The sequence below is a fragment of the Aquarana catesbeiana genome, linkage group LG03, assembly GCF_042186555.1.
Source record: "Aquarana catesbeiana isolate 2022-GZ linkage group LG03, ASM4218655v1, whole genome shotgun sequence".
Taxonomy (NCBI): Eukaryota; Metazoa; Chordata; class Amphibia; order Anura; family Ranidae; genus Aquarana; species Aquarana catesbeiana.
The window spans coordinates 612,385,108-612,457,196 of NC_133326.1; the positions used below are offsets into that span (position 1 = coordinate 612,385,108).

Below are 72,089 nucleotides of genomic sequence, written 5' to 3' on the forward strand. Positions count from 1 at the left end.
CCATGCTGGGGAGGTTATTGAAGGGCAAATATGTATGAAGGACATAAAATAATAATTACCTAAAAATCCAGCATGCATGAGAACAAAGGGGACATTCACAGCATATTACAATTATGGTAATTAGGGAATGAGGGAAGAAATACAATATATTATCAAACATTCAATACAATAAAATATGATATAAAAGGATAAAAATCTTACCTTCATATACTCCTTCTGCAGGACCTGGATGATGGCAGAACAGGTCTCTGGGATAATGATCCCCAGAGCCTGGGGGGAGATGCCAGTCGAGAACTTCAAGTCCTGCAGACTTCTCCCTGTGGCCAAATACCGCAAGGTAGCGACCAACCTCTGCTCCGGAGTGATGGCTTGCCTCATGCAGGTATCCTGCCTGCTAATATAGGGGGTCAGTGAAGCCAACAAACGGTGAAACACGGGGTCCGTCATCCTGAGAAAGTTCCTGAAATCATCAGGATTATTCTCACGGATCTCACGGAGCAAAGGCATATGAGAGAACTGGTCACGCTGAAGCAACCAATTCTTAGTCCATGAACTCCTCCCCACCCTGTTCATGGACTGGACTTGTGTCAAGGTCAGGACCCCAACACCAAGCCCCCGCACAGCACGAACTCTACGAGGAGTACGCATACGAAACATGGCTAGAAAACGGTCGGCTGCTCAGAACGAAGTAACAGAACGCACTGAAGAACAGCAAGGCCTGTGAAGAGCGACCTGAAAAACAGCAACGAGCGGGCAAGATCGCACAGAAAACTCCGATACGAACTGACTGCACGCACTGAAGAGCAGATACAAACCCACAAGCACAAACTGAACGGCAGAAAACGATCTGAAAGCCACGAGTCTGAAAAAGCGCGGATCGTCTCTCACCAAACTTTTACTAACACGAGATTAGCAAAAGGAGCCCAAAGGGTGCCGCGCTTGGTTCTGAACCGGCCTTTTCTAGTCTCGTCGTACGTGGTGTACGTCACTGCGTTCTTGGCGATCGGAAATTCCGACAACTTTGTGCGACCGTGTGTACGCAAAACAAGTTTGAGCCAACATACGTCGGAAAAAATCCTAGGATTTTGTTGTCGGAATGTCCGAACAAAGTCCGACCGTGTGTACGGGGCATAAGTGTGCTACAGGCTTCCTTTTAAGAGACACACCAGTTAACGCTTTAACCGTTTGTTCAACCATATATCAGAAGATACCCTTTAATTCCTGACAACGCCAACAGACATTGGAGGTTTGAGGAAACATATGATGTAACACTGATGGAGTTTGGTACCTCCTGGTGAGGAGGTTATATCCTCCTTCTTGATATCTACTCCCCACTGAAGACTTATGAGCAAATAATACAATTCTATCTTTTTGAGTTTGCGAGAAGGTACTTTGTAGATCTCTTTCCCATTGTTGGAGGAAAGAGATTCTGTGGAGCATTGGCCATTGTCAAAAAGAGTACAGATGGGACAAAGAGTGTCTCATTGATTTCCCTGCAAGGCAGGTCTGCTCGAACCTGGAAAGGTCTCTTATCTTAAAACCTCCATCTTGCAGGGTGTGGAGTTATGCACCAAGCTGAGCGCAGAGGAGGAAGTCCAGTGTGTGGGAAAAGTTACTTGCGATTTCAAGGCTTGTCATAAGCTGATTTCCTTGAAAAAAGTGCATCAGATGGAAGAAACCCTGATGAATGAGTTCATTAAATTGAGGCTTGTTAGCTCCAGATTGAAAGGATGGATTACCCAAAGTTGGGGTTAAAGGACTAGGAGAAGGAAAGAAATCCATATGTTTAAAAAACAATCTGACAGCCTTAAGGGTAGCTCCAGCCAGAGGATGTTGTGTGGCCTCTGTCGGGGTGACATCCACTGAAATCCAGGGGAGTTCTGCAAATGGTATACCCACGGTCGCCTGTTCCAAGTGTACCCATTGTTTCTTATCTCAGGCGCACCAGTCAAGTAGCACCGCCTCAGAGGTCGTTCTAAAAGTGCAGCCTCTTCCAGGGCAAGTGCAGGCAGGTTGCTGTTTCCCACATAAACTTGGGGAATTTGCATCTTTGTTCCAGTAGCTTGGGCTGGTTTATGTTGGGGTGGATTATACAGGGTGTAATATTAGGGATGAAATTGAGTGTACATTTTAACTTGGTAGCATGTGCAATTATTGCTGATTTTGTTGCCACTTATTATAACATTTGTTTTGGCAAGATGAGTATGTGAGATGTTTCCAGATTTTTTCCCTTTTTTATTGCATACATGACGTTGACCTTAACAATATATGAATTATAGCACTATTTATATCTTTATTTCTCAAACTATAAATCAAAGGATTTAGTGTTGGAGTCACTGCCAAATAAAACACTGAAAAGACCTGGTCCAGCTGCTCCGAGTTTTCTGAAGGTGGTATCATGTACATGCAGAGTAATGTTCCATAGAAGAGCAACAGGACAGTAAGGTGTGAGGTACACGTGGAGAAAGCTTTCTTTCTTTGGCCTACAGACTTAATTTTTAGAACATTTGAAATTATTTTAGTGTAGGACATCAAAATAAGTACAAAAGGACAAAATCCCACGAGCAAAGCCTCGATAAATATCATAGTTTGAAATTCCTTTTTATCACCACAAGAGATCTTTGTGAGAGTTTTAATGTCGCAAAAAAACTGATTGAGGTTTGTAGCTCCACAAAAGGATAAATGAGATGCAAATATTGTAACAAAGAGGGAATTTGAAAATCCAGAGGTCCAACAACCTGCCACCAGCAGATTACACATTCTTTTGTGCATGATCAGAGTATAATGCAATGGTCTGCAGATGGCGATGTATCTATCATAAGACATTGTTGTCAACAAACAGATTTCTGTGCAAGCCAGGGATGTGAAGCAATACATCTGGGTATAACAAGCTATGAATGAAACCTTATTATTTCCTGTTATAATTATGTCTAACAGTTTAGGAACTGCAACAGAAATGTATAATACATCTACAGTTGACAAATTACATAAGAAAAAGTACATTGGCTTTTGAAGGTGACTGTCCAGAAATATGACCACAAAAATTATCATATTCCAAATCAGAGAAATGAGATAGAGGAGTAAAAATGTAACAAATAACAAAAACAAAGGTCCACCATTTTTGGAAAAAGCAATAATGTAGAAATCAATCTGATGTGTCTTATTCTCCATTAAGTTATTATTTTAACAATTACTCATTGTATAAATAAATCTAGCTTAATGTAATTTGCTTACTCTTAGTAGCTGCTGATGTATATAAATCATGCTTTCCATATCTTACTGGCAAATAGGTTCACAATATCTTCCAAACAGTTATATCTTATTTAAATTGGAATGATAATTCCCCAAAGAGGTAAAATCAGGGAAAGTACTTTAACAATTGCCAGTCAGGAGAGTAAAGAAAGCCTGTAGAAGCCTCTACAGAGAGAAAAAATATATATAACAGACATTTATGAGTTGAGCTTTTATGAAATTGGACAGGAAAATATTAACACTTCGAGCCCAGGCCTATTCTGGCACTCCTCTCCTACATGTAAAAATCATAATTTTCTCATATATATATATATATATATATATATATATATATATATATATATATATATATATATATATAGCAATATAGCAGAGACCCTAGGCAATAAAATGGCGGTTGTTGCAATTTTTTATGTCACGCAGTATTTGCGCAGCAATTTCTTAAATGCGATTTTTTTTGGGGGGAAAAAAAAACATTTTCAAGAATTAAAAAAAAAAAACCACTAAAGTTAGCCCAATTTGTTTGTATAATATGAAAGATGATGTTATGCCAAGTAAATAGATACCTAACACATCACGCTTTAAAATTGCACACACTTGTGGAATGGCGCCAAACTTCGGTACTTTAAAATCTCCATAAGCTATGTGCTAAAAAAATTAAAGTTTAAAGTTACAGAGGAGGTCTTGTGCTAGAATTATTGCTCTTACTGCAATGTTTACGGCAATACCTCACATGTGTGGTTTGAATGCTGTTTACATATGCAAGCATGACCTATGTATGTGTTTGCTTCTGCGTGCGAGCATGAGGGAGTGGGGACACTTTTAAAAAAAATTTTTTATTGTTTATCTTATTTTTATTTTTTATTTTTATACTTTCCCTTATTTTTTTTTTTTTCGTGATCACTTTTATTCCTATTACAAGGAATGTACACATCCCTTGAAATAAGAATAGGGCACAATAGGCCCTCTTTATGGAGAGATCTGGGATTAGGGGTTAAGTCCCCAGATCTCTCCTCTATGCTGGAAAGCCTGAGATCAGAGAAACAAAAACGATCCCAAGCTTCCCAGAAAAATACTGCAGTGTTTAAATGTCATGACGTCGCTTACAGCCTCTAAGGATGTCAGCTTTAAGGTAAATCGCTGATTCATTCTCCGGCTCCCCGATCGCACGAGCTGCTATGATTGCTTTTACTTTGCAGGGAATCGCCGGCTGTAAAAAACTATATGTGAATGATGCCTGCAGCTGCAGGCATCATTCAGATATCTCCACTTCAACCTAAGAACGTCATATGATGTCCACCTAAGGTTAAGTTTTCAAAAATTAATGTTCTTACCCAGCTAATACTATTGATATGCATTGGTGGTTTGGTTTGCAGAGTTAGCGGGATCTAACCCCAATGGCTACCAGTAGCTGAAAACTGTGTAAAGTCTACTTGCAAATGTTCTGTCTGGGGAAAATCAATAACGTACATAAGATTGTAATATATAATAATAGGGTATGTTTTACATTTAACCCTATGTAGTACCTTTAAGGTGATATAATAATAATAATGTTTGGACCTTACATATAGGAATAATCTAAACTGCCCTCTTATAACTGATCACTAGGCAGGTATCTCACTAAATAATTGAATCAAGTTACACATTCATTAAAAATCATTGCATCCATAAAGAAATGTTGCTTTAGGCAGGCTCTGGTCACACTGCTGGCCATGGGTATGGGGTTTCAACAGGGTTCATTCTCTCCCTGTAATACATCCAGCAATATATTTAAGCTGGGTACAAACTAATCCAAATTCCTCAGTTCGGCATGGAAGATTTATGGTTCGTGCAGGCCACACAAAACTAGTTAAAGGAAAAGTAAGCCAAAGCAATTTTGGCCCTACTTTTCCAGTGTATCACAGATGTGCATGTAGTTCTGCAATCCTGTGGCCAAATTTCATCTAACAACAGGCTAAAGTCCACTATTTGCCTACATCACTCATATGGTCAAGAGTCTGGAGGACTCCCAACTTTAATGTCAGAATCCACCTAGATGCCTGGCAGCTGGCTCAGCCCTGAGCCAGCCACTCCTACCTCCTTCACATTCCAGAGCTCCAGTGAGCGCTAGAGGAGCAGAGCACAGAACGTTGACTGACCATAACCACTCTGTGTTCAGAGGGAGTGATTAGCTGTGTTTGATTGCTCAGTTCTTGGTCTTAGAGGTGGTGGGGAACAGATGAAGCATTGGACTGATGTTGCATATGCTTAGGTGAGTTTGTATGTTTATTATTTTAAAATCCCACACTTTTTAAACCCTGCTTTATGTGGTTTTCTTTATGCACATGATCATAAGCATGCTGGAACACAGGTTTGGAAGCACACAATTGTCTAAAATGTCTTTGTTTGTTGTAACATTAACAATACCCTTAGCTAGAAAGATCTAAACTTAATAATTTAAAGGGGGTAATCACAAGTTTGAATCTTGCACCCAAGGTACGATATGAAAATAAAATAAAATCAAGCTGTAAGCCTTAAGTGCAAATTTAAATATATATAACAACTAAAATCAAAATAACAACACGCTGCCCCAAACATACATATGAATCATAAAATCATGTGAAAATTAGTAAACAACAAAATCTTGTACATGCATAAAATAGTGAATTAGTGCACAACTGTTTCAAACTTATTAACAGTGTTCATAAAGTCTGTGGAAAGCAAATTATAATGTCCCAAACACAGTGATGCATGTGCATTTATATCCTAATCCTTCTATGTAATTAGCACTCATAAAGTTTGGGAACCACCAAATTGATGTTTTCCATATATAGGGTTCATGCTCTTTTAGATCCTATAGTGAACAAATTTTGTGCTCGGATTAAATCCACCTCCCTCCTAAGGGCATATTCTCACCTTCTAAAGATGACTATAAATGTAGTAAGGTATCATACACTTGTCCATTTAAAAACAGGGTGAGGCAAAGTCATTGCAGTGCTTGAAAACACACTTAGGAACCCTTAGGAAAGCTCAGCAGATGTTAACTCAAAAAGCCAAGGGAAACAACATAGTGCTCTCTGCAAACAAACATAATTATTTGCCAGATAAAAGATGCACTTACATATGGGTAAAACTAAGATTGCTTTAAACCTTCCTCTTTCAAAGCTCAGATTGACAAGGCTCATAGGTAGGTGGGACTGTTCATCAGCTTTCACTGTAGAAATCCACTGCAGAGGGGAATCATGCCCCTGATGACATCATAATGATGTAATTCTTTGGGAAGAGCCTGGGGGAAATGCTGTTGAAGGGAGGCCTGCTTTAGAGGAGAGAGGAGCTCGTCTGTGGATCTTTGCAGTGAGATCTGACACATAGTCCAAAATATCTAGCAGCCTTGTAAATCTGAGTTTTTAAAGAGGGGGTTTCAAAGAGATCTTAGTTTTTCCCACATGTAAGTACATCTTTTTTCTGGATAATAGATATGTTTGTTTGCGAAAAGCACTATATTTTTTCCCTTAGACAGGATTTTGTTGTTTACAAATTTTCACATAATTTTCAAAGTTTAAATAGAATTATATTCTTAAACAGCACCGAGTGGAATGCTAACTACTTTCTGCATTATGTACAAATTAAATAAACTCTGTATCTTTGTAACTCTGTAACTCTGTAATTAAAACAGTATATAGCTTTAACTATAATGGGTTTCTAAAAGTGGATTTAGTCTACAAGGGTCTAGCTAGCAAAAATAAACAAACCATTTACCTTTACCTTGGTTTACCAAAACATAGTTTTCCTTTCCCGATAAAAGGAAACTGTTAAAAGTACCAGCGTGCACTGAATTTATATCCTCTTTGAACGCTAGCATCTTATTCTTCAGGGAGTGGTTTTATAATTACTGGATGTAATTCCCAATCATATATTGCAATTAAAAAGGAATCGGCACATGTGCCTATATAACATATACATATAAATAAATTTATATAGATATATATACAGTATATATATCTATATATATGGATATAAATAGAGATATACAGTATATACTGTATATGTATTTTTATATCTATATTTGTATTTATCTGTATAGAATTATGGATATTTTAATGATATGTTCTAGGCATGCAGTTAAATACATAGTTGAAGTACTTATATTGGGACTTTTTTATCTTAACCTCTTGCCGACCAGCTCACATACATATACGTTGGCAAAGTGGTTCGTTCCCGCGAATCGCCATGTGGGTATGGCGGCTCCTTTAAGAGCCATAGCATCAGGCAGGGGACTCGATGAGCGTAGCTGGTGGACGCGATGACTGCTGGCCACCCGTGATCGTGGGCACGAGAGCCCACAAATCCCTGTTCTGACAGGAGAGGAGAGACAGATCTGCTGTTCGTAGTATTTACGAACAGCGATATGTCTCCTCCTACAATCAGTCCTATCTCCCCACAGTTAGAAACACACATGATGGAACACATTTAACCCCTTGGTCGCCCCCTAGTGTTAACCCTTTTCCTACTAGTGACATAATCAATGCATGAAATATATATAAAACACAAAGCGCTGTGATGCTAAATAGCTGATAATTACACATAAAACCAAGTGAGGCTGCTATCAAAAGAGAGTGTTTTCAGAGTCACTTAAAAAGAATAAATAATGATATTTGAAGCGCTTCACAATGTGCATGAAAATGAATATATAAGAATAAATATAAATAGTCAAATAAATCCAGCGGTGAGTAAAAATTCCTATAAAATCCAGCAATCAAAATAGTGTAAAATTATTAAAAATTAGTGACACCAAATGTGTAAAAAATTCACATAAAAAATCCACATAAAAATAAATATATAGGGATGTATTCAGAAGGTTCAATTATACAGGTGTAGAATCCTGATTGGTATAGAGCTTTTGATCACTAGCAAAGCTGTTTAAAAACACTTGCTTAATTAAGGTGCTCATTGATAGTACCAATGTGTTTTTTGCTTCTATTCACAACCAATGTGGGAATCATAAACAGGCAGATAAGAGAAAAAAACCAATCATTGTGCAATAGTTAGGATACCAAAGTACACAGGCAAACTTCAATCCACTCACGTGTGCCTTATAATGATAAGGCATATGCAGGTTTTACTATAGCAGTCAGCCGCCTTAGACAGGAGCAGATTCAGTGCAGTACACTGTGTGAAACTGCTGATCTGCACAGAGCTTCCTTGGCTCCTCCCACGCGTTACATCACAGTCACGTGACTTTTTCAAGGATAAATCAAGCTCTGACGGACTCAGCTTTATAGCACAACAGCAGAGTGGTTGCCATGGTTACAGCATGAGTTTATCATCATTCTGCTTCCTGCATATACTTCAATCCTGTTAAAACCTACTTTTATTAGACATGTAATTCATATGAATATCGTTGGTTTATCAAAACCACGATTCCATGTGTAAAAAACGCAGTGTGTAAAAAGTAAAAAATATATATATTGATATCTCTAATCACGTTTACTTTTTCAACTCCCTCCAGTGGTCACAATTGGTATAACATCTCACAGAGGAAATAAATGGCAAAGCGTTGTCTCTAATGGTTTTGATAATTGGCCAGTGCCCCATGATATCACAAAAATGGGGTATCCACATGCTCTGCTCATAAATGTATGGAAAACGAAGTAAACAAGATGACATGATATATATATATATATATATATAAAATATACATATATAAAATTAAAATAAGATATGATATAAGAAATAGGGAAATAATATTAAAATGTAAAATTAAAATCTAAAAATTCCATGATAGAATATTGCAAACATGGATGATGACCAGTATTTATATGCTAGAACTGAACCAAATATTGCCACTGGTCATCATCCATGTTTGCAATATTCTATCATGGAATTTTTAGATTTTAATTTTACATTTTAATATTATTTCCCTATTTCTTATATCATATCTTATTTTAATTTTATATATGTATATTTTATATATATATATATCATGTCATCTTGTTTACTTCGTTTTCCATACATTTATGAGCAGAGCATGTGGATACCCCATTTTTGTGATATCATGGGGCACTGGTCAATTATCAAAACCATTAGAGACAACGCTTTGCCATTTATTTCCTCTGTGAGATGTTATACCAATTGTGACCACTGGAGGGAGTTGAAAAAGTAAACGTGATTAGAGATATCAATATATATATTTTTTACTTTTTACACACTGCGTTTTTTACACATGGAATCGTGGTTTTGATAAACCAACGATATTCATATGAATTACATGTCTAATAAAAGTAGGTTTTAACAGGATTGAAGTATATGCAGGAAGCAGAATGATGATAAACTCATGCTGTAACCATGGCAACCACTCTGCTGTTGTGCTATAAAGCTGAGTCCGTCAGAGCTTGTATTATCCTTGAAAAAGTCACGTGACTGTGATGTAACGCGTGGGAGGAGCCAAGGAAGCTCTGTGCAGATCAGCAGTTTCACACAGTGTACTGCACTGAATCTGCTCCTGTCTAAGGCGGCTGACTGCTATAGTAAAACCTGCATATGCCTTATCACTATAAGGCACACGTGAGTGGATTGAAGTTTGCCTGTGTACTTTGGTATCCTAACTATTGCACAATGATTGGTTTTTTTTCTCTTATCTGCCTGTTTATGATTCCCACATTGGTTGTGAATAGAAGCAAAAAACACATTGGTACTATCAATGAGCACCTTAATTAAGCAAGTGTTTTTAAACAGCTTTGCTAGTGATCAAAAGCTCTATACCAATCAGGATTCTACACCTGTATAATTGAACCTTCTGAATACATCCCTATATATTTATTTTTATGTGGATTTTTTATGTGAATTTTTTACACATTTGGTGTCACTAATTTTTAATAATTTTACACTATTTTGATTGCTGGATTTTATAGGAATTTTTACTCACCGCTGGATTTATTTGACTATTTATATTTATTCTTATATATTCATTTTCATGCACATTGTGAAGCGCTTCTAATATCATTATTTAAGTGACTCTGAAAACACTCTCTTTTGATAGCAGCCTCACTTGGTTTTATGTGTAATTATCAGCTATTTAGCATCACAGCGCTTTGTGTTTTATATATATTTTTTCCACTTATTTTTCAGTTTTTTCACATATAGCTGCAGTGATGGATATTTTTGATTTTATTGAAAAACGCACAATTAATTTGGAAAATGTTTTTTCCACTGCACCTAGCACCGATAAGGGTGATTTAGACACGAATTTTAGGAAATTCGGCCACCTAATGGAAAAAAAGGTGAGCCTATGGTGGGACATAGCTGCTCATGAACAATACATTAAAGATAAAATTGTCCCGAGAAGATTGAGATGGGATGTACCTATCTGTGATGGTTTGACAGATCAAGACGCAACTAATGAGTGGTATAAATTTTTTAACGATAAAGGTCTGGATCTAGTACATTTTGCCTTAAAAAGGAAACAAAGGAAATTAAACATGATTAACCAGCAAATTGCTGAATGCAAAACCATACTGGACCCTTTTAAAGAGACAGCACCTTTTTCATCACTAACTCAACAACTGAATAAAGTGTTAGAACAGAAAGATGTTGAATTGAAACAAAGGAAAAAGAGAAAATACCTCAGAGATACCAATGATTATCAGTTAGAACAGGTTTTCAATTGGCAAATCAATGCCAAACAAGGTAAAACTGGGTCTATAGCCTCATAACCAGATAGAGAGGTGAGGATAGTGAGCCCCAGGAGAAATACATATTACAGGACTCCAGAAAGGAGATCCAGGACACCAGAAACCCCAAGATATAACCAACAGAAACAATGGGAACAAAGTAACACACATGACAATGGATCAAGAACACCAAAACCTTGGTGGAGGAACAAAACAAAAAATAAATCACCAAGAAGACCTTACTGGAAAAATAATGCCAATAAAAGACCAAACAAACCCCACTATCCACCCTACAATCAATCAAGATCGCACCAATCAGGTAATGAATCGCAATATGATCAGGTGGAAAATGGCAGGTACCCCAGGTATGGGGAACAAGGATACTATCAACATTCAACTAGAACTGAACCAAGAGAAAATCAATATAATTCCAGAAATGACCCCAGAAACTTCTACCAACAACCTCATAGGGATCAGCCAAGGGATTATCGGTATGATCAGGATAGGAGAGATCATAGGGACTATCAACAGAGCAATGGTGAATCTCGAGACCACCAGTCCAATGGTAATAGGAATGGGACCAGAGAATACGACCAATACAGATATCCTGATAGGAGGAGCCCATTGCCTACCACCAATAGATACGAGCCTTTTAGAAATTACATAGAGGAAGAACAGTCAAGATCTTTTTTAGATTTCCGCAGAAACGAAGATCCCCCACCCCTACAGGAATATACAAACAGAGAAAGAAGTCCAAACACCATAAAAGGGGATGCAGAGCAGGATGGCAAACCCAAAAGAAAAAGAGAGTACTAGGGGAAGGCATCTACAACCTCAGCGGCAAAGAGCTCACACGAGCGGAATTAATCACACTGGACAAAGGCCTTAAATATGCACCAAAAAAGAATCTGGACAAATTCCAGATGTATATTGACATACAAAAATACACCAGGAAATTGAATATCAAGAAATACTTATTATCCAGACCACCATCTACATTGAACAAAGGAGTGGAACTTGGCAGAGGAGTACAGCATAGTGATTTAAGAAATAAGTCACTATTCAATCCACCCTCTACAAATAATGAACATATTGAGGTGTTTAAAAAAATGGTGATCAAAGACCTGGAACAACTCAAGTTCAGTAGAATCTCGGAATCCCAGCATATACAACAAGGTATAAAACAATTGGAAGCAAATAAAGATATTATAATTAGACCGGCCGACAAAGGGGGCGCCATTGTAGTACTAACAAAGGAATACTACCACCAGGAACTGATGGGACAACTTAACGATAATAACACATATCTGAAACTCAGTAGCAATCCTACTAGAGAATACAAACGAGATCTGTCCTCTTTGATTCAAAAAGGAATCAACAAAAATATTCTATCCAAAAAAGAATCTAGATATTTAGTACCGGATACATGTAGAGTTCCAATCATTTACACCATCCCGAAGATCCATAAGAATGCTGAGGCACCACCAGGAAGACCCATCATTAATGGGATTCAATCGATCAATGCAAGACTAGGGGAATATGTGGACAAATTCTTGCAACCCCTAGTACCTAACACTAAAGCTTATCTACGTGATACCAAACATTTATTACAAATATTAAAATCTCTGACCCTGGACCCTAATGGAAGATATCTGTTAGCAACTGCTGATGTTGCTTCACTGTACACAATAATTGAACATAGCGATGCAATAGAAGCATCTAAATGGGCTATGGATTCATTCAGCCATCTCATTTCTAAACAGAAAAGATTTCTTCTTAGAAGCCTGGCCTTTGGTATTCAACATAACTACTTCTGGTATAATGACAATTATTTTCGACAACTAACGGGTATTGGGATGGGAGCTAAATATGCCCCAAGTGTAGCCAACATATTCATGGCAAAATGGGAGGAGGATGCCATCTTTTTAAATACTCCAAAGGAACTGGTTCTATATAAAAGATTCATAGACGATTGTATTTTTATTTGGAAGGGTGATGAACTGAGTTTAAGATCCTTTTTCCAACGTTTGAATATGAACCAAAAAAATATTAAACTTGAACATCAAATTAGTGAGACTAAAATCCAGTTCCTTGATCTTGAAATAGAACTAACAGCCAATATCATCAGCACAAAAACTTTCTTCAAACCGGTGGAAAGGAACAGCTATATACCAGTAACGAGTTGCCACTATGAGCCATGGTTAATCAACATTCCGAAGGGCCAGTTTATTCGCTTACGGAGAAATTGTTCAGAAAATAATGACTATTTTAAACAAGCTCAGTGGATAGGTAAGAGGTTTGAAGAAAAAGGGTACAATAAATGTTTTATAGAAGAAAAAATAACAGAAGTCAATCAAACCTCAAGAGAAGCGCTGATCCAAGATAAAATCAAGGTAAATGACAAAACAGATGACATACCTCTGATAATGGACTTCAGTATACAACACAGGAGGATGGAGAGGATTATAAAAAGACATTGGTCTATTTTAAAAACTGACACTACTTTGGCAAATATACTCCCAGAAAAACCGAGATTAATTTATAGACGAGCTCCAACTCTAAGGGACATCATAGCTAAAAATGTACCCAACCCACCCAAGAGAATAACTGATTTAACCTTTTTTCAGGGTAAAGGATTCTATCCCTGTAAAAAGTGTTATGCCTGCATAAATACTAATCAAAATGGATACAAATGTCAGAAATTTTCTTCAACAAATACTGGACAAGAATTTGAAATAAAGGATTTTATATCTTGCAGGACTGAGGGGGTGGTATATGCTTTACAGTGCTCCTGCTCCCTCCAATACATTGGCAGAACGAAGCGACCAATGTGGAAGAGAATAAGAGAGCATATCCAGAACATTAGAAAAGGCTATCCAAAACACAGTGTTTCAAAACATTTTGATAGGTATCATAACAGAGACCCTAGGGGTCTCCAATTCTGGGCTATTCAAAAGTATAAGGCTCATTGGAGGGGTTCCCATAAAGTGAGGGAACTCAGCAAGAATGAATCCAAATGGATATTCCAGATGGGTACATTAGAACCCCATGGTTTGAACATTGAATTCAACCTGAATTGTTTTATTTCTGATGTTTAGCGATTTTTCAGATTTATATATATATTTTTATGGTATATATTTTAATTTTATATTTTTTATATTTTATTTTTTATTTTTTCATTTATTTTTTGGTCCAATATTCTCATTATTTGTCCAATACTAGTTTTTTCTGAGTGGCAATATTTGGTTCAGTTCTAGCATATAAATCCTGGTCATCATCCATGTTTGCAATATTCTATCATGGAATTTTTAGATTTTAATTTTACATTTTAATATTATTTCCCTATTTCTTATATCATATCTTATTTTAATTTTATATATGTATATTTTATATATATATATATATCATGTCATCTAGTTTACTTCGTTTTCCATACATTTATGAGCAGAGCATGTGGATACCCCATTTTTGTGATATCATGGGGCACTGGTCAATTATCAAAACCATTAGAGACAACGCTTTGCCATTTATTTCCTCTGTGAGATGTTATACCAATTGTGACCACTGGAGGGAGTTGAAAAAGTAAACGTGATTAGAGATATCAATATATATATTTTTTACTTTTTACACACTGCGTTTTTTACACATGGAATCGTGGTTTTGATAAACCAACGATATTCATATGAATTACATGTCTAATAAAAGTAGGTTTTAACAGGATTGAAGTATATGCAGGAAGCAGAATGATGATAAACTCATGCTGTAACCATGGCAACCACTCTGCTGTTGTGCTATAAAGCTGAGTCCGTCAGAGCTTGTATTATCCTTGAAAAAGTCACGTGACTGTGATGTAACGCGTGGGAGGAGCCAAGGAAGCTCTGTGCAGATCAGCAATTTCACACAGTGTACTGCACTGAATCTGCTCCTGTCTAAGGCGGCTGACTGCTATAGTAAAACCTGCATATGCCTTATCACTATAAGGCACACGTGAGTGGATTGAAGTTTGCCTGTGTACTTTGGTATCCTAACTATTGCACAATGATTGGTTTTTTTCTCTTATCTGCCTGTTTATGATTCCCACATTGGTTGTGAATAGAAGCAAAAAACACATTGGTACTATCAATGAGCACCTTAATTAAGCAAGTGTTTTTAAACAGCTTTGCTAGTGATCAAAAGCTCTATACCAATCAGGATTCTACACCTGTATAATTGAACCTTCTGAATACATCCCTATATATTTATTTTTATGTGGATTTTTTATGTGAATTTTTTACACATTTGGTGTCACTAATTTTTAATAATTTTACACTATTTTGATTGCTGGATTTTATAGGAATTTTTACTCACCGCTGGATTTATTTGACTATTTATATTTATTCTTATATATTCATTTTCATGCACATTGTGAAGCGCTTCAAATATCATTATTTCTAATCAATGCATGTTTATAGCACTGGTATAAATGTCAATAGTCCCAAAATTAACCGAAGTGTCCGATCTGTCCACCGCAATGTCGCAGTCACACTAAAACTCACAGATCTCCGCCATTACTAGTAAAAAAATAAAAATAATAAAAATGCCATAAATCTATCCCATATTTTGTGACGCTATAACTTTTGCGCAAACCAACTAATTTACACTTATTGCAAATTTTTATACCAAAAATATGTAGAAGAATACATATTGGCCTAAACTGATGAAGAAATTATTATTTTTTTTAAATTTGGGATATTTATTATAGCAAAAAGTAAAAAATATTGTTTTTTTTTTTTCAATATTGTCGCTATTTTTTTGTTTATAGCGCAAAAAATACAAAACACAGAGGTGATCAAAGACCACCAAAAGAAAGCTCTATTTGTGGGGAAAAAAAGGACAACTTTGTTTGGCTACAGCGTCGCACAACCGGGCAATTGTCAGTTAAAACAACGCAGTGCCATATCGCAAAAAATGGCCTGGTCATTAAGGGGGAAAATCTTCCGGGGCTGAAGTGGTTAAAGCTGAAGTTTAATCTGCTTCCATTTTACCTTTCCTGGTAATTCATTTCCTACCCTTATCAAAATGCTAATACAATTATTTTAAAAAATTGTTTATTTTACATACCCTATTTTAGACCTAATGCTGAAATCACTGAGTCACTGTGCTTACCTAGGCAATGCAAGGAAATCATGTATGGTGGGAGGGGCCAGCAGGGTGCTGTGCATATCTTCCTAAAACATCACAGCACCTTGCTTCAGTACCCCTCTCAAGAGCCCTTAGCCCTGATAAAAGCAGTGGGTTGGGAGATGGGATGTTATCTAAATATCAAAGAACCTTGATGCGTGGATGTCAGTTTGAGTGGGCATTCCTGGACATAACACTTGCATGTAGACTGCTCTAAGTAATGCCCACATGTGATGCCGACTCTCTATGTTTGAAAGAACTAAAAATCAAATGAATGAAAGGGGCAGTTCACAAACTATAAGCCAGGTCCAATCTGGCAGGGATCTGTGTCTGTTCTCTATACTGAAACTGTCATGATCCCTTTGTTAATTAGGTGCTGAAGCACTCTCTGAAAAAGAAACTGGTGTGGGTGGTGTAGATGGACCTGAAACAGGTCTATTTGCTTTGTTAATGTAGCACGTGCTACTCAGCTCAGCAATTCCTCCCATAGTGCCAATATATGGTAAATTGACATAGTTGGAGGATAGCCACAGACCCAGATCTGGAATGTCCCCAGAATCTTCTGCCTGGCCCTGCTATGTAGTACATGTAATAAGTTCTATATTTACAAAACATTGGACCAATTATCGACTGCAACTGCTTGAGAACAGCTTGAAAATAGCCTGCACATAAAGTCTCTTTTATACTTCTAGCTCTATTGCGGTCACAATTGGCTGCATAGAATCTGAAGTATTATTGCTTTAATTAAAATATGCTGGCATTTTTACTACTAAATGCAGTTCACTATTATGATTCAGTCTCTGTAGGTATTTAAATGAAATATGCTACCAACATACTGTAATTGCATAAAACCTATTTAGCATTTTTTTTATAATAGTAAAACTTATTGAACCACTTGAGCTCTGGAAAGTTTTACCCTCTTTATGACCCGGCCATTTTTTGGCATTTAGCACTGTGCCACTTTAACTGGAGAAAGGCCGAAAATGTTGAAAAAAAACAACATTTTTTACTTTCTGCTACAAAACTTATCCAAGAAGACAATTTAAAGAAATCACATTTCTGTAGCCAAAATGTCTGCTACATGTCTTTGATAACAAAAATCCCAATAAGTGTATATTGATTGGTTTACGTGAAACTTATAGCATTTACAAACTATGGTATATACTATATACTGTAATTTTTTTTTTGGCTACTAATGGCTGTGATCAGTGACTTATAATGGGACTGCGATAGTGTGGCTAACTGACACTGGGAGGAACTAACTGACTGACTGCTGTCACTGACTGACTGACTGTAACTGCTTGAATAAGACTACTCCATAAAAGACCTTATTTTTAACTCTTTATCAGCTGTAAACCTCTCAAACCTCAAAGCTGAATATAATTAAAATAAGTGGATGGACCACATCCAAACATCTCTTCTTGTTTCTGGGCCTTAAGGACAGACAATAACTGGAGCCTTAAACCGGCCATAGACAGAACCGGATGAATTTCAATCCATCTATGGGCAGGTTGGTTGTACAGAAGTCCATCTCTTGATGGACTTCTGTACAACCAGCCTGTTGGAAAATGTTGGCTTAATTAGTGCTGTCAGCTATGGCCAGCAGTTCCCTGAGTGTATTCTGATGATGGGGAAGTCTCCCCACTCTCAGAATGCAATAACTATGCAGGAGGGATTCCCCCATCCACCTCAAACGTTTGGATATCGGAATCAATTCATTTTCTTTCGTTCAACCTGCTGGTTCAAGAAAATTAATCATGCATGGGCTGCCTTAGTACAGATGCTGTACTTCATGTTATTGTTCACTTCATAACTGAAGGTTCAGAGTCTGTATATACTCCCAACTGTGGATAAATTATTTATAGAAGAAAATGTCAGTGATGACTACTGTGATGGACCGGGTGTCAGACCCCCTCCACCTTTACCAACTTTTGACACGTGGCTGGTCAAAAGGCTCTCAGCCTCACCCTGCACAAGTATTTTCCAGCTACCAGTACCACAATCTGAATGCCAGCAGACTTAAGCCTCGTACACACGATCGGATTGTTGGCCAATAAAACCGTGGAATTTTGTCCGAAGGGCGCTGGCCCAAACTTGTCCTGCATACAAACGGCAACACAATTGATGGCCAACAATTATTATTATTATTATTATACAGGATTTATAGAGCGCCAACAGTTTACGCAGCGCTTTACAATATAAAAGGGAGACAATACAGTTGTAATACAATAAAATACAAGAGGATTAAGAGGGCCCTGCTCAGAATAGCTTACAATCTAATAGGGTGGGGCAGGTGGTACAAAAGGTTGTAACTGTGGGAAATGAGCTGTTAGAAGTGGTAGCAGATTAGTTGGAGACATGATAGGTTTTCCTGAAGAGATGAGTTTTCATGGATCGCCTGAAGGTAGCTAGAGTAGGTGATAGCCGGATAGATGGAGGTAGCGAGTTCCAGAGGATGGGAGAGGCTGTGGAAAAATCCTGGAGACGAGCATGGGAGGAGGAGATGAGAGAGCTTGAGAGCAGGAGGTCTTGAGAAGAGCGGAGAGGTCGATTTGGGTGATATTTGGAGACAAGATTGGTGATGTAGCTCGGGGCAGAGTTGTGAATGGCTTTGTATGTTGTGGTTAGTATTTTGAATTTAATTCGCTGCGTGATTGGGAGCCAGTGTAGGGATTGGAGGAGAGGGTTGGCAGACACTGACAAGGTGGATAAGTCTGGCAGCAGCATTCATGATAGACTGAAGAGGGGATATCCTATGGAGAGGTAGGCCAATGAGAAGGGAGTTGCAATAGTCAAGGCGAGAGATAACAAGGGAGTGAATGAGGAGCTTGGTGGTTTCATTTGTTAAAAAGGGGCGAATTTTAGAGATATTACGGAGGTGAATTCTATAAACTTTTGACAACGATTGGATTTGAGGCTGAAATGACAAGTCAGAGTCTAGGATTACACCTAGTACACTGGCGTGAGGGGAGGGACTGATGGTTGCAGTGACGTACTAGACGTACTACGTGGTTTTTCAGCTCTTTAGCACCACCCTTTGGGCTCCTTCTGCTAAATTCGTGTTAGTAAAAATTTGGTGAGTGTTGAGTGTTTTCATTTTGCGCTTTTCATTTTGTGCTTTTCATTTCGTGCTTTTCAGTTCGTTTCTGAACGGCCGTTCGTCAACCAGACTTGTTGTGGAATCGGAGGAGATAACATGTTATTTATTATTGGCCTTGGAGTTATTGCTTTGACGTTATTTTTTTTTGTTGAATAATGATTTGATTTGGTATATTTTCTATATTTTGATGCATACAATGCGCTTTTTGGGTAAGTTCTATTGGTAGATAGCATGTGTGGCATTTTGGGAGTAGGCAGTTACATTTAAAAAAAATACAATGTAAAAATGACAAGGGACACCAACATAGTTGTATCTTTCGATATTTCATATTTTGCCACGTCACGAATGTTAATTCTCCATTATGAACGCTTGTTTACAAGACCGACCGCTTCTGGCTCGTCCTTGCTTCTGAGCATGCGTGTTTGTACTTTGGACTTTGTCCAACGGACCTATGTACACATGCTCAGAAAATCTGACAACACACTTTTGTCCGCAGAAAATTTTAAAACCTGATAACCAACATTTGTCCATGGAAAATCCGACAACAATTGTCCGATGGAGCATACACATTTACCGCACACATCCTGTAATTAAACATTTCCCGTCGGAAGGTCTGATCGTGTGTACGCAGCTCAAGAGTGAACATCACTGTTTTTTTTAAACTATGCAGTTAACTATGAACGACCACAACATACAGGAATATACAATGTAATCACATAGGTTGGACTTGTGTCTTTTTTCAACCTCTCCTACTATGTAACTATGTAACTCATTACTCATTTATCATAAATGTCAATGTTCACAATAAATGTCTGCAATATCCACAGTCACCTCAGTCAGGCATATCCAGAGATTTATCATATAGTAGTGCTCTTCAAAAAGACAAGGATTCTTTAAGTTCTGTGTTAGTGCATTAGAGACAAAATTTTTACTTTTCATACTATTGCTTAATAATTGAAGAGGTGAAATGGTGCACATAAAATATTTACAGAAAAAGGATAGACAACAATGCAACAGGAAAACAAAAAGGGTTTAAAAGTGAAAATACTTAATAAAGTTGTGGTTCAGCAAGTTCAGCAAAACCCAGTCAGTGAGCATAAGATGGATCAGTGACTCTCATAGATAATGGCTGATGTTCCTTGTTTGATGGTAAAAGAGAGTTCCAGACTACTGATACAGTCTCTGTCACGTACCTGGTGGAGATCGAGCTGTAGAGGGGACTTCTCTTGCACCTCCTGTCCAACACCCCTTTTGGTGATGATAGGGAGTGGAGGACACAGAGTGGCATGAGGACTGATGTTGGGCAATGAAGTACAGGAACATCAGGCAGAAGCGGAGTTAAGCACAAGACGGTTTCACAAGTAGGCAGGGACAGGTCAAAGGATGGTTCAGGCAAGCCGGGTCAGGATACAGGAAACTGGTACAGATCAGGTAAACAGGCACTAGCTGAAAAGACCACTCAGCAAAGTGTGCATGTCACTGGCAGGTTTAAATAGGTGGACTGGTGCCAATGCACGCATACGCCAGTACATGTCCTTTCTTGTGCACTTCTTGGAATGTCCATGCCTGCGTACCACTGCGTGCTTGTTACCCGGGTTTCTCTTACAGTCTCCCTTTTCTGGTCCCTGAGGAGGGTGTTAACAGAAATGATCTGACCAATGAGAAGGTCTGAGTTATGGCCGATGTCACAGTCTTCACGATCATTCAGCTGTTCCTTACTAGGATACAATTTTCTAAATGTATTATTATTTTAAGTGGTACCACCACGGAAAGAGCACTCAACATCAATGGTCTCCAAGACATTGAGGGCTCTTTCCTGTGGCTTCTCTGTAGCTCCATCAGCACAGCGATGCATCACTTCAAGTGATGCTGGCAGTCCCATGACGTAGTTCAGGTGCTTCACTTCCGGTGGCACTGTAAATAGTTAAAATAATGAGCATGGACCACATCCAAACATCTCTTCTTGTTTTTGGACCTTAAGGACAGACAATAATTGGAGCCTTAAAGTGGTTGTAAACCCTCCACTTTGACTTCAGCTCAATCTAATCTCTATAGAACAGACAGCTTATCGCTGCCTGTAAAAGTTCACTCACTGTTTATGTTGCCATAGAAACTGTCCTGCATTCTTTAGTGACGTCAGCTGTGCTTGCCCAGTCCATCCGTTTCTGTATCCTCAGCATGCCGCGTCATTTCTTTCCCCTGTAAATGGCACAGCACTGAAGGATCGCGATATGTGCCCTTCTCTTCCTGGTTCTCCCCTTGTGACTGTACTAGACGTCACACAGGGGAAGTGAACCAGGGCAGCTGTAGAGCAAACGGAGCAAGCAGCTGCAGCCATAGTCAAGTCACATTAGTAAAAGTTACTTAGGAAGAGTAAAGCAATGTTTTTTCTATGAAAGTAATGCAAACTTTTAGATGTGATCACAATCGCAATCGCACATTCGCAAGATTTAGGCAGGGGGACAAAGGAAAGGCGGAAATAACATCCACACAAGAGACATAAATCAACAGTAAAGATGGAGCTGCTGATTCCCGGAAGAAGGGATCTTTTATGAAAGTAAAACAAGGTATTTGCAAAGCAGATTTTAATCATGTTTAAAGGTGCAAGGCATGTACACATATAGTAAAATGATAATGTTAAAAAAAAAACCCCAGGGTTTACTTCCTCTTTAAACCGGCCATAGACAGAACCCGGATGAATTTCATTCCATCTATGGGCAGGTTGGTTGTACAGAAGTGGTTTGCTGTCTCTTCCTTCCATTGTCCGGGCATGGGTGTCTGTACCATCCTTTGAGCTTACATCATTTGAGCTTAGTGATTCTCCTTTATGTACTAGACACCCAAAAGGGCAGCAAAGGACACCATCCAGTACCAATGCCTGCACCACAGAGCTCAGTCCTTTATCTCGTGAGCCTATTTTTATTGAAATTTTAATGAGTTTTTATACTGTATATTCAATAAAGCGTAAATATTGTTTTACACTGGAACTGCCCTTTTGGGATTATTATAGTTCAGTTATGAAGAATATGGACTTGTCCTTGTATTGAAGCTGCATACCATTTTGCTACATTCTGCTAAGTTACCAGGAAACAAGTCTGCCATACTGTGATTATTGCTCCCGGAAACATCTTATGCACTTTGGTTTTTGTACAATTTGCTGTTTATCTACCCCATCCAAGGGGTCATCTAACAGCAGCAAGAGATTTTGCTCTGGGATTGTTTCTGTGGTCCTTGTACATTGGTTTTATAAAAATTGGGACTTTTGTGCAGGACAGTTAGCATATGACTCTTGTGTTTTTTGTTTTTCAATTACTGTAAAGTAAGCAACTGTATTAATTACCCTCTTCTGGGCACAATTCCCCTCCTTAGTAATGCAGTCTTTCCAGCACTGAGACTAACTTTCACTGAAACTAATTTTTGTTTTATTAAGGAAAGTATATCTCTTCGGGTTTTCCTTTATTATTATATTTCTTTGCTTATTGTGTTAATTTCATACATGACTTTGTCATCAACAATATATTTAATATAGCAATATTTATGTCCTTATTTCTGAAACTGTAAATCAAAGGATTCAGTGTGGGAGTTGCTGCTAGATAAAACACTGAAAAGAATTGGTCCAGCAGCTCCAAGTTCTCTGATGGTGGTATCAAGTACATGCAGAGTAATGTCCCATAGAAGAGCAACAGGACAGTAAGATGAGAACTGCAAGTGGAGAAAGCTTTTTTCCTTTGGCCCACAGATTTCATTTTTAGAATGTTTGATATGATTTTAGTGTAGGACATCAAAATAAGCACAAAAGGAAAAAATCCCACCAATAAGGCTTCTACTAATATCACGATTTTAAATTTACTTTTATTACCACAAGACAATTTAGTGAGTACTTTCATTTCACAAAACAACTGATTGAGCTTTGTAGACCCACAAAAAGATAACTGGGATGCAAATATTGTAACAAACAATGAATTTGAAAATCCAAAGGTCCAACAACCTGCCACCAGAAGATTGAATGTTCTCTTGTGCATGATTAAGGTATAATGTAATGGTCTGCAGATGGCGATGTATCTATCATATGACATTGTAGTCAACAAACAGATTTCTGTACAGGCCAAAGATGCAAAAAAAATACATTTGAGTATAACATTCTGCAAAAGAAATTTTATTATTTCCTGTTTTAATGATGTCTAATAGTTTAGGAAGTGCAACAGAAATGTACAATCCATCTACAAATGACAAATTACATAGGAAAAAATACATTGGCTTTTGTAAATGATGATCCAGAAATATTACCAAAAAAATCATCATGTTCCAAATCAGAGAAATTAGGTAAACAAGCAAAAATGTAACGAATAATGAAAACAACAGTCCCTCATTCGTGGTAAAATCTGCAATGTAGAAGTCATTCTGAAGTGTTTTATTCTCCATCAGTGTAATGTATTTTGAAGGTTGAAATTATTCTATTACTCTGATGTTGTTGTTGTTGTTTTTTCTTGCTTTGCTCTCTACTAAAATTACTACAATCATTTTACTGATCCATTGAAATATATTTTAAATACCATTTACAAGCCTTGTTCCTGAAGTCTCGAGAGTTATACTCCTTTAAGTTTGAAAGTAATGGAGCAATCAGACTAAATATACTATTTTAACATTTTTTTATATTTTAAAATTTTATTTACTTTATAATTAAGCTTAGCTTTACCACATTATGAGTTCATTATGTTATTTTCCAACAAGCGAGGCAAGAAAAAAAAAGTACTCTTAGTAGTAGTTGCTGTAAATCAAAAACAATTCTCATAACTGCTGACTACCTGAATTCCAATTTCAGTTAATGACACCAGAAGACTGTCAACTATGATTTTCTATACATGTCTGACAAAATACTTTAACTTACAATTTGCCTCTGTGTAACTACAGTGGCAAGAATGAGAGAAGGCATAATGGAAACCTTATACAAAGTATAACTGATTATCACCATGACATGATAAAAAAATATCAAATAACCCCCTCCCCCCCCCCAAAAAAAACCAACAAAACAACAAATAGATAAGAAAATATAACCTTAAATAGAACTATGGTATTCTCCTAACTGTAATAGATGGCATTATTTGGATGACATTTGTGTCACTCACTTCTCTGTATAGACAACTGTCATATTCCCCTCTGCTTTCCCATGATGATTATTTGAATTATTTTTTTTCTCACTTTGTTTTACAGCCATTATCAAAGCTAGCAGATTGTGTCCCAAGGACTACAAGCTGTACATTCTGTTAGTGTGTGAGTAACACAAATGCAATTGAAGGAAACCCTCATAAATCTTAAGGTATAATTTATATTTTGCTTTCACTAAATTTAATTTCTTAGTTCAGTTCATAAGATTCTTCTTTAAATGGGATCTGTTTATATGTCATCACTTCCATTCCATATCCTCCTTTAAGAATAGTGAGTAAAAAATACAAATCATTCCTTTATTACCCTGGAACAACTATATATCTAGAACCACAAGATACAGCTAATAATATAATATAATATAATATAATATAATATAATATAATATATAATATTATATATATTATATAATATAATATATAATATTATAATATAATATAATACTATAATACAGATACAGCTAATACTATAGGACCATTTTTTCGAGACTGCATACATACAGAATGTTTTTAGGCTTGTTAACCAGCATGATTAGTGGGTCCTACACTATCCTACTATACTTTGTCGCAGTAAGTGGGCTTAGCACCATATAGCAATATGGTGTGAGCAAATCCCCATATTTTTGAAAATGTCTTTTTGAGAATGTTTAGGTGTTTTTAAACTAGCCTTGCTGGAGGTGAATGTTTTTTTGCATGTGTGTGCTGTAATATTTTTCTTCTATTGTATGGTCTTATGGCTGCACCAGCTTTAATGTGAAGGTGTGCCCCCCAAATATCTTGTTTGTGTATTGTATGGATTCTGACCAAATCCTTTTGGGATAGGAGCACCCTATTCCCTCATTAAGTACCTCTCATTAGTGTCCACTTGTGTCATAGGTGGAGACCTTTAAATTTCTCCCATTTAGAAGAGTGTAGCTCTCATGGTTCAGAGAAGCAGGATCTCACAAACCCATGGATAGTGTAGGACCCACTAATTATGGGGTACTTTGTCACAGTAAGTGGGCTTAGCACCATATAGCAATATGGTGTGACCAAATCCCCATATTTTTGAAAATGTCTTTTTGAGAATGTTTAGGTGTTTTTAAACTAGCCTTGCTGGAGGTGAATGTTTTTTTGCATGTGTGCGCTGTAATATTTTTCTTCTATTGTATGGTCTTATGGCTGCACCAGCTTTAATGTGAAGGTGTGCCCCCCAAATATCTTGTTTGTTTTTCCAGTGATCTACACATGCTGAGGATCTGCCATTGTGTTTTATAGCTAAATGCCATTGATGTAAGGAGAATTCTTTTTGTAATTCTTTTTCCCATTTTACCATGTTGGGTATTTTAGTTTGTATATACAGGGGGGTAGAGAATTTATAAAATAGGGATATGTCCTTGTGTTTAGCTGGGTATTTATTTATCAAATAGTTCCAAAGTATTTGCGGTAGCTCTATTGAGCTATTTTTGTTAGTTGCTGAGTAGTGCTTTATTTGGAATATTTTATATCTATCCATCGTGTCCTGTTCAGTTAGATCAGATGTGGAGAAGTGTGCTCCTTGTTTCCTCCAAGATTGGGTTGATAATCCAGGGATGAAGTATTCATAGGTCGCTAGTGGGATTTTTAGTTTGCAGATTGGTGTGTCAGCAAAGTGTTGTCTAATCAAGGAGGACCATGCTGCAGTAGTGGCTTGTATGGTTGGGTAAGGTGGGGTTTTTGGGCTGTGGTATAGGCATGCAGCTAATGCCAACACTGGGAGGTTATGTCCTGGGGTAACTTATCTTTCTATGTCAGACCACCGGTTATCTGCTTGGCATGAAAACCAGTAACGCATTTGGTCAAGTACCGCAGCTTTATAGTATATTTGTGCATTGGGAAGGCCTACGCCACCAAGGTGTTTGGGTTTGTACAAATGTGCTAAAGCTATTCTGGGTTTTTTTCCTGCCCAGATGTATTTTTTCAAACTAACCAGTAATTGGCAGAACAATTTCTGAGGGATAGGAATGGGTAATGTTCTGAAGTAGTATAGCAATTTAGGCAACACTTGCATTTGGTATGCAGCTATTCTCCCTATCCATGTTAGGTGAAGTTTACTGATCTGGTTTAATTCCTCTTCTACTTTAGCTAGTAATGGAGGATAGTTGCTTGGATATATTTTGGAGCAAGAGGAGGTTAGCTGTACACCAAGGTACGTAATTGAGGGAGAGTGCCAATTACAGGGGTATTTTTTTTTTTATCCTGGATTTTTATTCCCTAGGTACATTAAGTGCCAAGGCAAAACATTTATTTGTGTTGACTTTGTAAAAGGAGACTTGCCTAAATTTGTTTAACCACTTCCCTACCCGCCTACATTCAAATGACGTCCAGAGATGGGATCCCCCATCCTGGGTGGACGTCATATGACGGCCTCGGGTTCCCGGCCGCCTAGGGGGCGCACGCACGCCCGCCACGTTGCTTGGGACCTGGTGCGTGTGCCCGGCGGCCGCGATGTCTGCCGGGCACCCGCGATTGCCCGTTAACCGGGCCGGACCGTGGATCTGTGTGTGTAAACACACAGATCCACATCCTATCAGTTCAGAGGAAAGCGATCTGTGTTCCCAGAACAGCGGAACACTGATCGGTCTCCCCTTGTGTGTCCCCTCCCCTACAGTTAGAAGCATTCCCTAGGAAACACATTTAACTGCTCCCCGGCCCCTAGTAGTTAACCCCTTCACTGCCTGTCACATTTACACAGTAATCAATGCAATTTTATAGCATTGATCGCTGTATAAATGTGAATGGTCCCAAAAATGTGTCAAAAGTGTCCGATGTGTCCGCCATAATGCCGCAGTCATGAAAAAAAATCGCTGATCGCCGCTATTACTAGTAAAAAAAATAAATAAATATTTTTTTTTTAAAAATGCCATAAATCTATCCCATATTTTATAGACGCTATAACTTTTGCGCAAACCAATCAATATACGCTTATTGCGATTTTTTTTTTACCAAAAATATGTAGAAGAATACGTATCGGCCTAAACTGAGGAAAAAATTTGTTTTTTTTTTTAAAAACTGGGATATTTATTATAGCAAAAAGTAAAAAATATTGTGTTTTTTTCAAAATTGTCGCTCTTCTTTTGTTTATAGCGCAAAAAATAAAAACCGCAGAGGTGATCAAATACTACCAAAAGAAAGCTCTATTTGTGGGGAAAAAAGGACATCAATTTTGTTGGGGTACAACGTCGCACGACCGCGCAATTGTCGTTCAAAGTGCGACAGCACTGAAAACTAAAAATTGGTCTGGGAAGGAAGGGGGTGAAAATGCCCGGTATTGAACCAGTTAACCACTTCAGCCCCGAAATGATTTACCCCCTTCCTGACCAGAGCACTTTTTACAATTTGGCACTGCGTCGCTTTAACTGCTAATTGCGTGGTCATGCAATGCTGTACCCAAACGAAATTTGCATCCTTTTCTTCCCACAAATAGAGCTTTCTTTTGATGGTATTTGATCACCTCTGTGGTTTTTATTTTTTGCGCTATAAACGGAAAAAGACCAAAAATTTTGAAAAAAATGATATTTTCTACTTTTTGTTATAAAAAAATCCAGTAAACTCAATTTTAGTCATACATTTAGGCCAAAATGTATTCGGCCACATGTCTTTGGTAAATGTCAATAAGTGTATATTTATTGGTTTGCGCAAAAGTTATAGCGTCTACAAACTAGGGTACATTTTCTGGAATTTACACAGCTTTTAGTTTATGACTGCCTATGTCATTTCTTGAGGTGCTAAAATAGCAGGGCAGTAAAACCCCCCCCCAAATGACCCCATTTTGGAAAGTAGACACCCAAAGGAAATTGCTGAGAGGCATGTTGAGCCCATTGAATATTATTTTTTTTGTCCCAAGTGATTGAATAATGACAAAAAAAAAAAAATTTACAAAAAGTTGTCACTAAATGATATATTGCTCACACAGGCCATGGGCATATGTGGAATTGCACCCCAAAATACATTCAGCTGCTTCTCCTGAGTATAGGGATACCACATGTGTGGGACTTTTTGGGAGCCTAGCTGCGTACGGGGCCCCGAAAACCAATCACTGCCTTCAGGATTTCTAAGGGCGTAAATTTTTGATTTCACTCCTCACTACCTATCACAGTTTTGAAGGCCATAAAATGCCCAGATGGCACAACCCCCCCCCCCAAATGACCCCATTTTGGAATGTAGACACCCCAAGCTATTTGCTGAGAGGCATGTTGAGTTCATGGAATATTTTATATTTTGACACAAGGTGCGGGAAAGTGACATTTTTTTTTTTTTTTTTTGCACAAAGTTGTCACTACATGATATGTTGCTCACACAGGCCATGGGCATATGTGGAATTGCACCCCAAAATACATTCAGCTGCTTCTCCTGAGTATGGGGATACCACATGTGTGGGACTTTTTGGGAGCCTAGCCGCGTACGGGGCCCCGAAAACCAATCACTGCCTTCAGGATTTCTATGGGCGTAAATTTTTGATTTCACTCTTCACTGCCTATCACAGTTTCGGAGGCCATGGAATGCCCAGGTGGCACAAACCCCCCCAAATGACCCCATTTTGGAAAGTAGACACCCCAAGCTATTTGCTGAGAGGCATGGTGAGTATTTTGCAGCTCTCATTTGTTTTTGAAAATGAAGAAAGACAAGAAAAACATTTTTGTGACAAAAAGTGAGGTCTGCAAAATACTCACTATACCTCTCAGCAAATAGCTTGGGGTGTCTACTTTCCAAAATAGGGTCATTTGGGGGGAGGGTTGTGCCACCTGGGCATTGCATGGCCTCCGAAACTGTGATAGGCAGTGAAGAGTGAAATCAAACATTTACGCCCTTAGAAATCCTGAAGGCGGTGCTTGGTTTTCGGGTCCCGTACGCGGCTAGGCTCTCAAAAATTCTCACGCATGTGGTATCCCCGTACTCAGGAGAAGCAACAGAATGTATTTTGAGGTGTAATTTCACATATTCCCATGGCATGTTTGAGCAATATATCATTTAGTGACAACTTTGTGCATAAAAAAAAAAAAAATAATAAGAATTTGTCTTTTTCCCACAACTTGTGTCACAATATAAAATATTCCATGGACTCGACATGCCACTCAGCAAATAGCTTGGGGTGTCTACTTTCCAAAATGGGGTCATTTAGGGGGGTTTTGAACTGTCCTGGCATTTTATGCACAACATTTAGAAGCTTATGTCACACATTACCCACTCTTCTAACCACTTGAAGACAAAGCCCTTTCTGACACTTTTTGTTTACATGAAAAAATTATTTTTTTTGCAAGAAAATTACTTTGAACCCCCAAACATTATATATTTTTTAAAAGCAAATGCCCTACAGAATAAAATGGTGGGTGTTTCATTTTTTTTTCACACATTATTTGCGCAGCGATTTTTCAAACAAATGTTTTTGGGAAAAAACACACTTTTTTACACACTATATTGCCCAAATGTTTGATGAAATAAAAAAGATGATCTTAGGCTGAGTACATGGACACCAAACATGACATGCTTTAAAATTGCGCACAAATGTGCAGTGGCGACAAACTAAATACATTTTTAAAAGCCTTTAAAAGCCTTTACAGGTTACCACTTTAGATTTACAAAGGAGGTCTACTGCTAAAATAGGTCTACTGCTAAAATTACTGCCCTCAATCTGACCTTCGCGGTGATACCTCACATGCATAGTGCAATTGCTGTTTACATTTGATGCCAGACCAACGCTTGCGTTTGCCTTAGCGCGAGAGCGGGGGGGACAGGGGTGCTTTTTTTTTTTTTTTTTTGCTTTTTTATCTTATTTTTAAACTGTTCCTTTCATTTTTTTAAATCATTTTTATTGTGATCTCAGGGAATGTAAATATCCCCTATGATAGCAATAGGTAGTGACAGGTACTCTTTTTTGAAAAAATTGGGGTCTATTAGACTCTAAGATCTCTCCTCTGCCCTCAAAGCATCTGACCACACCAAGATCGGTGTGATAAAATGCTTTCCCAATTTCCCAATGGCGCTGTTTACATCCGGCGAAATCTAAGTCATGAAATGCTCGTAGCTTCCGGTTTCTTAGGCCATAGAAATGTTTGGAGCCACTCTGGTCTCTGATCAGCTCTATGGTCAGCTGGCTGAATCACCGGCTGCATTCTCAGGTTCCCTGTTGAGACAGGAGAGCCAGAGAAAAACACGGAAGACGGTGGGGGGCATTCCCTCCCACTGCTTGTAAAAGCAGTCTAGAGGCTAATTAGCCACTGGGATTACTTTTACATGAAAGCCGACCGCTAGCTGAAAAGAATGATACCAAGATGATACCTAAACCTGCAGGCATCATTCTGGTATAACCACTCAAAGTCGTGAATGGCGTACCTGAAGACAAAAAAATGGTTAACAATAAAACACAGTGAACGGTAAAGTATAAAAAATTGCATACCTGAAAAGCAAACATGATAAAACATAATAACAATAAAACATTGCAGAATAGAATACAGTAAAAAAGAGCAGAACAATAGAGAGAGAATAGAGAGAGAGAGAACGACAACAATTTTTTTTTTTTTTTTTTAACACTTTTTTTTGCAACTGTAACTTTTATAACTGTAACCGGTTCCAGGTTCGGGTCTCTCAAAATGCAATGGCATCTTGGGAGACCCTGTGAAAGTGTGCCTAGTCTGTGCAATGCTGTACCCTACGCTAATACTCAACTAGTGTATGGTAGTGTTCAAAACATTCACCAATGCAAAGACCAGGATTGTCAGGACAGAAGGGACAATAATAGCGGGTGTCACGCCTATATCTGTGCTTGCTGCAGACATGAAATCTTTTTGGGGGGGGTTCGTTGGGTAGGGGTACTCGGGAGAACATAAAGAAAATGCTTCTCATTCAGCCGACTGCATTTGGTTGGGGAAGTGAATGGGGAAAGTACGGGCGCTGCAGAAGTGGTGGGTTCCCAATTATTAGGATTGGCGAATGCAGCAGGAAGGGCATTATGGGCATGACAGGCCTGTGTTTGTCTTCTTCTTGGTGGCAGCGGGACACTACTTGTGCTTGCCACCTCACCAGCTTGAACTGCACTTATGGGACTCGCCACGTCACCAAGTTTTACTGCAGTGCTGGTTTGACTACGATCGGGGTGTACTAGGCCGCTGGTGCTGGCCAATTCACCAAAACGCTACCAAAAAAACTGTTAGCGATCACAGGGATCAGGCTGACTCTGCGAACACTGCAGTTATGCGTTTCGTGTTTTGTAAGTGACAGTGATCGATCGATACTGCACTTGGGTGGGCTGGGCTGGGCTGGGCTGGGCGGAGGGGCTGAATGAATGAATGAATGAATGATTTATAAAGCGCTGCAAATGCGAACTGAATCGCCTCAAGGCGCTGGTGCTAGCAGGTATCTGGGCTGATCCCGCTAACACTGCGTTTTTGGGAACCCTAAACTGCTGGGGACGCTAGCATAGATCTGATTGGATCAAATATTGATCTGTTCAGATACTATACCACTAAGGGAGGTGTACGGTGCATGCATGGGTGTTAGTGGTACTGGCGCTAACCTGACGCTGCCTGGGGCTGGTGCTTGCCAGTTCACCAAAACGCTACAAAAAAAAACTGTTAGCGGATGCAGGGATCAGGCCTGACTCTGCGAACCCTGCAGTTATGCGTTTTGTAAGTGACAGTGATCGATCGATACTGCACTTGGGTGGGCTGGGCTGGGCCGGGCGGAGGGGCAAAACGCAGGAGCTAGCAGGTATCTGGGCTGATCCCACTAACACTGCGTTTTTGGGAACCCTAAACTGCTGGGGACGCTAGTATAGATCTGATCGGATCAGATATTGATCCGTTCAGATACTATACCACTAAGGGAGGCGTATGCTGCGTGCGTGGATGTTAATGGTACTGGCGCTAACCTGACGCTGCTTGGGGTGACGCATATCACCGCCAGGCGATCAAGGGGCTAAACCTTTATTCGGTAATAAACGGCGGGTGCCCTGACACTATAAAAAATAAACTAACTAACCAGCGTCACCTGTAACAGTTATACGGTGATCACTGGTGAAAGGGTTAACTAGGGGCAATCAAGGGGTTAAAACATTTATTAGGTAGTATATGGGGGTCCCCGACGCTATAAAATGCTGACGGCGAACCTAAATATTTACCTCCCTAACTAGCGTCACCAGTGACACTAATACAACGATCAGAAAAATGATCGCTTAGCGACACTGGCGACGAGGGGTGATCAAGGGGTTAAAACTTTATTAGGGGGGGTTAGGGGGGTACCCTAGACCTAAAGACGGCTAACACTAACTGCCCTACCACACTAACTATCACAAACTGACACCAATGCAGTAATCAGAAAAAAAACAAAAACTGCTTGGTGTCAGTGTGACAGGGGGGGGAGGGGTGATTAGGGAGTGATCGGGAGGGGATCGGGGGGTGATGGGGGGTATTATGTGTGCCTGGTATGTTCTACTGTGATGTGTAGTGTTGTGCACTCACATTGAAGTCTTCTCTCCTCGGCGCCGGAACGGAAAATACAGAGCCGAGGAGACATGACATCATTTCCTCTGCCTCTGTTTACTATGCAGAGGCAGAGGAAGCTTCTCATTGGCTGGGAGCGATCGCGAGGGGAGGGCCACGAATGGATGGCCTCCCCCTCACCTCTCATCGCTCACGGACAGAAGCCGACCGCCTCGGGCACCGGGGGGGTCCGATCTGCCCCCCCGCCCGCGGGAGGCAGATCACGTACAGGTACGTGATTCTGCCTGCCCGTGCCATTCTGCTGATGTATATCAGCGTGAGGCGGTTGGCAACTGGTTAATAGGGATTTTACTTCTGGTATAGAAGATTCTGGTTTGTATATCGTTAGTATAATATCATCAGTGAAGAGTCCTTTTTTATGGCTTTTGGAGCCTATATTGATACCTTGTATTATCTCATTAGATCTGATGTATCCCGCTAATGATTCAATGACAAGTGAAAATATAATTGGAGAGAGGGGGCATCCTTGACGAGTCCCATTTGACAATTTGAAAGGGTCAGAGAGTAAGTTAGAAGTGTAGACTCGGGCTGTGGGATTCGAGTATAGTGACATGATTGTTGAGTGGACCAGGCCTAGATATTCCAAATTTGTGCAGGGTCCTAGACAGATATCCCCAATGGACCCTATCAAAGGCCATTTCTGCATCTAGGGCCAGGAATATTCTAGATTTTTGGGTGACCTCTGCGTATCACAGAAGGTTCAACATTCTTTTGGTCCCGTCTGGTGCCTGCCTGCCCTTTACAAAGTCAGCTTGATCAAGACCTATGAGGGATAGAGTAATTTCCATTAATCTATTGGCTAAAATTTTGGCGTAGATCTTTAGATCTGAATTTAGTAGGGAAATGGGTCTAAAGTTTTGGAGAGTGTTGGGTCTTTACCCGGTTTTGTTAGTGTAACTATCACAGCTTGGAGCATTTCACTTGGGAAGGAACCTGTAGAGGCTACAGTACTGAAAATTTCTACAAGTTTTGGAGTGAGGAGGGAGGTGAATATTCAGTGGAAAATCCGTCAGCTCTGGGTGATTTGTGCATGGGAAGGGATTTTATGACGGTCTTGACCTCTTTATTGGTGATGGGGGTATTCAGTTTTTTAAGTGTGGTGACATCTACTGTGGGCAGATGGACTCCTTGAAGAAAATCATTGATCTCTAAATCTGTAGGTTGGTGGGTGAGTGGGTCTTTGTTAAGGTTGTAGAGGGATTCATAATAATCTCTAAATGCGTTGGCTATGTCTTTAGGGTTGTGAAGCGTTGTATTAGATTGGTGGTGTTTAATATGTGTGAGGTTGGAGCGTGCTTGTCTTTTTTGAGTTGGGAGGCTAAGAGTTTGCCTGCCCTGTTATTTTGAGAGTAGAAGGACAGTTTCATTCTTTTGAAGTATGTGTTCTTGCCGTAATTCCTTGCGGCAGGACGTAAGGAGTTTTAGTATGTGGGTTGAAGTAGTGTTGGGATTTTTGTGTTGAGCCTCTAATTCTGCAATGGATTTGTGAAGCTGTGATATGCGCTTTATTTCTTTTTCTCTAGAGGCAATTTGGATAAGAGTTCCTCTAGCAAATGCCTTATGTGCACACCATATCGTCAATAGAGAACATTCTCCGTTATTATTGGAAATTGGAAATACTCTCTGAGTTTCCCTTCCATCTCATCCATAATCTTGGGGTTTGTTAAATACAAGTTTTGCTTGTATCCACAACATCGATAGTCACAGGTGCATGGTCCGACCATGTGATGTTGTGGATATCAGCATGACGTACATTCTGCAAAGTATACATATTAGTGAGAAAAAAGTCTATTCTGGAATAGCTATTGCGCACCATGGAGTAGGACGTGTAGTCCATTTCAGTGGCTCGAAGGCAGCGCTATGGATCAAAGAGTCTCTCTTCATGGCACAATGATTGTAAAGATGGCCTTCGCCTGTGGGCCACCGATGGGGAGTCAAGCTCTTCATTCAAAATCATATTGAAATCCCCACACAATATTAAATTACCCTTTTGCATTGTTTTAGCTAGCTTATTGACCTTATGGATACATTTCATTGCTTTAAAGTTAGGTGCATATAAGTTCACCAGTGTGTAGATGACACAATCCATTTCTGCGACCAATATGATGAAACGTCCTTGGGGGTCAATATGGTCCTGCAATAAAGAAAAGGTTACAGTGTCCCTGATAGCAATCAATACACCATTTTTCTTAGAAGTGTCATTGGCAGTAAATATGTGTGGAAATTTAGCATGAGAGCATTTCGGGGGTTTGGTGCTAGAGAAATGCGTCTCTTGTGCACACAGAATATCGCATTTTAAGTCCATTGCAGGGTCTGTTCAGGCCTCTCACATTATATGACATCAGCTTAAGGTTCATTTAAATGGTAGAAAATGCTTTGCCGCTGTCTAGTGGTAGTAATTGGTATGAGAAGTGTTACAAACTTCTTGTTTGACATGTGTATGTCCTCAGGTAAATTTTTCGTTATAACCAACAAAAAACAAGAAAAATAAACTAAACTGAGTTGTTCAGTAACTTGAAACAGTTAAGCAATACTTGCTGAGAAAAACAGGTTACGGGAAACATCACATAAATTAAGTTGGGGGAAAGAATATTACTTAAATCAGCCGAACAACGGGTGAGGGTTGAGCTAACACAGAAACATGTGATTAATCTGGAATGCACCAAGGGTTCAGTGTCCCTGAGGAGAGTGTTAGGCATGTAGGTGAACTACAAGAGTACAAACATGAATAAGTTATCTACCCCTCCTGTTTTGGCGATTTTTGTTTCGTCTGTCCTGGAGGGGATCAGGGTCTGCAGAGTTGCCATTCACAGGGAGGAGGAGCCACTTTTGGAGGAGCTCCATACCTTTCTCCAGTGAAGTAATTGAATGTGATTTATTGTGCATTTCCACCAGCAGTTTGGCCTCACTTGTAGAGAATGTTGTGGTTACGCAGAATTTTGATAATGGGAACCAAATTGTGCCTCGCTGTCAGTGTAGCTTTGGACAAATCAGCATAGAGTGCAATTCCAGCATAAGGGTCTGGGAGTGCAGTATCCTGTCTGACATATCGCATCAGTTGGTCTTTTTACGTGAAAAAAATGGATCCTAGCTATGATGTCTCTGGGGATCTGGTCAGGCAGCAATGATGGTTTTGGCAGTCTGTGTGCTCTGTCTACACTCATCCTAGCATGTTCATCCCTATAAAATGTGCATTGCAACAGTTATCTAATGTAGACAATTATGTATAGACATAATCCCAAGTACTTTCTTTTTTGTCACCATTATGGCTTTTCTTCTAGTTGAAAAAAAATCACAGGTGTTCTTGCCACCAGAGTTTTAACAAGGGTCTTTCTGTTCTTCGGAAGGGGCAGTATAGGCGGGTTGTCCGGCAGAGTTGCTGCCGTGTGGGCGTAGCGGAGCCCCGAAGCGGACAGAGCTGCCGTAAACTTGGCTGGAGTTGGTTATTTCAAGGACTGCCTGGGCTCCGCAAGTGGATAAGGAAAGTCTTCAGATGACATCACGGTGGAGCGAGTGCTGCTCCCGGCCCTGGCTTTAGGGGGCGCAGTTTCGTCATATGGGTGGCCGGTATTCATTGCACCATGTCCTGCTTTCTGCTCCGCTTTCCTCCAGGGGCCACAGCCGGCTTAGGTGATTGCTAATTGATCCCCGCACCCCAGTGAGTGCTTACTCCAGTTCCATGAGGGATATTCTACTTTCCGTATTCATATTTTGGCCATCTACTGTGCTGACTTGCCTGGTGACCCCTGGAAATCTATGCAGAGTCCAGCCGAGAGGATTCGACCATTGGGATATCCTTCTCACGCCCTGGGTGGCACACTGCTTTCCAGACTCCCTGTCACTGACAAGGGAGTCAATAGGATCTGGTAAGAGTCTATATCTACCACCTTTCCTATGATGTCCTTTTTTGGTTGATGTGCCTTCTCTTCACGGATCCATACACCATTTGTCTACTGTTGGAGTATCATCCCCATTTTTGGATCACATCCATATTTAAATGCAGCGGGACATTATACCTTACCTATCACTCATTGGTTTATTGACTTTGTGTTGATTATTGGATATTGGGTCTATGATTCCCCAATATTGTCTGGACTGAAATGCAATTGAGCTACACTCTTTTTATTTTTAGTTTATACACACATATACTATGCGCTACATTTTTGCTATTATTTATCCACTGTATTTGTCATACCGTATGTAGCTGCTCCCTTTCCCCTTTTTTTCACAACAGTTAGCGCAGTGTTTTTCTGTAAACCAATTCTTTTTGAGCCCTAGGCTGGGCTGCAACCTAACCCTGGTAGAAGCCTCTCTCCCCGCTCCCTTTCCATCCTTTCCTTCCCCCCTTTTCTAGACTTCACCTGTATTTATTCACACATTTATGCAGCTCGTATTGAGTCTTTAATTTACATAATATCAAAATACTGCTATCTCTATTATTTTATCTCTAACTATACAATAGTTGCACACACAGATATATGTTATTTAAATCTCTTTTTTTTCTGTACCAGAAACTGAACAAAAATATTGATAGCTGAAATACAGACAAATAAGAACAAACAAAACAAAACACAGATCTGTGACATAAGTGAATAAGCTGTTTTTTGGTACATAATTGTTTATATAATTATACAGAATTAAAGCAGTATTAAACCCAGAAGCAAAAATGTATTATATTGCAGCTTACCATTTCTTAGACGTGATTGTTGCATTCATTTTCTTTTTTAGGGTTTCCTTCTTCTGTTTTCACCTGATGATCCAGCCAGTAAGTCTGTTGTTTTCAAAAGAACAAGCTCTCCTGCAAACGTAACAGTTTAGAGTGTAGTGGTAAAACATTTACTACTGACAAGGGTTCTTACAATGATCAGCATTTATTTATTTGTTTATGTAAAACCTCTATCCCAGTTTATAAAATAAAGTGTTAGCCGGAGTCTGGCTTCAATTTGTTAGTGTACTTAAATCTGCAAGTACATCTTACACTCTTCTACCCTCAGACTGACAATGCTGCTGTCCAAATATTCATACAGGAGGTGTGTTACTGGCCAGATCACCAGGTGAAAACAATAGATTTGTAAACTTAAAAAAAAAAAAATTGAATCACCAAATCTGATTGGTAAGCTGAAATATATTACATTTTTGGCTTTAGATGTAATACTGCTTTAACTAACATCCTGCTTCAATAGGCTGTGCATATAGTATATGGTAACATCTCCCAAATTTAGTCATTTAGTATGTGAAGTATTGTCATGACCAAGGTCACTCCAAAATTTAGTTTTCACCTGAAAATGTTATACTACCACCCCAAGTGAAAAAAGTTATAATGCCTCTCATATTTTCATTTTCTAATAAACAAATGATCAATTATGGCAGAGATTGTTTTTGAATGTGATAAGAACCTTTTGTACTAATGTAAGTAAGAATATCCCAATACTGACAGACTTTACAAAAAGATGCTCATAGCAACGGACACCATTAAAAAGGGAAAAATACTACTGTTATCTTGTAAAACTTCTATAAAATTATTCTGTGTATATAAATGCTCAGATCTGAAGACATTACATTAAAGTGGATGTAAACCCTCACATATACTCAGTGAAGTGAACAGCCTCAGATGATACACAGAGATGAAACAAATCTCCCTACATAAGTTTAACATGTATATTTGCTGTCTTCAGCTTTCTTCACTCTTTAGAAAGGGCAGATCATGTTTCAGAGAAATGGAGCAGTAGAACGTCACAGAACTTAGAGCTTTGAAGAGAGATAAGTAAACACTACAGATATATGTGCATAGATCAGATTTCATTAATGGGGTTTACAACCACTTTAAGCATAATACATAATCATTTAACTACAGTCTGCATTTGATTACCTATATAATTGAAGAAAAAACAACATAGGTGCTATTCCTTTTATATTATTATATTACTATATTGCATTAGAAATTGGTTATATTATTTTTAATGTCCAACATAATTATGAGAAATTGAGAAAAACCCTGCCCCCTTAATTGTTTCCTTTTCTTTTTAAAGGAATGATGTTTCCACCATGCCTTCCTTAATAATACCATTATACCACCTTCAAAAAGTTAACTTAGTTAAAGCAAACTCAGCTCAGCTACTGAATACCGTCACTAATTGATAAATATGGAAATTAGGCAGAAGGTTTCAAAGCGTTAGTACTTTGTGAGAGTCTAGCTGGACAGAATACCACCAACACTTTCACTGTAATTAATATATAATTGTTAACACAAACGAATGTCTTCTGTATTTAAAAGAAACACAGAAATAAAAAGAAAGTGAAAGTAATGTTATCAAAATTCTACACAATTTTAAGAATAAAAATTTCTAAATCACATTAAAACATAACTTTTAGAAAGATCTGGACATTTGAAAATCATTTTAAAGGTACCAGAAAAACATGAATTTTGATTCTTCCAAATGTGTTAAGCCAATATTTATTAAGCTAAATGTATGAAAAATATTTCTGCACATTTTCAAAAATAAAAATTTCCAAATCATATTAAAATATAACTTTTAATATCATTTGGACATGTAAAAGTAATTTTAAAGGTACCAGAAAAACATTAATTTTGTATCTGTTAAACATGTTAAGTAAATGTATGTTAAGCTTAACTTGTATTTACATCTAACCTTAATGAGAGTGCATATATTATTAAGTCTAATTTTCAAACATACTATTCCCCATTTTCTGGTATAAAAATGATAAGTACAAACCCTCGCTGAATTTTATATCCCCTTTGACTGTGTATATATTTGTTCTATAGGGATTGTAAATTGTGGTGATGTTTAATTATCATTTCATTAAATGGTTTTTCAAACTATTGGGACCAATGCCCAATTCTCAAAATAGCATGCTTCTTATTAATCTGAGTTTTTTTTTTTATGTTTAATTGCATTACTATAAACATTTGATCTATAACAAATCCAAAATGCACATAAGCTTTAAATAATCCTAGCATCATATCGTTCATCTTTGCTCTGAGTTTCTGCTATTAAACATTTTTTTTATAGATGTAAATCTTACTAAAGGATTAGTTTGAGTTAATAGATCCAATACTGTAAATTAAACCTGTGCTTTGCTCATACAGGACAAATCAATGGGTTTGCTTAAAGGTCTTTCTAATCTAAGGTCTTTCTAATGAGCAGCACATACTCACCTTTCCTTTGCTCTACTGGCAATACTTTTAGTTGCCATGAGATAAAAGAATTCAAGGTCAAGGAATAGCATATGACTCACTCCATTTGACAGCTTTGGTTAATTTTCCATCTCTGTTAGACAGCAGTGAACTATGTAAATCACATTATAAATCAACACATAAGTGTTCAAAACCCTCAACTCACAGTACAGGCACAACCTCACTTAGGGAAGCTGATGTTTTTTTACAACTTCGCAAGTGAAAGTGCAGAGTATTGTGGATGTATATATTAGCAAGGAGGATATGCATATTTAATAGGTTTAATGTTTTATTACATATTTGATAAGGCTTGATCTATTACACACTTTTATCCATATCCATCTATGACAAAGCCCTTCTAGGAAAATGCAATCAAGGATGGTGCTGGGTGAAGTGCTAGGGCACCACAATAAGCAATTCCACTGCAAAGCTCTATGGGCAGTGTGCAACCCCTTTGTTTATTGCCGCAGTCCAGCTGTATATACCTTTGCAACACTGCCAAATAGTATGATTTGTTGCAATTTTACCTGGAAATTATGTCAGTAATAGTACTTCCTATTGCAAGGTGACAAATCTGTTTCAATTGTTTTTATACATTTTTTCTTACCAAGTAATATAAAGGAGAATACAAAGCATAGTGACAATATAAGCCTTACTTAAACACATAGTAATGTAGGTACACCCGAAGATCAAAATAACAGGGTTGGTCCATCCATCGGGTCCATTCTGGTTGCATTATAGAGGAACAAAAAGATAAAAAACATGAGAAAAACTATGCATCAAAAAAAATGTTAGAATGGTAATGAATAGTCCAGTCACCATAGAAAAAAAGCAACATATTAGCAAGTTGACAATTCCAAGCCACTGCCGTTACGTTAGAAGCAATGGGGTTGATTTACTCAAACTGGAGAGTGCAAAATCTGATGCAGCTCTGCAAAGAAACCAATCAGCTTCCAGGTTTTATTGTCAATGCTTAAAAGCTGAAATTAGAAGCTGATTGGCTACCATGAACAGCTGCACCCGATTTTGCACTCTCCAGTTTTAAAAAAAATCAACCCCATTGTTGTCTTCCCACCATGTGCACCACCTTAGTTGACATTTGGTCTGCAAGAGGCATGTGCAGACCTTAAACTGGAACTAAACTCTATCAATTAATCTTACCTAGTAGTAAGCCTTACGCTGCTAGCATTATTAAATAGGAAATTATATTATGTTTTCTTGTTTTAAACTTCTTTTTTTTTTTTTTTATTTAGTTTCTTCCTGGTTTCTGGTCTAGGCCAAAATAATGTCATACATCCCATGAGTCTTCATGGAGTAGTTTTTCCTTTTCGATTTAGCTGGAGGAGGGGATGATGGGTTCAATCAACTAAGCATGCCCTCCTGACTGTATGCCTGAGCTAAAGGCAGATGGATTACAGGAAGTAAATGCTACATGAATAATCTGCCCTTACCCAAAATGACCCTGGCTAGAAATGCTAAGTGGGGGGTTCAAAGTGAATTCTCAAAAAAATAAAGCATGGATGGGTGAGTTTCTGTTGAATGTTCTGTTGTGGTGTTCAGTTACAGCTTAGTTCCATTCGAAGTGCTGTTAATGGCTGGATTTTCTGGGAAGAAACTTTTTTCTGCAACAGATTAAAAAGAAATGTTTCATTTATGAAAACTGTATACGATGAGTTATGATGTCAAACATATTAAAAAAATAGATTTAGGTTACTGAGCTGCTACTTCTTCTAAATCAGATATCCTGGTAACTCTCCTACCCCCTTTCCTCCCTGCTTAACCCTGCCTTTTTTCCTTCCCTCCAAACCTTTATAACATGTTTTAAATTGGATGCAAACACATACATGTACTCTCAAGTTAAGGAAGCTACAGCCCTACAGTTTGTAGCTAAAACAAGTTATTGTACCTGCATTCACTCTGTTGTTGCTAAGTAAGGTATTTTTTTGTTAAATTTACATCCCATACAACACAGTGTATGTGTGAAAAAACTTGAATAATATTTTTGAACAAGAAAAGTTTTAGAGTTTACATGCACTTTAATTGTTTGGCTTTAACTGCTTTACAACTTTGCATGACACGGACCTGGAACAGCTATGTAAATGTATTGCAACGCTTTACTTACTGCATGCATGTTCCAGGTCAGTAATATTCCACTTGAAAAAAGACTAATGCCCCGTACACACGGTCGGACTTTGTTCGGACATTCCGACAACAAAATCCTAGGATTTTTTCCGACGGATGTTGGCTCAAACTTGTCTTGCATACACACGGTCACACAAAGTTGTCGGAAAATCCGATCGTTCTAAACGCGGTGACGTAAAACACGTACCTCGGGACTATAAACGGGGCAGTGGCCAATAGCTTTCATCTCTTTATTTATTCTGAGCATGCGTGGCACTTTGTCCGTCGGATTTGTGTACACACGATCGGAATTTCCGACAACGGATTTTGTTGTCGGAAAATTTTATCTCCTGCTCTCCAACTTTGTGTGTCGGAAAATCCGATGGAAAATGTCCGATGGAGCCCACACACGGTCGGAATTTCCGACAACACGCTCCGATCGGACATTTTCCATCGGAAAATCCGACCGTGTGTACGGGGCATAAGGTTGACAGCCCTGGGGCTTAAAACTTCAAAAGCAAAATAGTAATAAGAATTCACATATTTCCTAACATGAGAGACTCCATTTAAAACAAAATCCCTATAGAGAATGTAGAATCTTTTTCAATATTTTGTAATGGATGTGATTAGAGTATCATGATGAAATGCCTATTCCAATATATAAGTATATACTTCAGCTTGTGTTTATGAGCCTTGACCATATTCAATAGATGTCTGCTAGCTCATCCCTCCCTTACTGTGGAACTGAACTGTAAAGAGTTAAAGAAGATTGCACCTGCTTCTAAGACTACACCCAAGAGATAACATCAACGGTTTTGGAAGCAAGATACCCTACATAGCTATGCGGTTGCTTATTTCCCTGTATGGACATGGCTGTCTCCTTACATGGCCACTGACAGCGTAGAATGTGCGGGCAGGCCCCTGACAGCGGAGAACGTGCGGGCGGGCGCCCCCCCCAAAGCGACGGAACTCCAGGGCCCAGTCGCAAGTGTGACTGCTGCGACCCTGGTAGTTCTGCCATTGCCCTCAGTGTTGCCTGTGATTTCGGCATCATCTGGAAAACCAGAGGGTTCCTAACAGCAGCAGGTACACCTGTAAAACACAGTTCAGCTATCAGGGACCTGATGGCTGCCCTACTCCTCCCAACACAAGTGGCTATACTCATGGTGAAGGCACACGGAAAACTGATTTCCCAAGGAGCACGAGGTAATCACCTGGCAGATACTGCTGCAAAACAAGCTGCAAATGGGACGCGAGAAGTGGTCAGCAGAGTGAATGCACACATCCTGGATGATCCAGTGGATGCCCCTGAAGAAACTGTACAAACCACCATGATTCTACAAAACCCTCCTGTGAATAGGACCCATCTCAAGGAACAACAAGAAGCAGCTGGCAAAGAAGAGAGAGAAGTGTGGATCAAGAAAGGAGCTACAGAAACAGAAGGAATCATGGAATTAAACAAGAGACCATGTCTGCCACAGTCAATGTTTCCTGCAGTCTGTGCTGTCAGTGTCAGTGTTGTCAGAGCAGAGCAGACTACAGTTGTGTGTGCTAGAAGCACCGGCCATCTGGCCATCCAGGATTCTTCTAGGCTCCCCAGCTCCCCAGCTCCCCAGCGGATTCTTAGCTGACTGACCGGGTTCCCCAGCAGTCCCTAGCAACATCCAGGAACGGAAGCGGCTCACCTCGGCCCCCACTCTTCATCGCGCCAGCCGCTACCGGCGCCACTGCCTCGGCTCCCCAGCGGATTCTTAGCCGACCCCCGGGTCCCCCAGCAGCCCCCAGCAGCCCCTAGCAACATCCAGGAATGGTAGCAGATCACCTCGGCCCCCCTCCACCACGCTGGCCGCTACCGCCGCCGCTGCCTCTGGACGTCTGTCCAGTCCTCCAGCCTCTAGAACAGGACACACCACGGCTCCGGCCTAGCACGCCTCCCTAGCCCGGCCTGGTTGCCTCCCTTCTCTGCTCACCCCTGCCTCCACCCGATCAGCAGCCCCCCCTCTCCTTACCCTAGCCACCAGCGCTGATGCGATCGTTGTCACATCAGGGATCATCACCTCTGGATAGACCGCGGCTCGGGCCTAGTCCGGCGGTCATCTTGGGACACCCAGACGCGGCTGCAGCACTCCCCAGCTACCCGGAGTCCTCCTCGGACTCCACAGAAGGACCCACGGGGACCCAGTCCCCCTCACCCCCTCCCAGACCCCTACCCTTCAGTGCTCCTCACAGCATTGATCCTACCACGGCTCGGGCCTAGTCCGGCGGCCATCTTGGTACTCCCAGTTGCGCCGTAGCTCCCTACCGGCCGCCCGGAGCCCTCCCTGGACACCACAGCAGTACTCCACAGGGACCCACTAGCCCCCACCCTCCAGGGTACCGCCACAGCCACCATCTAGTCACCTCGCCCCTGCATTAACCAACTGAAAGAATTAGGTCCTCAGCAACTGATAAATGCTCCTACACATGGTTCAGGACACATTCTGGACCTCATCTTCAAACAAAATATGGACATCAACATATTCGACAACCTACCGCTACCATGGACGGATCACCACGCTATCAAATTTGAAATCGCCACCAACACCACTCTCCAAAAACGGAAACAGGCAAATACAACACGCTGGACAAGATCTCAGAAGAAACTACACTCCGAATTCTTCAAAACCACATTATCAAACAAAATAGCAATGCTAAATTTAAACCACTCACCGGAACAAACACTCAACTCCTTAAACAAGGCATTACTACAAACAGCGGACTCAGTGGCTCCAAAACGTAGAACACCCAACCGCAGAATAAACTCTGGATGGTTTAATGGCACTCTTACTTTACTAAAGCAGGAACGCAGAAGAGCTGAAAGAGCTTGGAGAAGGAACACCACAAAGGAAAACCACACAAACTACAAAACACTCACGGATAAATATCACAAAGCAATCTTCAAAGCAAAAAAGGAACACTTCTCAAACACCATCTCAACAGCCTTAAACCGCCCTCGGGAACTCTTCAAAATAGTCACCAAGACTATGAACCCTACCTGCCTAGAGCCCCCAGGAAACAAAACCCAAGAATTCTGCAATGAGTTATCAGATTTTTTCATCGACAAAATCGATAACATCCGGAAAACAATTCAACAGAAAAAAACAACCAACCTCATCCAACTAAAGCAAAAAAAGAAAAAAACGATACGATCATCACACAAGCACCAAATTTTTTGCTGACCCCAATCACCACTGACACCACCAAAAACATCATCAGAAGCCTCAGAGACAGCACATCACCAAACGACATCATTCCCACAAAACTCCTGAAAGAATGTTCTGACATCTTGGCTCCTACTATAACACACCTCATAAACCAGTCATTCAAAGATAGGACTGTCCCAACTGCCCTCAAACATGGGATCGTCAAACCCCTCCTAAAGAAACCCAACCTCGACCCTAAGGACCCTAACCATCACAGACCGATAACAAGCCTCAACACCATTTCCAAGATTATGGAGAAAGCAATAGTACAACAGCTACAACACCACCTGGACAGACACAATCTCCTGGATCCTCTGCAATCAGGCTTCCGTCCAGGCCATGGAACAGAAACAGAACTCCTCAAAATATGGAACGACGCCCTCGAAGCAGCTGATGATGGAGAATCATGCCTCCTGGTACTGTTGGACCTCAGTGCAGCGTTCGATACAGTGGACCACAATACTCTACTCATCCGCCTCACAGAAGTAGCAGGAGTCACAGGTTCAGATCTACAATGGTTCTCATCCTTCTTAGGGAATCGCTCTCAGACAGTGAAACTAGGAGAATTCTACTCTGAAACCCGTGCAATCTCTTGTGGAGTCCCTCAAGGTTCACCCTTGTCACCAGTGCTCTTCAACATCTACATCCTCCCACTCCTCAAAATCATCAGAAAATCGGACCTCTGCTTCCACTCATACGCTGATGATACCCAACTCTACCTCTGCATCACCGGAGAAAAAGACCACCTTCAGCAACTAGAAAAATGCCTCACTCTGATAGACGACTGGATGACTACTAGCTCTCTCAAACTCAACGGATCAAAGACAGAGCTTCTTCTCCTACACGGAAACCAAAATTCCAAAACTAAGACCCCATGGACACCTCCCACCATCTTTGGACAGACCATCTCGCCAAGCACCAAAGCCAGGAGTCATTTTTGACTCAGAAATGTCAATGGATGCACAAATAGGTTCAGTAGTCAGCGGATCTCACCATCTCCTCCGCCTGCTATGTAGACTCATCCCATTCGTGCCAGAAGAGGACAAAGCAGCAGTAGTTGGAACAATCATCAATTCCAGACTCGACTACGCAAACTCCCTCTACATAGGACTACCCCAATATCAGCCTGCGCGCTTACAACTCATCCAAAACACGGTGGCAAGACTTAACAGGAAAAAAACCTTGGGAATCCATCTCCCCTTCCCTGAGGAGCCTACATTGGCTAACCGTAAAGAATTGGATCACTTTCAAGACCCTCTGCCTCACCCACAAATGTATACACGGAAACGCTCCTCAATACCTATGCAAGAAAATAAAACGCTACACACCCAATCGCAGTCTTCGATCTTCTAACCACAACCTCCTCCTTATTCCAAGGGAGAACGAAGATTTGCAGTCCAAGGACCGCGGCTATGGAACGCTCTACCTACTCACATTCGCATGGAAGAAAACCATCAGGCCTTCAGAAAGAAACTCAAGACCTACCTCTTCTAAGAAGCGTGACAACACAGGACGGATCCAGTGCCTTGAGGCGATTCAGTTCGCAACTGCAGCGCTATACAAATCATTCATTCATTCATTCATTCATTCATTCATTCATTCATACAGTGGTACAGTGGGCCTACGGTGCCTCTCACTTGTCAAAAACCTTGATGAACACCCTAATCAACAAATTCTACTTGGCTCCACCACTTGGCACCCCACTTACCAACAACTTCTGTAAGTCATGCACCATCTGTGCCAAATGCAATCCCGGAAGGATGGAAAAGGTACCTTTGAAGCATCTAGCAAAGGCCCAGTACCCCTTCCAAAGAATACAGATCGACCACATTATTATTATTATTATTATTATTCAGGATTTATATAGCGCCAACAGTTTACGCAGCGCTTTACAATATAAAAGGGAGACAATACAGTTATAATATAATACAATACAATAGGATTAAGAGGGCCCTGCTCAGAAGAGCTTACAATCTAATAGGGTGGGGCAGGTGGTACAAAAGGTTGTAACTGTGGGGAATGAGCTGGTGGAAGTGGTAGGAGATTAGTTGGAGACGTGATAGGCTTTCCTGAAGAGATGAGTTTTCAGGGATTGCCTGAAGGTAGCAAGAGTAGGGGATAGCCGGATAGATGGAGGTAGCGAGTTCCAGAGGATGGGAGAGGCTCTGGAGAAATCCTGGAGACGAGCATGGGAGGAGGAGATGAGAGAGCTTGAAAGCAGGAGGTCTTGAGAAGAGCGGAGAGGACGATTTGGGTGATATTTGGAGACAAGATTAGTGATGTAGCTTGGGGCAGAGTTGTGAATGGCTTTGTATGTTGTGGTTAGAATTTTGAATTTAATTCGCTGGGTGATTGGGAGCCAGTGTAAGGATTGAAGTAGAGGGTTGGCAGACACTGAGCGGTTGGTAAGGTGGATAAGTCTGGCAGCAGCATTCATGATAGACTGAAGAGGGGATAGCCTATGGAGCGGTAGGTCAATGAGAAGGGAGTTGCAATAGTCAAGGCGAGAGATAACAAGGGAATGAATGAGGAGCTTGGTGGTTTCATTTGTTAAAAAAGGGCGAATTTTAGAGATGTTACGGAGGTGAATTCTACAAACTTTTGACAATGATTGGATTTGAGGCTGAAATGACAAGTCGGAGTCTAGGATTACACCTAGTACCCTGGCGTGAGGGGAGGGACTGATGGTTGCATTGTTGATTTTGATGGAAAAGTCATGGAGGGGGGCACGGGCGGGGGGGAATATTAATAGCTCAGTTTTAGAGAGATTTAGTTTAAGGAAGTGGTGCGACATCCATGCTGATATGTCAGTTAGTAAGTTAGTAATGCGAGAGGAGACTGAAGGAGTGAGGTGAGGAGTAGACAGATAGATTTGGGTGTCATCAGCGTATAAGTGGTATTGGAAGCCGTGGGCAGTTATTAGGTGACCAAGGGAGGTGGTGTAGATAGAGAAGAGAAGGGGTCCAAGAACCGAGCCTTGGGGGACCCCCACAGAAAGGGGCAATGGAGAGGAGGAGACAGAGTTGTAGGTGACACTGAAGGAGCGCTGTGATAAATAGCAAGAGAACCAGGATAGAGCAGAATCTCGGAGGCCAAGGGAATGTAGTTTATTGAGAAGGAGCGGGTGGTCAACAGTATCAAAGGCCGCAGAGAGGTCAAGTAGTAGGAGTATGGAGTACTGGCTGTTGGTTTTGCAGTTAGTAAATCGTTAGTGAGTTTTAGTAAGGTAGTTTCCGTGGAGTGCTGCGAGCGAAAGCCAGACTGTAAGGGGTCAAGAAGGTTATTTTCATTGAGGTAGGAGCTAAGACGGTTGTAGACTAAGCGTTCTAGAAGTTTAGAGGTGAATGGAAGTAATGAGATGGGTCTTAAGTTGTTCAGGTCGGTAGGGTCCAGTGAGGGCTTTTTAAGAATGGGAGTGATCTGTGCATGTTTTAGAGGGGAGGGGAAAATGCCACTAGAAAGGGAGAGATTGAAGATGTGGGTGAGGGAGCATAGGATAGAAGAAGAGGGTGACCGTAGTAGTTGTGAGGGAACAGGATCCAAGGGACAATTGGTTAGGTGGGCATTCGAGAAAATTTTTGTAACCTCTTCCGTAGTAGCCAATTCAAAAGAGGAGAGGGTTGAATGTGCTGCTGGGCAAGGTATGATGGGTGGGGAAGATGTACGCACAGTGGAGATGTCCTCACGAATTGCATTGATCTTGTCTTTGAAGTGATTGGCAATCTCTTGGGCAGTGAGTGAGTTAGTGGGTAGAGGGGGTGGTGGACGAAGCAGAGAGTTAAAGGTTGAGAAGAGCCGACGGGGACTGGATGACAAGGAATTAATAAGAGAGACAAAGTAGGCTTGTTTGGCAGCATGGAGGCATGAATTGTATTTTAGAAGGGCAGATTTATATAGGGTGAAATCTTGCAGGCATTTGGTTTTACGCCACAGTCGTTCAAGAGCACGGCAATGTCTCTTGAGATTTCTAGTGTTGTCAGTTTGCCAGGGTTGTAACGGTCGGGGCCTAATTCTGCGTGTGGTTAGGGGAGCAAGTGCATCTAGTGATGATGAGAGTGAACTGTTGTAGACAGAAGTGGCCAGGTCAGGACAGGACAGGGGAGAGATTATGTCATATAGGTTGTCAGTAGCAGAATAGAGAAGAGAAGGGTTAAAGTGGCGAATGTTTCTACAAGTAATTGTTTGCTGCTTGGAGGGATGGGTGATTGGAGGCAAGGATACAGTGAAAGTAATGAGGTTGTGATCAGATAGAGGAAAGGGGGTGTTGGTGAGGTTGCCAGGGTTGCAGAGATGGGAGAATACAAGGTCAAGGGTATTACCATTGGAGTGAGTGGAAGTATGTGTCCATTGGGTTAGGTCAAAAGATGAGGTTAAGTTGAGAAGTTTAGCTGTAGTTGGGCTGTTGACATTGACAGGAATGTTAAAGTCACCAAGAATAATGGTGGGTATTTCAGAGGAGAGAAAGTAGGGTAGCCAGGCAGCAAAGTCATCAATGAAGCGCGATACCGGTCCTGGAGGCCTATAAATTGCTGCAATCCTCAGAGAAATGGGAGAAAACAGACGAATACAGTGCATCTCGAAAGAAGAGAGGGATAGAGAGGGAGGGACAGTAAGGACTTGGAAGGTGCTTTGTAGGGACAGAAGGAAGCCAACTCCACCTCCTTTCTGTCTGTTGGGTCTGGAGGAGTGAGTCCAATGGAGACCACCATGGGAGAGGGCAGCAGGAGAAGCTGAGTCAAAATTTTGCAGCCAGGTTTCTGTTATGGCCAGTATGTTCAAGCCATGAGAGATGAAGAGGTCATGTACAGATGTTAGCTTGTTACAGATGGAGCGGGCGTTCCACAGGGCACATGAGATTGGTGGGGTGCTTTGAGGAAGTAGGGGGATAGAAATTAAACTGAGTGGATTGCGGTGGTTGCCAGAGGGGGAGGGGTATTGGATATGTGGCTTGCATTTGGAAAATGGCGGACCAGGATTAGGAGAAATATCACCTGAGACTAGGAGAAGGAGGAGGGTGAGGAAGGCAAGGTGGGAGTGGGATGTGCATGAGCGCACGTGTCTAGTGGCCCTGGAGTTTATGTCAGCATGTGGGTGCAGCAACTGCAGGAGATGATGGGTGCCATAGTAGGGAGAGGGTAGGAGTGAGGGTGATATGTGCATGCTGCAGGGAAGAGAGGAGGGGTAAAGTAAAGATAATTTGAGGATAGAAGACACCAATGTGAGAAGGAAGAGAATAAGGAGCATGTTAGTGGATAGAGAGTGGGAAACTAACCTAATATAAAATAAATTTCAAAGTTGGTTTGCTTGTCGTCTTGCAGAGTGGAGCAGAGTTCCTGTTGTTCATGCAGCTTTAGTTATCCTGCTTTCGTTAAACTGCGTCGGTGAAACTGCGCATCACTCGTGACAGAGCCACTCAGGAAAGAGCCATGATGTCTGCGCCATGCCCCTGTCTGCGCCACCCCATAAGCTGCCATAAATTTATAGACAGCCTAAGCTGGGATGCATTTCTCAGTTGGTCATTATTGGGTCTGATATGAGACACCTGAATATGGGGAGGAGATGGCCAGGGCCAGGCCAGACACAGGCTAGGGTCGTAAAGCTAATTACCTCTCTTGATCACTCAAGCCACATGGAGTTGAGAATCAATCACCAGTAATATTGCTATTGCAGTGTGTTTGTTATAGAGCTAGCAGTAAATATGGAAGTTTAAAGATATGGCAGCAGGAGACAATTACCAAAAATATTAATAGCAGACTCAGCAAAGCCAGTTCAGTAGGGATGTACAGTTGGATAGGAGATAGGAGACAATTACCAAAAATACTAATAGCAGACTCAGCAAAGCCAGTTCAGTAGGGATGTACAGTTGGATAGGAGATAGGAGACAATTACCAAAAATACTAATAGCAGACTCAGCAAAGCCAGTTCAGTAGGGATGTACAGTTGGATAGGAGATAGGAGACAATTACCTGTAAAAGAGCAGAGAGGACATGATCAGAATTGATAACTGCGTCGGTGAAACTGCGCATCACTCGTGACAGAGCCACTCAGGAAAGAGCCATGATGTCTGCGCCATGCCCCTGTCTGCGCCACCCCATAAGCTGCCATAAATTTATAGACAGCCTAAGCTGGGATGCATTTCTCAGTTGGTCATTATTGGGTCTGATATGAGACACCTGAATATGGGGAGGAGATGGCCAGGGCCAGGCCAGACACAGGCTAGGGTCGTAAAGCTAATTACCTCTCTTGATCACTCAAGCCACATGGAGTTGAGAATCAATCACCAGTAATATTGCTATTGCAGTGTGTTTGTTATAGAGCTAGCAGTAAATATGGAAGTTTAAAGATATGGCAGCAGGAGACAATTACCAAAAATATTAATAGCAGACTCAGCAAAGCCAGTTCAGTAGGGATGTACAGTTGGATAGGAGATAGGAGACAATTACCAAAAATACTAATAGCAGACTCAGCAAAGCCAGTTCAGTAGGGATGTACAGTTGGATAGGAGATACGAGACAATTACCAAAAATACTAATAGCAGACTCAGCAAAGCCAGTTCAGTAGGGATGTACAGTTGGATAGGAGATAGGAGACAATTACCTGTAAAAGAGCAGAGAGGACATGATCAGAATTGATAACTGCGTCGGTGAAACTGCGCATCACTCGTGACAGAGCCACTCAGGAAAGAGCCATGATGTCTGCGCCATGCCCCTGTCTGCGCCACCCCATAAGCTGCCATAAATTTATAGACAGCCTAAGCTGGGATGCATTTCTCAGTTGGTCATTATTGGGTCTGATATGAGACACCTGAATATGGGGAGGAGATGGCCAGGGCCAGGCCAGACACAGGCTAGGGTCGTAAAGCTAATTACCTCTCTTGATCACTCAAGCCACATGGAGTTGAGAATCAATCACCAGTAATATTGCTATTGCAGTGTGTTTGTTATAGAGCTAGCAGTAAATATGGAAGTTTAAAGATATGGCAGCAGGAGACAATTACCAAAAATATTAATAGCAGACTCAGCAAAGCCAGTTCAGTAGGGATGTACAGTTGGATAGGAGATAGGAGACAATTACCAAAAATACTAATAGCAGACTCAGCAAAGCCAGTTCAGTAGGGATGTACAGTTGGATAGGAGATAGGAGACAATTACCAAAAATACTAATAGCAGACTCAGCAAAGCCAGTTCAGTAGGGATGTACAGTTGGATAGGAGATAGGAGACAATTACCTGTAAAAGAGCAGAGAGGACATGATCAGAATTGATAACTGCGTCGGTGAAACTGCGCATCACTCGTGACAGAGCCACTCAGGAAAGAGCCATGATGTCTGCGCCATGCCCCTGTCTGCGCCACCCCATAAGCTGCCATAAATTTATAGACAGCCTAAGCTGGGATGCATTTCTCAGTTGGTCATTATTGGGTCTGATATGAGACACCTGAATATGGGGAGGAGATGGCCAGGGCCAGGCCAGACACAGGCTAGGGTCGTAAAGCTAATTACCTCTCTTGATCACTCAAGCCACATGGAGTTGAGAATCAATCACCAGTAATATTGCTATTGCAGTGTGTTTGTTATAGAGCTAGCAGTAAATATGAAAGTTTAAAGATATGGCAGCAGGAGACAATTACCAAAAATATTAATAGCAGACTCAGCAAAGCCAGTTCAGTAGGGATGTACAGTTGGATAGGAGATAGGAGACAATTACCAAAAATACTAATAGCAGACTCAGCAAAGCCAGTTCAGTAGGGATGTACAGTTGGATAGGAGATAGGAGACAATTACCAAAAATACTAATAGCAGACTCAGCAAAGCCAGTTCAGTAGGGATGTACAGTTGGATAGGAGATAGGAGACAATTACCTGTAAAAGAGCAGAGAGGACATGATCAGAATTGATAACTGCGTCGGTGAAACTGCGCATCACTCGTGACAGAGCCACTCAGGAAAGAGCCATGATGTCTGCGCCATGCCCCTGTCTGCGCCACCCCATAAGCTGCCATAAATTTATAGACAGCCTAAGCTGGGATGCATTTCTCAGTTGGTCATTATTGGGTCTGATATGAGACACCTGAATATGGGGAGGAGATGGCCAGGGCCAGGCCAGACACAGGCTAGGGTCGTAAAGCTAATTACCTCTCTTGATCACTCAAGCCACATGGAGTTGAGAATCAATCACCAGTAATATTGCTATTGCAGTGTGTTTGTTATAGAGCTAGCAGTAAATATGGAAGTTTAAAGATATGGCAGCAGGAGACAATTACCAAAAATATTAATAGCAGACTCAGCAAAGCCAGTTCAGTAGGGATGTACAGTTGGATAGGAGATAGGAGACAATTACCAAAAATACTAATAGCAGACTCAGCAAAGCCAGTTCAGTAGGGATGTACAGTTGGATAGGAGATACGAGACAATTACCAAAAATACTAATAGCAGACTCAGCAAAGCCAGTTCAGTAGGGATGTACAGTTGGATAGGAGATAGGAGACAATTACCTGTAAAAGAGCAGAGAGGACATGATCAGAATTGATAACTGCGTCGGTGAAACTGCGCATCACTCGTGACAGAGCCACTCAGGAAAGAGCCATGATGTCTGCGCCATGCCCCTGTCTGCGCCACCCCATAAGCTGCCATAAATTTATAGACAGCCTAAGCTGGGATGCATTTCTCAGTTGGTCATTATTGGGTCTGATATGAGACACCTGAATATGGGGAGGAGATGGCCAGGGCCAGGCCAGACACAGGCTAGGGTCGTAAAGCTAATTACCTCTCTTGATCACTCAAGCCACATGGAGTTGAGAATCAATCACCAGTAATATTGCTATTGCAGTGTGTTTGTTATAGAGCTAGCAGTAAATATGGAAGTTTAAAGATATGGCAGCAGGAGACAATTACCAAAAATATTAATAGCAGACTCAGCAAAGCCAGTTCAGTAGGGATGTACAGTTGGATAGGAGATAGGAGACAATTACCAAAAATACTAATAGCAGACTCAGCAAAGCCAGTTCAGTAGGGATGTACAGTTGGATAGGAGATACGAGACAATTACCAAAAATACTAATAGCAGACTCAGCAAAGCCAGTTCAGTAGGGATGTACAGTTGGATAGGAGATAGGAGACAATTACCTGTAAAAGAGCAGAGAGGACATGATCAGAATTGATAACTGCGTCGGTGAAACTGCGCATCACTCGTGACAGAGCCACTCAGGAAAGAGCCATGATGTCTGCGCCATGCCCCTGTCTGCGCCACCCCATAAGCTGCCATAAATTTATAGACAGCCTAAGCTGGGATGCATTTCTCAGTTGGTCATTATTGGGTCTGATATGAGACACCTGAATATGGGGAGGAGATGGCCAGGGCCAGGCCAGACACAGGCTAGGGTCGTAAAGCTAATTACCTCTCTTGATCACTCAAGCCACATGGAGTTGAGAATCAATCACCAGTAATATTGCTATTGCAGTGTGTTTGTTATAGAGCTAGCAGTAAATATGGAAGTTTAAAGATATGGCAGCAGGAGACAATTACCAAAAATATTAATAGCAGACTCAGCAAAGCCAGTTCAGTAGGGATGTACAGTTGGATAGGAGATAGGAGACAATTACCAAAAATACTAATAGCAGACTCAGCAAAGCCAGTTCAGTAGGGATGTACAGTTGGATAGGAGATAGGAGACAATTACCAAAAATACTAATAGCAGACTCAGCAAAGCCAGTTCAGTAGGGATGTACAGTTGGATAGGAGATAGGAGACAATTACCTGTAAAAGAGCAGAGAGGACATGATCAGAATTGATAACTGCGTCGGTGAAACTGCGCATCACTCGTGACAGAGCCACTCAGGAAAGAGCCATGATGTCTGCGCCATGCCCCTGTCTGCGCCACCCCATAAGCTGCCATAAATTTATAGACAGCCTAAGCTGGGATGCATTTCTCAGTTGGTCATTATTGGGTCTGATATGAGACACCTGAATATGGGGAGGAGATGGCCAGGGCCAGGCCAGACACAGGCTAGGGTCGTAAAGCTAATTACCTCTCTTGATCACTCAAGCCACATGGAGTTGAGAATCAATCACCAGTAATATTGCTATTGCAGTGTGTTTGTTATAGAGCTAGCAGTAAATATGGAAGTTTAAAGATATGGCAGCAGGAGACAATTACCAAAAATATTAATAGCAGACTCAGCAAAGCCAGTTCAGTAGGGATGTACAGTTGGATAGGAGATAGGAGACAATTACCAAAAATACTAATAGCAGACTCAGCAAAGCCAGTTCAGTAGGGATGTACAGTTGGATAGGAGATACGAGACAATTACCAAAAATACTAATAGCAGACTCAGCAAAGCCAGTTCAGTAGGGATGTACAGTTGGATAGGAGATAGGAGACAATTACCTGTAAAAGAGCAGAGAGGACATGATCAGAATTGATAACTGCGTCGGTGAAACTGCGCATCACTCGTGACAGAGCCACTCAGGAAAGAGCCATGATGTCTGCGCCATGCCCCTGTCTGCGCCACCCCATAAGCTGCCATAAATTTATAGACAGCCTAAGCTGGGATGCATTTCTCAGTTGGTCATTATTGGGTCTGATATGAGACACCTGAATATGGGGAGGAGATGGCCAGGGCCAGGCCAGACACAGGCTAGGGTCGTAAAGCTAATTACCTCTCTTGATCACTCAAGCCACATGGAGTTGAGAATCAATCACCAGTAATATTGCTATTGCAGTGTGTTTGTTATAGAGCTAGCAGTAAATATGGAAGTTTAAAGATATGGCAGCAGGAGACAATTACCAAAAATATTAATAGCAGACTCAGCAAAGCCAGTTCAGTAGGGATGTACAGTTGGATAGGAGATAGGAGACAATTACCAAAAATACTAATAGCAGACTCAGCAAAGCCAGTTCAGTAGGGATGTACAGTTGGATAGGAGATACGAGACAATTACCAAAAATACTAATAGCAGACTCAGCAAAGCCAGTTCAGTAGGGATGTACAGTTGGATAGGAGACAATTACCTGTAAAAGAGCAGAGAGGACATGATCAGAATTGATAACTGCGTCGGTGAAACTGCGCATCACTCGTGACAGAGCCACTCAGGAAAGAGCCATGATGTCTGCGCCATGCCCCTGTCTGCGCCACCCCATAAGCTGCCATAAATTTATAGACAGCCTAAGCTGGGATGCATTTCTCAGTTGGTCATTATTGGGTCTGATATGAGACACCTGAATATGGGGAGGAGATGGCCAGGGCCAGGCCAGACACAGGCTAGGGTCGTAAAGCTAATTACCTCTCTTGATCACTCAAGCCACATGGAGTTGAGAATCAATCACCAGTAATATTGCTATTGCAGTGTGTTTGTTATAGAGCTAGCAGTAAATATGGAAGTTTAAAGATATGGCAGCAGGAGACAATTACCAAAAATATTAATAGCAGACTCAGCAAAGCCAGTTCAGTAGGGATGTACAGTTGGATAGGAGATAGGAGACAATTACCAAAAATACTAATAGCAGACTCAGCAAAGCCAGTTCAGTAGGGATGTACAGTTGGATAGGAGATACGAGACAATTACCAAAAATACTAATAGCAGACTCAGCAAAGCCAGTTCAGTAGGGATGTACAGTTGGATAGGAGATAGGAGACAATTACCTGTAAAAGAGCAGAGAGGACATGATCAGAATTGATAACTGCGTCGGTGAAACTGCGCATCACTCGTGACAGAGCCACTCAGGAAAGAGCCATGATGTCTGCGCCATGCCCCTGTCTGCGCCACCCCATAAGCTGCCATAAATTTATAGACAGCCTAAGCTGGGATGCATTTCTCAGTTGGTCATTATTGGGTCTGATATGAGACACCTGAATATGGGGAGGAGATGGCCAGGGCCAGGCCAGACACAGGCTAGGGTCGTAAAGCTAATTACCTCTCTTGATCACTCAAGCCACATGGAGTTGAGAATCAATCACCAGTAATATTGCTATTGCAGTGTGTTTGTTATAGAGCTAGCAGTAAATATGGAAGTTTAAAGATATGGCAGCAGGAGACAATTACCAAAAATATTAATAGCAGACTCAGCAAAGCCAGTTCAGTAGGGATGTACAGTTGGATAGGAGATAGGAGACAATTACCAAAAATACTAATAGCAGACTCAGCAAAGCCAGTTCAGTAGGGATGTACAGTTGGATAGGAGATAGGAGACAATTACCAAAAATACTAATAGCAGACTCAGCAAAGCCAGTTCAGTAGGGATGTACAGTTGGATAGGAGATAGGAGACAATTACCTGTAAAAGAGCAGAGAGGACATGATCAGAATTGATAACTGCGTCGGTGAAACTGCGCATCACTCGTGACAGAGCCACTCAGGAAAGAGCCATGATGTCTGCGCCATGCCCCTGTCTGCGCCACCCCATAAGCTGCCATAAATTTATAGACAGCCTAAGCTGGGATGCATTTCTCAGTTGGTCATTATTGGGTCTGATATGAGACACCTGAATATGGGGAGGAGATGGCCAGGGCCAGGCCAGACACAGGCTAGGGTCGTAAAGCTAATTACCTCTCTTGATCACTCAAGCCACATGGAGTTGAGAATCAATCACCAGTAATATTGCTATTGCAGTGTGTTTGTTATAGAGCTAGCAGTAAATATGGAAGTTTAAAGATATGGCAGCAGGAGACAATTACCAAAAATATTAATAGCAGACTCAGCAAAGCCAGTTCAGTAGGGATGTACAGTTGGATAGGAGATAGGAGACAATTACCAAAAATACTAATAGCAGACTCAGCAAAGCCAGTTCAGTAGGGATGTACAGTTGGATAGGAGATACGAGACAATTACCAAAAATACTAATAGCAGACTCAGCAAAGCCAGTTCAGTAGGGATGTACAGTTGGATAGGAGATAGGAGACAATTACCTGTAAAAGAGCAGAGAGGACATGATCAGAATTGATAACTGCGTCGGTGAAACTGCGCATCACTCGTGACAGAGCCACTCAGGAAAGAGCCATGATGTCTGCGCCATGCCCCTGTCTGCGCCACCCCATAAGCTGCCATAAATTTATAGACAGCCTAAGCTGGGATGCATTTCTCAGTTGGTCATTATTGGGTCTGATATGAGACACCTGAATATGGGGAGGAGATGGCCAGGGCCAGGCCAGACACAGGCTAGGGTCGTAAAGCTAATTACCTCTCTTGATCACTCAAGCCACATGGAGTTGAGAATCAATCACCAGTAATATTGCTATTGCAGTGTGTTTGTTATAGAGCTAGCAGTAAATATGGAAGTTTAAAGATATGGCAGCAGGAGACAATTACCAAAAATATTAATAGCAGACTCAGCAAAGCCAGTTCAGTAGGGATGTACAGTTGGATAGGAGATAGGAGACAATTACCAAAAATACTAATAGCAGACTCAGCAAAGCCAGTTCAGTAGGGATGTACAGTTGGATAGGAGATAGGAGACAATTACCAAAAATACTAATAGCAGACTCAGCAAAGCCAGTTCAGTAGGGATGTACAGTTGGATAGGAGATAGGAGACAATTACCTGTAAAAGAGCAGAGAGGACATGATCAGAATTGATAACTGCGTCGGTGAAACTGCGCATCACTCGTGACAGAGCCACTCAGGAAAGAGCCATGATGTCTGCGCCACCCCATAAGCTGCCATAAATTTATAGACAGCCTAAGCTGGGATGCATTTCTCAGTTGGTCATTATTGGGTCTGATATGAGACACCTGAATATGGGGAGGAGATGGCCAGGGCCAGGCCAGACACAGGCTAGGGTCGTAAAGCTAATTACCTCTCTTGATCACTCAAGCCACATGGAGTTGAGAATCAATCACCAGTAATATTGCTATTGCAGTGTGTTTGTTATAGAGCTAGCAGTAAATATGGAAGTTTAAAGATATGGCAGCAGGAGACAATTACCAAAAATATTAATAGCAGACTCAGCAAAGCCAGTTCAGTAGGGATGTACAGTTGGATAGGAGACAATTACCAAAAATACTAATAGCAGACTCAGCAAAGCCAGTTCAGTAGGGATGTACAGTTGGATAGGAGATACGAGACAATTACCAAAAATACTAATAGCAGACTCAGCAAAGCCAGTTCAGTAGGGATGTACAGTTGGATAGGAGATAGGAGACAATTACCTGTAAAAGAGCAGAGAGGACATGATCAGAATTGATAACTGCGTCGGTGAAACTGCGCATCACTCGTGACAGAGCCACTCAGGAAAGAGCCATGATGTCTGCGCCATGCCCCTGTCTGCGCCACCCCATAAGCTGCCATAAATTTATAGACAGCCTAAGCTGGGATGCATTTCTCAGTTGGTCATTATTGGGTCTGATATGAGACACCTGAATATGGGGAGGAGATGGCCAGGGCCAGGCCAGACACAGGCTAGGGTCGTAAAGCTAATTACCTCTCTTGATCACTCAAGCCACATGGAGTTGAGAATCAATCACCAGTAATATTGCTATTGCAGTGTGTTTGTTATAGAGCTAGCAGTAAATATGGAAGTTTAAAGATATGGCAGCAGGAGACAATTACCAAAAATATTAATAGCAGACTCAGCAAAGCCAGTTCAGTAGGGATGTACAGTTGGATAGGAGATAGGAGACAATTACCAAAAATACTAATAGCAGACTCAGCAAAGCCAGTTCAGTAGGGATGTACAGTTGGATAGGAGATACGAGACAATTACCAAAAATACTAATAGCAGACTCAGCAAAGCCAGTTCAGTAGGGATGTACAGTTGGATAGGAGATAGGAGACAATTACCTGTAAAAGAGCAGAGAGGACATGATCAGAATTGATAACTGCGTCGGTGAAACTGCGCATCACTCGTGACAGAGCCACTCAGGAAAGAGCCATGATGTCTGCGCCATGCCCCTGTCTGCGCCACCCCATAAGCTGCCATAAATTTATAGACAGCCTAAGCTGGGATGCATTTCTCAGTTGGTCATTATTGGGTCTGATATGAGACACCTGAATATGGGGAGGAGATGGCCAGGGCCAGGCCAGACACAGGCTAGGGTCGTAAAGCTAATTACCTCTCTTGATCACTCAAGCCACATGGAGTTGAGAATCAATCACCAGTAATATTGCTATTGCAGTGTGTTTGTTATAGAGCTAGCAGTAAATATGGAAGTTTAAAGATATGGCAGCAGGAGACAATTACCAAAAATATTAATAGCAGACTCAGCAAAGCCAGTTCAGTAGGGATGTACAGTTGGATAGGAGATAGGAGACAATTACCAAAAATACTAATAGCAGACTCAGCAAAGCCAGTTCAGTAGGGATGTACAGTTGGATAGGAGATACGAGACAATTACCAAAAATACTAATAGCAGACTCAGCAAAGCCAGTTCAGTAGGGATGTACAGTTGGATAGGAGATAGGAGACAATTACCTGTAAAAGAGCAGAGAGGACATGATCAGAATTGATAACTGCGTCGGTGAAACTGCGCATCACTCGTGACAGAGCCACTCAGGAAAGAGCCATGATGTCTGCGCCATGCCCCTGTCTGCGCCACCCCATAAGCTGCCATAAATTTATAGACAGCCTAAGCTGGGATGCATTTCTCAGTTGGTCATTATTGGGTCTGATATGAGACACCTGAATATGGGGAGGAGATGGCCAGGGCCAGGCCAGACACAGGCTAGGGTCGTAAAGCTAATTACCTCTCTTGATCACTCAAGCCACATGGAGTTGAGAATCAATCACCAGTAATATTGCTATTGCAGTGTGTTTGTTATAGAGCTAGCAGTAAATATGGAAGTTTAAAGATATGGCAGCAGGAGACAATTACCAAAAATATTAATAGCAGACTCAGCAAAGCCAGTTCAGTAGGGATGTACAGTTGGATAGGAGATAGGAGACAATTACCAAAAATACTAATAGCAGACTCAGCAAAGCCAGTTCAGTAGGGATGTACAGTTGGATAGGAGATAGGAGACAATTACCAAAAATACTAATAGCAGACTCAGCAAAGCCAGTTCAGTAGGGATGTACAGTTGGATAGGAGATAGGAGACAATTACCTGTAAAAGAGCAGAGAGGACATGATCAGAATTGATAACTGCGTCGGTGAAACTGCGCATCACTCGTGACAGAGCCACTCAGGAAAGAGCCATGATGTCTGCGCCATGCCCCTGTCTGCGCCACCCCATAAGCTGCCATAAATTTATAGACAGCCTAAGCTGGGATGCATTTCTCAGTTGGTCATTATTGGGTCTGATATGAGACACCTGAATATGGGGAGGAGATGGCCAGGGCCAGGCCAGACACAGGCTAGGGTCGTAAAGCTAATTACCTCTCTTGATCACTCAAGCCACATGGAGTTGAGAATCAATCACCAGTAATATTGCTATTGCAGTGTGTTTGTTATAGAGCTAGCAGTAAATATGGAAGTTTAAAGATATGGCAGCAGGAGACAATTACCAAAAATATTAATAGCAGACTCAGCAAAGCCAGTTCAGTAGGGATGTACAGTTGGATAGGAGATAGGAGACAATTACCAAAAATACTAATAGCAGACTCAGCAAAGCCAGTTCAGTAGGGATGTACAGTTGGATAGGAGATAGGAGACAATTACCAAAAATACTAATAGCAGACTCAGCAAAGCCAGTTCAGTAGGGATGTACAGTTGGATAGGAGATAGGAGACAATTACCTGTAAAAGAGCAGAGAGGACATGATCAGAATTGATAACTGCGTCGGTGAAACTGCGCATCACTCGTGACAGAGCCACTCAGGAAAGAGCCATGATGTCTGCGCCATGCCCCTGTCTGCGCCACCCCATAAGCTGCCATAAATTTATAGACAGCCTAAGCTGGGATGCATTTCTCAGTTGGTCATTATTGGGTCTGATATGAGACACCTGAATATGGGGAGGAGATGGCCAGGGCCAGGCCAGACACAGGCTAGGGTCGTAAAGCTAATTACCTCTCTTGATCACTCAAGCCACATGGAGTTGAGAATCAATCACCAGTAATATTGCTATTGCAGTGTGTTTGTTATAGAGCTAGCAGTAAATATGGAAGTTTAAAGATATGGCAGCAGGAGACAATTACCAAAAATATTAATAGCAGACTCAGCAAAGCCAGTTCAGTAGGGATGTACAGTTGGATAGGAGATAGGAGACAATTACCAAAAATACTAATAGCAGACTCAGCAAAGCCAGTTCAGTAGGGATGTACAGTTGGATAGGAGATAGGAGACAATTACCAAAAATACTAATAGCAGACTCAGCAAAGCCAGTTCAGTAGGGATGTACAGTTGGATAGGAGATAGGAGACAATTACCTGTAAAAGAGCAGAGAGGACATGATCAGAATTGATAACTGCGTCGGTGAAACTGCGCATCACTCGTGACAGAGCCACTCAGGAAAGAGCCATGATGTCTGCGCCACCCCATAAGCTGCCATAAATTTATAGACAGCCTAAGCTGGGATGCATTTCTCAGTTGGTCATTATTGGGTCTGATATGAGACACCTGAATATGGGGAGGAGATGGCCAGGGCCAGGCCAGACACAGGCTAGGGTCGTAAAGCTAATTACCTCTCTTGATCACTCAAGCCACATGGAGTTGAGAATCAATCACCAGTAATATTGCTATTGCAGTGTGTTTGTTATAGAGCTAGCAGTAAATATGGAAGTTTAAAGATATGGCAGCAGGAGACAATTACCAAAAATGTTAATAGCAGACTCAGCAAAGCCAGTTCAGTAGGGATGTACAGTTGGATAGGAGATAGGAGACAATTACCAAAAATACTAATAGCAGACTCAGCAAAGCCAGTTCAGTAGGGATGTACAGTTGGATAGGAGATACGAGACAATTACCAAAAATACTAATAGCAGACTCAGCAAAGCCAGTTCAGTAGGGATGTACAGTTGGATAGGAGATAGGAGACAATTACCTGTAAAAGAGCAGAGAGGACATGATCAGAATTGATAACTGCGTCGGTGAAACTGCGCATCACTCGTGACAGAGCCACTCAGGAAAGAGCCATGATGTCTGCGCCACCCCATAAGCTGCCATAAATTTATAGACAGCCTAAGCTGGGATGCATTTCTCAGTTGGTCATTATTGGGTCTGATATGAGACACCTGAATATGGGGAGGAGATGGCCAGGGCCAGGCCAGACACAGGCTAGGGTCGTAAAGCTAATTACCTCTCTTGATCACTCAAGCCACATGGAGTTGAGAATCAATCACCAGTAATATTGCTATTGCAGTGTGTTTGTTATAGAGCTAGCAGTAAATATGGAAGTTTAAAGATATGGCAGCAGGAGACAATTACCAAAAATATTAATAGCAGACTCAGCAAAGCCAGTTCAGTAGGGATGTACAGTTGGATAGGAGATAGGAGACAATTACCAAAAATACTAATAGCAGACTCAGCAAAGCCAGTTCAGTAGGGATGTACAGTTGGATAGGAGATAGGAGACAATTACCAAAAATACTAATAGCAGACTCAGCAAAGCCAGTTCAGTAGGGATGTACAGTTGGATAGGAGATAGGAGACAATTACCTGTAAAAGAGCAGAGAGGACATGATCAGAATTGATAACTGCGTCGGTGAAACTGCGCATCACTCGTGACAGAGCCACTCAGGAAAGAGCCATGATGTCTGCGCCATGCCCCTGTCTGCGCCACCCCATAAGCTGCCATAAATTTATAGACAGCCTAAGCTGGGATGCATTTCTCAGTTGGTCATTATTGGGTCTGATATGAGACACCTGAATATGGGGAGGAGATGGCCAGGGCCAGGCCAGACACAGGCTAGGGTCGTAAAGCTAATTACCTCTCTTGATCACTCAAGCCACATGGAGTTGAGAATCAATCACCAGTAATATTGCTATTGCAGTGTGTTTGTTATAGAGCTAGCAGTAAATATGGAAGTTTAAAGATATGGCAGCAGGAGACAATTACCAAAAATATTAATAGCAGACTCAGCAAAGCCAGTTCAGTAGGGATGTACAGTTGGATAGGAGATAGGAGACAATTACCAAAAATACTAATAGCAGACTCAGCAAAGCCAGTTCAGTAGGGATGTACAGTTGGATAGGAGATACGAGACAATTACCAAAAATACTAATAGCAGACTCAGCAAAGCCAGTTCAGTAGGGATGTACAGTTGGATAGGAGATAGGAGACAATTACCTGTAAAAGAGCAGAGAGGACATGATCAGAATTGATAACTGCGTCGGTGAAACTGCGCATCACTCGTGACAGAGCCACTCAGGAAAGAGCCATGATGTCTGCGCCATGCCCCTGTCTGCGCCACCCCATAAGCTGCCATAAATTTATAGACAGCCTAAGCTGGGATGCATTTCTCAGTTGGTCATTATTGGGTCTGATATGAGACACCTGAATATGGGGAGGAGATGGCCAGGGCCAGGCCAGACACAGGCTAGGGTCGTAAAGCTAATTACCTCTCTTGATCACTCAAGCCACATGGAGTTGAGAATCAATCACCAGTAATATTGCTATTGCAGTGTGTTTGTTATAGAGCTAGCAGTAAATATGGAAGTTTAAAGATATGGCAGCAGGAGACAATTACCAAAAATATTAATAGCAGACTCAGCAAAGCCAGTTCAGTAGGGATGTACAGTTGGATAGGAGATAGGAGACAATTACCAAAAATACTAATAGCAGACTCAGCAAAGCCAGTTCAGTAGGGATGTACAGTTGGATAGGAGATACGAGACAATTACCAAAAATACTAATAGCAGACTCAGCAAAGCCAGTTCAGTAGGGATGTACAGTTGGATAGGAGATAGGAGACAATTACCTGTAAAAGAGCAGAGAGGACATGATCAGAATTGATAACTGCGTCGGTGAAACTGCGCATCACTCGTGACAGAGCCACTCAGGAAAGAGCCATGATGTCTGCGCCATGCCCCTGTCTGCGCCACCCCATAAGCTGCCATAAATTTATAGACAGCCTAAGCTGGGATGCATTTCTCAGTTGGTCATTATTGGGTCTGATATGAGACACCTGAATATGGGGAGGAGATGGCCAGGGCCAGGCCAGACACAGGCTAGGGTCGTAAAGCTAATTACCTCTCTTGATCACTCAAGCCACATGGAGTTGAGAATCAATCACCAGTAATATTGCTATTGCAGTGTGTTTGTTATAGAGCTAGCAGTAAATATGGAAGTTTAAAGATATGGCAGCAGGAGACAATTACCAAAAATATTAATAGCAGACTCAGCAAAGCCAGTTCAGTAGGGATGTACAGTTGGATAGGAGATAGGAGACAATTACCAAAAATACTAATAGCAGACTCAGCAAAGCCAGTTCAGTAGGGATGTACAGTTGGATAGGAGATACGAGACAATTACCAAAAATACTAATAGCAGACTCAGCAAAGCCAGTTCAGTAGGGATGTACAGTTGGATAGGAGATAGGAGACAATTACCTGTAAAAGAGCAGAGAGGACATGATCAGAATTGATAACTGCGTCGGTGAAACTGCGCATCACTCGTGACAGAGCCACTCAGGAAAGAGCCATGATGTCTGCGCCATGCCCCTGTCTGCGCCACCCCATAAGCTGCCATAAATTTATAGACAGCCTAAGCTGGGATGCATTTCTCAGTTGGTCATTATTGGGTCTGATATGAGACACCTGAATATGGGGAGGAGATGGCCAGGGCCAGGCCAGACACAGGCTAGGGTCGTAAAGCTAATTACCTCTCTTGATCACTCAAGCCACATGGAGTTGAGAATCAATCACCAGTAATATTGCTATTGCAGTGTGTTTGTTATAGAGCTAGCAGTAAATATGGAAGTTTAAAGATATGGCAGCAGGAGACAATTACCAAAAATATTAATAGCAGACTCAGCAAAGCCAGTTCAGTAGGGATGTACAGTTGGATAGGAGATAGGAGACAATTACCAAAAATACTAATAGCAGACTCAGCAAAGCCAGTTCAGTAGGGATGTACAGTTGGATAGGAGATACGAGACAATTACCAAAAATACTAATAGCAGACTCAGCAAAGCCAGTTCAGTAGGGATGTACAGTTGGATAGGAGATAGGAGACAATTACCTGTAAAAGAGCAGAGAGGACATGATCAGAATTGATAACTGCGTCGGTGAAACTGCGCATCACTCGTGACAGAGCCACTCAGGAAAGAGCCATGATGTCTGCGCCATGCCCCTGTCTGCGCCACCCCATAAGCTGCCATAAATTTATAGACAGCCTAAGCTGGGATGCATTTCTCAGTTGGTCATTATTGGGTCTGATATGAGACACCTGAATATGGGGAGGAGATGGCCAGGGCCAGGCCAGACACAGGCTAGGGTCGTAAAGCTAATTACCTCTCTTGATCACTCAAGCCACATGGAGTTGAGAATCAATCACCAGTAATATTGCTATTGCAGTGTGTTTGTTATAGAGCTAGCAGTAAATATGGAAGTTTAAAGATATGGCAGCAGGAGACAATTACCAAAAATATTAATAGCAGACTCAGCAAAGCCAGTTCAGTAGGGATGTACAGTTGGATAGGAGATAGGAGACAATTACCAAAAATACTAATAGCAGACTCAGCAAAGCCAGTTCAGTAGGGATGTACAGTTGGATAGGAGATAGGAGACAATTACCAAAAATACTAATAGCAGACTCAGCAAAGCCAGTTCAGTAGGGATGTACAGTTGGATAGGAGATAGGAGACAATTACCTGTAAAAGAGCAGAGAGGACATGATCAGAATTGATAACTGCGTCGGTGAAACTGCGCATCACTCGTGACAGAGCCACTCAGGAAAGAGCCATGATGTCTGCGCCATGCCCCTGTCTGCGCCACCCCATAAGCTGCCATAAATTTATAGACAGCCTAAGCTGGGATGCATTTCTCAGTTGGTCATTATTGGGTCTGATATGAGACACCTGAATATGGGGAGGAGATGGCCAGGGCCAGGCCAGACACAGGCTAGGGTCGTAAAGCTAATTACCTCTCTTGATCACTCAAGCCACATGGAGTTGAGAATCAATCACCAGTAATATTGCTATTGCAGTGTGTTTGTTATAGAGCTAGCAGTAAATATGGAAGTTTAAAGATATGGCAGCAGGAGACAATTACCAAAAATATTAATAGCAGACTCAGCAAAGCCAGTTCAGTAGGGATGTACAGTTGGATAGGAGATAGGAGACAATTACCAAAAATACTAATAGCAGACTCAGCAAAGCCAGTTCAGTAGGGATGTACAGTTGGATAGGAGATAGGAGACAATTACCAAAAATACTAATAGCAGACTCAGCAAAGCCAGTTCAGTAGGGATGTACAGTTGGATAGGAGATAGGAGACAATTACCTGTAAAAGAGCAGAGAGGACATGATCAGAATTGATAACTGCGTCGGTGAAACTGCGCATCACTCGTGACAGAGCCACTCAGGAAAGAGCCATGATGTCTGCGCCATGCCCCTGTCTGCGCCACCCCATAAGCTGCCATAAATTTATAGACAGCCTAAGCTGGGATGCATTTCTCAGTTGGTCATTATTGGGTCTGATATGAGACACCTGAATATGGGGAGGAGATGGCCAGGGCCAGGCCAGACACAGGCTAGGGTCGTAAAGCTAATTACCTCTCTTGATCACTCAAGCCACATGGAGTTGAGAATCAATCACCAGTAATATTGCTATTGCAGTGTGTTTGTTATAGAGCTAGCAGTAAATATGGAAGTTTAAAGATATGGCAGCAGGAGACAATTACCAAAAATATTAATAGCAGACTCAGCAAAGCCAGTTCAGTAGGGATGTACAGTTGGATAGGAGATAGGAGACAATTACCAAAAATACTAATAGCAGACTCAGCAAAGCCAGTTCAGTAGGGATGTACAGTTGGATAGGAGATACGAGACAATTACCAAAAATACTAATAGCAGACTCAGCAAAGCCAGTTCAGTAGGGATGTACAGTTGGATAGGAGATAGGAGACAATTACCTGTAAAAGAGCAGAGAGGACATGATCAGAATTGATAACTGCGTCGGTGAAACTGCGCATCACTCGTGACAGAGCCACTCAGGAAAGAGCCATGATGTCTGCGCCATGCCCCTGTCTGCGCCACCCCATAAGCTGCCATAAATTTATAGACAGCCTAAGCTGGGATGCATTTCTCAGTTGGTCATTATTGGGTCTGATATGAGACACCTGAATATGGGGAGGAGATGGCCAGGGCCAGGCCAGACACAGGCTAGGGTCGTAAAGCTAATTACCTCTCTTGATCACTCAAGCCACATGGAGTTGAGAATCAATCACCAGTAATATTGCTATTGCAGTGTGTTTGTTATAGAGCTAGCAGTAAATATGGAAGTTTAAAGATATGGCAGCAGGAGACAATTACCAAAAATATTAATAGCAGACTCAGCAAAGCCAGTTCAGTAGGGATGTACAGTTGGATAGGAGATAGGAGACAATTACCAAAAATACTAATAGCAGACTCAGCAAAGCCAGTTCAGTAGGGATGTACAGTTGGATAGGAGATAGGAGACAATTACCAAAAATACTAATAGCAGACTCAGCAAAGCCAGTTCAGTAGGGATGTACAGTTGGATAGGAGATAGGAGACAATTACCTGTAAAAGAGCAGAGAGGACATGATCAGAATTGATAACTGCGTCGGTGAAACTGCGCATCACTCGTGACAGAGCCACTCAGGAAAGAGCCATGATGTCTGCGCCATGCCCCTGTCTGCGCCACCCCATAAGCTGCCATAAATTTATAGACAGCCTAAGCTGGGATGCATTTCTCAGTTGGTCATTATTGGGTCTGATATGAGACACCTGAATATGGGGAGGAGATGGCCAGGGCCAGGCCAGACACAGGCTAGGGTCGTAAAGCTAATTACCTCTCTTGATCACTCAAGCCACATGGAGTTGAGAATCAATCACCAGTAATATTGCTATTGCAGTGTGTTTGTTATAGAGCTAGCAGTAAATATGGAAGTTTAAAGATATGGCAGCAGGAGACAATTACCAAAAATATTAATAGCAGACTCAGCAAAGCCAGTTCAGTAGGGATGTACAGTTGGATAGGAGATAGGAGACAATTACCAAAAATACTAATAGCAGACTCAGCAAAGCCAGTTCAGTAGGGATGTACAGTTGGATAGGAGATACGAGACAATTACCAAAAATACTAATAGCAGACTCAGCAAAGCCAGTTCAGTAGGGATGTACAGTTGGATAGGAGATAGGAGACAATTACCTGTAAAAGAGCAGAGAGGACATGATCAGAATTGATAACTGCGTCGGTGAAACTGCGCATCACTCGTGACAGAGCCACTCAGGAAAGAGCCATGATGTCTGCGCCATGCCCCTGTCTGCGCCACCCCATAAGCTGCCATAAATTTATAGACAGCCTAAGCTGGGATGCATTTCTCAGTTGGTCATTATTGGGTCTGATATGAGACACCTGAATATGGGGAGGAGATGGCCAGGGCCAGGCCAGACACAGGCTAGGGTCGTAAAGCTAATTACCTCTCTTGATCACTCAAGCCACATGGAGTTGAGAATCAATCACCAGTAATATTGCTATTGCAGTGTGTTTGTTATAGAGCTAGCAGTAAATATGGAAGTTTAAAGATATGGCAGCAGGAGACAATTACCAAAAATATTAATAGCAGACTCAGCAAAGCCAGTTCAGTAGGGATGTACAGTTGGATAGGAGATAGGAGACAATTACCAAAAATACTAATAGCAGACTCAGCAAAGCCAGTTCAGTAGGGATGTACAGTTGGATAGGAGATACGAGACAATTACCAAAAATACTAATAGCAGACTCAGCAAAGCCAGTTCAGTAGGGATGTACAGTTGGATAGGAGATAGGAGACAATTACCTGTAAAAGAGCAGAGAGGACATGATCAGAATTGATAACTGCGTCGGTGAAACTGCGCATCACTCGTGACAGAGCCACTCAGGAAAGAGCCATGATGTCTGCGCCATGCCCCTGTCTGCGCCACCCCATAAGCTGCCATAAATTTATAGACAGCCTAAGCTGGGATGCATTTCTCAGTTGGTCATTATTGGGTCTGATATGAGACACCTGAATATGGGGAGGAGATGGCCAGGGCCAGGCCAGACACAGGCTAGGGTCGTAAAGCTAATTACCTCTCTTGATCACTCAAGCCACATGGAGTTGAGAATCAATCACCAGTAATATTGCTATTGCAGTGTGTTTGTTATAGAGCTAGCAGTAAATATGGAAGTTTAAAGATATGGCAGCAGGAGACAATTACCAAAAATACTAATAGCAGACTCAGCAAAGCCAGTTCAGTAGGGATGTACAGTTGGATAGGAGATAGGAGACAATTACCAAAAATACTAATAGCAGACTCAGCAAAGCCAGTTCAGTAGGGATGTACAGTTGGATAGGAGATAGGAGACAATTACCTGTAAAAGAGCAGAGAGGACATGATCAGAATTGATAACTGCGTCGGTGAAACTGCGCATCACTCGTGACAGAGCCACTCAGGAAAGAGCCATGATGTCTGCGCCATGCCCCTGTCTGCGCCACCCCATAAGCTGCCATAAATTTATAGACAGCCTAAGCTGGGATGCATTTCTCAGTTGGTCATTATTGGGTCTGATATGAGACACCTGAATATGGGGAGGAGATGGCCAGGGCCAGGCCAGACACAGGCTAGGGTCGTAAAGCTAATTACCTCTCTTGATCACTCAAGCCACATGGAGTTGAGAATCAATCACCAGTAATATTGCTATTGCAGTGTGTTTGTTATAGAGCTAGCAGTAAATATGGAAGTTTAAAGATATGGCAGCAGGAGACAATTACCAAAAATATTAATAGCAGACTCAGCAAAGCCAGTTCAGTAGGGATGTACAGTTGGATAGGAGATAGGAGACAATTACCAAAAATACTAATAGCAGACTCAGCAAAGCCAGTTCAGTAGGGATGTACAGTTGGATAGGAGATACGAGACAATTACCAAAAATACTAATAGCAGACTCAGCAAAGCCAGTTCAGTAGGGATGTACAGTTGGATAGGAGATAGGAGACAATTACCTGTAAAAGAGCAGAGAGGACATGATCAGAATTGATAACTGCGTCGGTGAAACTGCGCATCACTCGTGACAGAGCCACTCAGGAAAGAGCCATGATGTCTGCGCCATGCCCCTGTCTGCGCCACCCCATAAGCTGCCATAAATTTATAGACAGCCTAAGCTGGGATGCATTTCTCAGTTGGTCATTATTGGGTCTGATATGAGACACCTGAATATGGGGAGGAGATGGCCAGGGCCAGGCCAGACACAGGCTAGGGTCGTAAAGCTAATTACCTCTCTTGATCACTCAAGCCACATGGAGTTGAGAATCAATCACCAGTAATATTGCTATTGCAGTGTGTTTGTTATAGAGCTAGCAGTAAATATGGAAGTTTAAAGATATGGCAGCAGGAGACAATTACCAAAAATATTAATAGCAGACTCAGCAAAGCCAGTTCAGTAGGGATGTACAGTTGGATAGGAGATAGGAGACAATTACCAAAAATACTAATAGCAGACTCAGCAAAGCCAGTTCAGTAGGGATGTACAGTTGGATAGGAGATAGGAGACAATTACCAAAAATACTAATAGCAGACTCAGCAAAGCCAGTTCAGTAGGGATGTACAGTTGGATAGGAGATAGGAGACAATTACCTGTAAAAGAGCAGAGAGGACATGATCAGAATTGATAACTGCGTC

General features: G+C 41.2%; 1 protein-coding gene and 1 pseudogene across 1 annotated transcript; both read right to left on the reverse strand.

The window, feature by feature from the left end:
- Positions 1-2,235: 2,235 nt before the first annotated feature.
- LOC141134017 (olfactory receptor 7C1-like) lies at positions 2,236-3,171 on the reverse strand. The gene has a single exon (XM_073623609.1). The coding sequence runs from the start codon at positions 3,169-3,171 to the stop codon at positions 2,236-2,238; it is 936 nt and encodes a 311-aa protein (XP_073479710.1).
- A 19,466-nt stretch (positions 3,172-22,637) lies between these two features.
- LOC141134018 (olfactory receptor 5B21-like) lies at positions 22,638-23,583 on the reverse strand (annotated as a pseudogene).
- Positions 23,584-72,089: the final 48,506 nt, after the last annotated feature.

Coding starts and splice junctions, on each gene's coding strand:
- LOC141134017 (XM_073623609.1), bottom strand. CDS start 3,171: ATGGAGAATAAGACACATCAGATTGATTTCTACATTATTGCTTTTTCC.